General features: G+C 34.2%; 1 protein-coding gene across 1 annotated transcript; it reads left to right on the top strand.

Annotated features, from left to right (window-relative positions):
- The first annotated feature begins 23,300 nt into the window (after positions 1–23,300).
- Positions 23,301–71,137, top strand: LOC137398626 (uncharacterized). Its single transcript, XM_068084803.1, has 9 exons — positions 23,301–23,349; positions 53,297–53,466; positions 57,028–57,184; positions 63,419–63,602; positions 63,940–64,130; positions 64,450–64,620; positions 66,885–66,993; positions 68,227–68,973; positions 70,525–71,137. The coding sequence occupies exons 2-9, from the start codon at positions 53,303–53,305 to the stop codon at positions 70,665–70,667; spliced, it is 1,866 nt and encodes a 621-aa protein (XP_067940904.1). The 5' UTR covers positions 23,301–23,349; positions 53,297–53,302; the 3' UTR covers positions 70,668–71,137.
- The last annotated feature ends 952 nt before the right edge of the window (positions 71,138–72,089 follow it).

Raw genomic sequence — 72,089 nt, 5'->3', positions numbered from 1 at the left:
TATGTGCAATTATTATAAAGTGTATTAAGAGATCATCAGGAGTGTTAATAAAGTACTGAGAATAAGTATGTGTACAATTATTATAAAGTGCTGTAAGAGATCATCAAGAGTGTTAATAAAGTACAGAGAATAAGTATATGTACAATTATTATAAAGTACTGTAAGAGATCATTAGGAGCGTTAATAAAGTACTGAGAATAAGTATGTGTACAATTATTATAAAGTGCTGTAAGAGATCATCAAGAGTGTTAATAAAGTACAGAGAATAAGTATATGTACAATTATTATAAAGTACTGTAAGAGATCATTAGGAGCGTTAATAAAGTACTGAGAATAAGTATGTGTACAATTATTATAAAGTGCTGTAAGAGATCATCAAGAGTGTTAATAAAGTACTGAGAATAAGTATATGTACAATTATTATAAAGTGCTGTAAGAGATCATCAAGAGTGTTAATAAAGTACTGAAAATAAGTATATGTACAATTATTATAAAGTGCTGTAAGAGATCATCAGGTGTGGTAAAAAAGTACAGAGAATAAGTATGTGTACAATTATTATAAAGTGTAGTAAAAGTCCATCAAGAGTGTTAATAAAATACAGAGAATAAGTATGTGTACAATTATTATAAAGTGTAGTAAGAGATCATCAAGAGTGTTAATAAAGTACAGAGAATAAGTATGTGTACAATTATTATAAAGTGTAGTAAAAGACCATCAAGAGTGTTAATAAAATACAGAGAATAAGTATGTGTACAATTATTATAAAGTGCTGTAAAAGATCATCAAGAGTGTTAATAAAGTACTGAGAATAAGTATGTGTACAATTATTATAAAGTGCTGTAAGAGATCATCAAGAGTGTTAATAAAGTACTGAGAATAAGTATATGTACAATTATTATAAAGTGCTGTAAGAGATCATCAAGAGTGTTAATAAAGTACTGAGAATAAGTATATGTACAATTATTATAAAGTGCTGTAAGAGATCATCAGGTGTGGTAAAAAAGTACAGAGAATAAGTATGTGTACAATTATTATAAAGTGTAGTAAAAGTCCATCAAGAGTGTTAATAAAATACAGAGAATAAGTATGTGTACAATTATTCTAAAGTGCTGTAAGAGATCATCAGGAGTATTAATAAAGTACAGAGAATAAGTATATGTACAATTATTATAAAGTGCTGTAAAAGATCATCAAGAGTGTTAATAAAGTACAGAGAATAAGTATATGTACAATTATTATAAAGTGCTGTCAGAGATCATCAGGAGTGTTAATAAAGTACAGAGAATAAGTATATGTACAATTATTATAAAGTGTAGTAAGAGATCATCAGGAGTGTTATTAAAGTACAGATAATAAGTATATGTACATCTAATCTGATTGTATGTCTTACTTTTACTATATCTCACTAAAAATAATGTATGTTTTGATTGTAGACAGTTCATTCTCATTCGACAATGAAAGAAGAAGAAGAAAATTGGGATTGAATGAAATTCAATAGTCTTTTTTATATTATGTTTTAGCATTTTTATATACAAAACTTTTATTCAATAACATATCCATTGATAGTAAGTTTAAATCCCTATGATATATCATCAAATAAATTATATAAAATTTAATCATAATATCATTTCCTTAACTCATTACTGTCTTGATATACAGAGTTTATAATCTTTGTTTAATTTCTCTCTGAATTCCTTCAGATTGCATGCTCCGTCAATTCTGAAAAGTTTTAATCCTGATGAAGACTTAGAGTTCATGTAAATCTCACTTCGATCCAATATCATGAGAGCTGGTGTCAACCATTGAAATGATGAGGGAATGTTATACTTTTGAGGTTCGATGATCGAACATAATACCACACGCTCTCCCTTACGTTCAACGAAGAATTGCAACGCAATCTCACAATTGTCATTTTCTTCAGACTTATTTGCTTGTATTACTTCTAACGAAGCTGGAATATCCAAAACTTTTAGATCAATCCATTTCCATGGTTCTTGCATTTCCTCGGTTTTAAAAACTGTTGCAATAGGTGACGTAATTTTCTCATCTCCTTCCATATAATTTTCCTTGGATTCGAATAACCGCTTTACTACCGAACTTTTTCTTGATGATCTTCGTAATGACGTAGTTCTGTTCAATCTAGACTTGGTTGGTCTTCTATAGTCTCTTTGTTTCATATTCAATTGGGAAGTTCTTTCAGAAATAATGTCGATATTCATACTATTGGAAGTTGACTCCTCAGAAGCTCCAGTAACAATCAACACAAACTAATAATACTTCATCAATTTATACATTGTCTTTAAAAAAGTAGTGGAACCATAACAGCGATGGATAATTTCAGAATTTATGAAGTTTACAATCAAAATGAATATTCGTTCGCAGACACATCATTCTCATTCGGGATCGGAAAAAAGAAAATACATACAAGCTCCGACGATCTCGAAATCCATCCGCCACCGTCCGTCAACCCGTCGCCACCGAGCTCTCCGTCAATCCCCGAAACGGCACGGAAGAGCGACCTCTACCGGACGCCAACGAAATCCGATAATCCCAAATACAACCGCGAATCGTCTCGCGGCCCGACTCACCACTCGGCCACCGACACCACCACCGCGACGTCACCAACCAACTCACACCATTACTCACTCGCACCACGAATCACACAGATCGCCATGACTCACACCATGACTCAACACCGCCTAGCTCCGCCCCCCAACTGTCAATCAAACAGATCCTGATGTGATGTCACTTCCTGCTCCCTAAGCTCCGCCTAGTGTGTGTAGATCTGCTCTCACTATACTACTTTCAGTCAATAAATAATATAATGCACATTATTTTCACTTAAGTTGCTACTTTCCAATGCTTCATAATTATAACCAAGATATGTTACAGAAATTAGATTTACAGTTATAACACATTAGGAAAGATATGCCAACCGTTTAATGCATAGGTGATGGAATATAGAAGCTGCATCATATTTGAATTGTTTTGAACTGGGTGGAGTAACGACCGCCATATTCTAGTGTTTTTGCCTTTCATCTAAATCAAACATTCAGTCGGTGAAATATTTAAAACATTCACAAGTGAATTGTTTAAATAACTTGGAAATAAAGTTGAATGGTGTTATGGTTTTACTATAAAGGTTTAAATAGTTTTTTATTACTTTTTGTCAAATATAAATTTGAAATTAAACATAAACTTTTATTCAAAATCGTATTTCAAGCAATTAGTTGCAGCATAATTATCAACTGCCCGCTGATACTTGTTAAAGCAATACACATATAAGGAAAGTGATGCACCCTACCATCTATCAAGTATTCTTACAAGTTTAATGCATCTATTCTATGCGATATTTTGTGATGAATATTAATGCTATGAGATTATAAAAGCTGAACATTAAATTATGTAAACAAAATTGCAGTAAAAATTAACAGCAATTACATGTACCTAATAAATGTAAGTAAACATCTCATGTTCAAATATCAGTCTGACTACCAATATCAGTGTCTGAAACTTCAGTGTTTGGCTGACTTTATTGCCACTGTTAGCGCATAAACAAAAGTTTGTGCAAATTAGTTTGGGAGATATATATATATATAAATATTTATATATATATATATAATATAGGCATAATAAAGTGGACTGAGGAAGCCATCAAGGAAACAGATATAGCAACTCGTAAACTGCTGACCATGCATGGAGCACTCCACCCAAAATCTGATACTACTAGATTGTATCTCGATAGGAAAAATGGTAGTAGGGGACTCAAAAGTGTACAGCAGACAGTGAAGGAAGAAGAGTAAAGCATCAAAGCCTATGCAGCCTCCATGGCCACTTCAGATAAGTTGCTAGCTGAATTTCAATCGGCTGCTTTTACAATGGACCTTCGCCCTGATGATGAGGAAATTGACTGGCACACGAAACCTCTTCATGGTGCTTACCACCAACAAATATCTAAGGTTGGCAATCTTCGCCAGACATATATGTGGCTGAGCAAAGGAAACCAAACGACCAATACAGAGTCGCTAATCATGGCAGCCCAAGAGCAAGTGCTCCCAACAAGGCAACTCCAGACAAAAATCTATCACACTAGAGACGATCCTAGATGCAGACTGTGCAAAGATGCACCTGAGACCATCCAACACATCATCAGTAGATGCAAGCAGCTAGCAGGAAACGCATACACTGAGCGGCTTAATCATGTCGCAGGTGTTGTGTATAGAAGTCTATGTGACAAGTATGGCCTTAATAAACCACAAAGTGGTGGGAAACTCCTGGTAAGGTCAATGAAAATGACCGCGCTAAGATCCTCAGCAACTTCTACATTTGGACTGACAATCAACTCCTGGCAAACCAACCAGATATAGTGGTGGTGGGCAAGGAGAACAAGAGAGCTACTATAATAGATATAGCAGTACCCAATGACTACAATATAGCCAGCAAAGAAAAAGAAAAGGTAAAGAAATATCTCCCTCTTGGAGAAGAGATTGAAAAATGCTGGGATGTAAGAACAACTGTAATCCCAATAGTCATTGGGGCACTGGGCGCAATAACACCGGCGCATAAAATGTGGCTTGCCCAAATACCGACAGCAATCAACTCAGGTGAGTTGCAGAAAAGTGCGCTATTGGGAAAAGTTAAGATCTTGAGGCGAGTGCTCAAACTCCCAGGTACCTGGTAGGAGACCCGAGTTAGAGCAAAAATTACCGCCCATACGGGGGTATCCGGGTGAGGAAACAATTTTTTCTTTATATATATGTATATATATATATATATATATATATATATATATATATATATATACATATATATATATACATATATATATATGTACATGTATTATGTGTATCATTTATATATAATGGTTAGCATTTATATATAAATTATGTACATTAACCCTTTCACTACTGAGTGCTTAACGCACGTCAATTACAAAAGTACTTTTATCATGTATATATTTCAGTACATCATAGTCTTACCTCACCTTTCATAACATCTCTACTGCTCTGTAAACAATTAGTATAAATTAACTTTTACATTGTAGCATTTACTGAGAGCCTGAAAAGAAAGTGTCCTTACTTCAAAAGGTAAACAGACATTTAGTAGGAATAGAACCTCAAACTATGCTTTTTTTGAGAAAAAATATTTTGTTGCTTCTGAATATTTCATGAATGCAAGTGATTTGTTTTTTAAACTTCAGTATGTATGTATCAGCTAGTAATTCTAGTAAATTACTTGTAGTTGTGTAATAGTCTGCTCTGATAGGATGTAGTTAAGGTCAGAAATGTCATCCACTGCAGAGCACCAATTTTCTCTCATTTTAGAATGTTTCTCTCGCTTTTAAAATCTGCCTGACATAGGATGTGATATGCTAATCTGCGCTGATATGTAGATACGCTGATATGAATACCTATAGGAAGTCAATGTAAGCTCCGAACTGGAGTGAATGTGGGAGACGATGTGAGTACCGATATTAGCCTGGAAATAACAGCAGATATGAAAGTCAATATAACCTCTGACAGGAACTGTAAGGATAATCCGGTGTGTTATAACCAAATGATTTGCAGCAGATTTAAATTGTATTATTTCCACAGTCGTCGGAACACACCTTCATTTTGTGAGAAACAGGGTTAATCAGGCTATAGTCCAGAAGAATGAAACCATAACACTGTGAATGCTACCGGTTCAATGAATGTATCCAACTGGCTGTGAGAATTAACTAAACATTCAAGGTATTGTTTATCTCAGAGAAGATCAAAATTATTGTAAGGCTATGAAAGAGTGAAAGTAATTCATAACAGGTTTGACTCAAATAATTTTATTTGTTGGAAAGACAAAGAAATGAGATTAGCATTTATACTTTTCAAGATCATAATCATTTCACTGGGCGAATTCAAAGTTTAAAATAAATATAATTTACAGAACACCAATATCAGCGTGCTCATCACTTGGCAACCAACTAACAAACAGGCACAAGCAATCTGTGCTTGTATCTAAATACATTGGCTCTCAATGATTTTCAAAAGCCTTCAGCTCTTTGTGGCATATCAGTCCTTTAATTCTTCCGCTACCATAAGCCGGTGTATCGGCTTATCAATAGGGTTTTACTTTTTGTTCCATTACCAAGCCTACACATTAGCTAGAATAATCAAATTTTGTCTTCAACGAAACAACCCTGTTGCTAATAAAAAATCTTTCTGCTTAGCAATTCAAATTCTAATGATTTTTCAAAATCGAAAAACCAAATTGTTATCAGCATGGCAATAATAGATTCACTACGTTTTTCGACGCAAAAGAAGCGTCAGACATTCTGCGAGAGAAGGATTCAATAAACAAGTTTATACTTATCTTGTAGAAAGTTTTGTTTTGAACAAGATGCATTGCAGTAAAAAATATCTGCCTTGATTCTCGAAATATTGCATAAATACTAGCGGTATATCAATTTTTCGAAAGTCCGTTTGAATTAATTGTGATAGTGAATGAACTACTGTAAAAATATAAAAGATTTAAAAAAAGGACTTGTGAGCGAAAAGTCTGAGCCTACAATAATCAATGAGTCTAGAAGAGAATCGGAATTCACTTTCAGTTTTTAAAAATTATGCACAAAATTGCTCAAGGAGTTACCTACTCTTGCCAGATACAATCATAAAGACAGCTGGATAAAATTAGTTTCACTGGTGGATTTGTTTAATATGTTTGGTTAAGAGTGTGCAGACACGAAGTTATTTTTTAGTATAGACAGGTGGTTCTCAATTATTTCTTGTCATGTTTTCCATGACTATAAGTAGTACTATATGTCTATAGGATCGTTATAAGTACACTTCTGTATGAATTTGTATATTTATTAACTTTCATAAAAAGATAAGAATAAGCACCAAATAACAACAAAAATAATTTCATTACCTGCCACAGACATGGTTTAACACATCATACCGCTGCTCTGTGCACAATGTGCATGCTCAGTGCAGACAAAACCTTCATACTATTGGGTAAACACTCTTTGCAAACAATGAGAGAGTCATTGCTTTTTAATGCAGTGAAGATGCAAAGCACTTTATTCATGCACAATATGAAAACAAAAATGAAAAAGAAGCTAAGCCTTGCTAGGTACTTATATAATAATAAAATAGTCAAACATGAACAAAAAAATAGAGGAAAATATGAGGGTGGTAACTGTCCGTATTGTAGCATTGATTACCAGTAAAGTTCATATCACCAAGAGCCCGTAGGCACAAAGTAAATTAATCTAGCCTTCTTGGCATGACTGCCATATCTAAATCTACATATATAAATGTTAGGGTATGCTGTCTTTTATTTGTTTATTTTGCATTAACAGTTAAAATCTTACAAAAAATTCTACTAAACCCTAGACTTTAACACTCAACCTGCAGTTCTTCAGGCAGCAAACAGATCTTTACACTACACGTTCCAATGGCTACACTATGGTATGGTTACAGCTAACAATCAAAGTATGCTTGAGTTCACTTCTGCACACACAAGTGTGCAGGCTCGATCTCTGTGTAGTGTAAGTTCTCAGCTAACTCGAATAGCTTGCAGGCCATGATTATTGAATAAAAACAATATCTCACCTCTTTTCTTTAACCCTTTAGCTGGGAATTGACCAAAATGTTGTTTATTGGTTTTGTGGGGAAACAGATTTTCTGTTGTTTATGGTAGATGTTTTCAAAGCTGTCGCCTAGTGACAGTAAACAAAGGATTTAAACGCTAGCAAGTTAAAAATATTATCAACAATATATTAGTCGATGAATCTATTTGTATAAATGTGAAACATAGGTACCCAACTAACAACGACATTCCTGGAATGTTCCGTAACGTTACGCTGAAATAACGTTCCAAACAAACATTGTCATAACGTTCTACAAACGTTATTTGATGATCAGTGTAGAATTATGTTCCAACAATGTCGCAAGAACGTTGCATAGAATGTTGTGCAAAAATATTATCATACTGTTTAGCAGAATGTTACAGGAATATACTTTGCTAACGTTATCATAACGTCGTTAGAGAACATTATTATTGAATGTCTCAGGAATGTCCCAGGAACGTTACTCTGGAATGTTTGAGTGTAAACATTCATATAACATTGACTTGAAATGTAACTGGAATATTATGGGGTGACATCATATTTACGTTCAAATGATTGTCCCAGCAATGTTTCAGGAATGTTACTTTTGAATGTTCGAGGGTTAACATTTATACAACATTGGCTTGCAATGTAGTTGGAACATTATGGTGTTACATCAATTTTACTTTCAAACGAATGTCCTAGCAGTGTTACAGAAATGTTACTTTTGAATGTTCGAGGGATAACATTCATATAACATTGGCTTGCAATGTAGCTAGAATATTATGGTGTGACATCATATTTAACTTCAAATGAATGTCCCACGATTGTCCCAGGAACGTTCTGGGAACGTAAAATTGTTAGTTGGGTATATATACCTAGATTGGCCAATAATAGCTATTCTCATCGGTTGCCTTGTCAGACTTAAGTAGCACGACGTAACGTCATTGCATTGTACCTCATGCTCGACTGCACTCTTATTAACAATAGAGCCCATCAGGAAAGGTTGACAAAATCCCATTTATTTTTACATAAAAACCTTCTTGGATACATAATCCATTAAACTAAAGCAATTATGTGATAATATCTGATAACCACCATAGATTAAAACTAAAAAAGCTATGAATTGTTGCACACAAATCGTGAGCCATCAGTGCTTTATTTGCCACCCTCTCCTATCCCTATTCTCCCTTTTCCCCTTCTCCAAAGAAGAAGTGAGAAGGGGAAAAGAGAGAGGGGAGAAAGGAGAGGCGGAGAAAATAGCCCACCCACTCAAAGAGCCAGACCCTGGCTAGGTAAATAGACTAAAATATTGCTGAACTAATCTTGACTAAATATGATGAGTATGCAAGTCTGTCTTAAGTCAAAAATGAGACAGAATTATTATTTTACAGCTGGCTATGTAGCTGGCTAGGTCACCAAAGCTGAAGTGTAATGATTGTTTCACTAGCATCGTGGATGTTACTAACTATAATGTAAACCAAGCAACGAATTCCTTAATCACAGTTAAGAATCGTGGTGGCTTGACTTTGTCTCCGCCTGTGGTGATTGAGGTTTGCAACCACAGTGAGAAAGCGGCTGAGAGTGTTGCTTAGTAGTGATGGATTGGTGAAAAACTTTCTAAGGCTAGCACTAATTGCCACCATTGAAAAGTTGCTGAGATTCAACATCATGCTATTGTTTATATGTAATCATCAAGCTAGTAGCCTAGCTCGTGAGATAGCAAATAGATATATTTTGATTAGGGCGCATTATGAAGCTAAGAATAGAGCTGGCACGGGTAGCTCATCTGGTCTTGACCCACCGGGTAAGAGGTGCCCGGGTCAGGCCACCTGACCCTCGGGTCTTCCTATACAAAGACACAGGTAGGTTTATGGCTAAACAACAGTGGTTGTATATCGCATTTTAAGTGCGATTGAAATTGAGTCGCATATAGTCCTAGAGCGGAAGGACCAGGCGAAATAAAAAAAGGTGAGTCAAGACTATATTTTTACGTCTGCGACAATAGTCGTTGGACTATAGGTTTCACAACGTTTTTTGGCAAGAAATAATCAACATGTCGGTGGTCTGGGAGTTCATGAAGAGGTCAGTCACGAAAGGAAAATACCAAGTTATTTGTACAATATGCAAAAGCAAGTTAAAGGTTGACTTGCACCAAAATTCACATTACAGTTATTTGGTATCATAAGATTCACTATGTCTTACTCTGTTGTGTTCTAGGTGTGAAATATATGGGAATGTGATTACAAGATCTTAAAAGCTAAAAAACGAACTTTTAATCGCAGCCACACGAGACCGCCGTAGTTTGGATTCGCTTTCCAAAACGGCTCAAATGGGCTGTAGTTGTTACAGGATGGTTTCTGTTTACACTTTTATGCAACCTCATTCGTCGAAATATTTTTACAAATATACTTCACACATTCAATAAAACCATGTCTATTGTTTTTACATGTCTGTTTTATCGTCATTGTAATGCTGTCACTTTTAGCACTGATATCTTATAACTTACCGTAAAAAATCGTTAAACTTTTTAATCTTAGCTCAAAGGAGTACATATCATTGTCTGATAATCATGACGAGCCTGTTGGTCACCTGTGATAATCGAAAAGTGCTACAAAAATTATTTTCGAAGTATTGGGTCACGTGATCAGATGACGACTTGACGATTGAATAATGCCGAAACAAAACTGTAAAGTAGCGAGGATCTATATTTGATACAGGGTATTCGGTAAAACCCGAAGTGTTTGTCATAAACTAGTGCTACAATAAGTTTTATATTTAGCTTTTTATTGGCCTTTCAATTCACATGAGAACATCACGTGACAAGACGATAACCAAACTGTAATGACTACGTCAGATAAATAAAGAGATTCCAATCTACGGCGGCTTTTCGTTTTTGAGCTTTTAAGAGCTTGTAATCCCATTTACACGTATTTGACACGTACAACACAACAGAGTAAGACATGGTGAATCTTTTGATACCAAATAACTGTAATGTGAATTTTGTTGCAAGTCAACCTTTAAGCTACAAAGAAGGGTCCACCTCAATACTATTGAGGCATTTACAATGAGGGCATCTTGAGGAACTTAAAAGGGCGCCTAAGAACCTTCAATCCAACAAATTTATTTTATTTTTAGTTTTTTTCATTAATACCAGAAGTTTTAGGGAAGTGATGGATTTTTGCTTTCCACTATGCTGGGTTATCTATTTCTATATTTGGAAAGTATTTCTTAACTAAGCTCTTGTTGATTATAATAGCAGTTGAAAATAAAATCTGTAAAAAAAAACTAGCCATATCATGCCATTAATCTATCACCTATTGAATAGCATTGATCCACCAATGTCTAACCGTAAATTGTAGATTGCATCTATTAACCAAGCCACAAAATATAATGATTGGTGTGATAATGGTTTCTTTTATCTTAGTTTATTGATGCAACAACATTAGGCTGTAATATAACTATCTCTTAACCTTAAATGAATAAAAAATCGCGTGATCCAACCCGATCTTGGCCCTTATTGCTGACCCTGAGTCTGGTCTGACCCTGCATTCCTTGATCTCGTTCCAGCTCTAGCTAAGAAAGCCATTGATTCAATTTCCCTGATCAGATCAAAACTTCACAGGCTCATCATATTTAGTCATGTTTAGTTCAGCATGATATTAATCTATTCACCTAGCCAGGGTCTGGCACTTTGGGTGGGTGGGCTATTTGCTCCCTCTCCTTTTCCCCTTCTCTTTTTCCCCTTCTCACTTCTTCTTTGGGGAAGGGAAAAAGAGAGAATGGGGATAGGAGAGGGTGGCAAATAAAGCCCTGATGGCTCATGATTTGTGAGCAACACTTCATAGCTTTTATACTTTTAATCTATGGTGGTTATCAGATATTATCACAGAATCGCTTTAGTTTACTAGATTTTGTATCCAAGAAGGTTTTAATGTGAAAATAAATGTGATTTTGTCTTCTTCTCCTGATGAGCTCCATTGTTAGTAAGAGTGCAGTCAAGCATGAGGTACAATACAATGACGTTACGTCGTGCTATTTAAGTCTGACAGGCTTTTTCCCTATTGGCCAATCTAGGTTTATATATCTATGATGTGAAAGTATGTCTGTCCTTCCAGTTATAGCTATTACTAGAATAGCGTAGTTGGACAACAACGCTGTGACACAACGTCATGCCTACCGGCATTATTAACTAGCTTACTGAAATTTTACATTGGCAATGTGCCAGGCTAATAGCGAGCAACTTTCACTACTCCTCATTGTTTATAAGACAAAACACTTCTCACGATTTGTAGTTCGAAAATTAGGATTGAAAGCTAGAAAGGCTTTTCTATTACCCGGGCAATGCCGGGTAGCACAGCTATTTACGATATAAATAGACTATCGGAGAGGTGTTGTATTGTGCTAAAAGCTGAAAAATTGCGGCTCCTTTAAAAAATGGAAGTTGGAAAAAACCAGTCAACATACGGCTCAATGTTCAGAAAGAAAAAATAAAATTTATTTGATCTTGCGATCAATAGTGATCTTTTGTCTGATTAGTATGATAACCATTCAGATGATGGTAGTGATGTGAACTCTGAAGATTGTGAATATACAAAGAAAAGTGATCGTTTTGGTAGCTCAAATGATGACGATGCTACTGGTATTTGCTACGCTGTAGCGTTGGACTCTGCTGAAAGAAATGCTTCCAAGCATGTCATACATAGACAGCTGATACATAGTCATAGCGTTTTTTAGTAGTACATATGTAAACGAATGTTTGTGTACAAAACATTTTGTTAATAGAAATAAATTTCAGTTTGAGCTGTGTATGTTCATAGAATACAAATTTTATTGAATTTTTATAAATAAGTTAATGATTTTTGGTTGTTTTTGCCGGGGTTCAACCCAGCCAAAGAATTAATAACAGTTTGTATGATGTTTCTTTATTTTTTAAAATTAAAACTAACTTTCTTGATAACTACATTATATTTAATTTATTTATCTAATTGATCTATTGATTTTATTTAAAACATCGTCGTTCGGATGAATATTGTCAACTTTAAAATTGAATAGACTAAAGTACATTAATATTCACAGTTTTCTTTCACCAGCAGATGAATACCAAGTTCAGTGTGCACATTCATCATGAAAGCTCAATACATATTTTTTTTAATTGTTTTGTGTATTAACTTCCTCATTTTTTGTGAGTTTGACAAATATGTAGTTCATGATTGAAGATATCACCTTTTAGAACAAACCAAGTTACTGTACTATTATGCGGTTAGAAGGCGATTGTAAGGTTAAAATTACTAGTTGTTCCTCACCCTCTTTCATTTGTTAAATCATTATTACATTTATAAAGTTTGACTGTTTTTATTATCATTATTATTATTTCAGAGTTGAATTTATGATAAGCACCATTTGAATATGTAGTTTTAAATTTAGTCACAGCTGTTTTAGCAATTGCCAATTAGCAATTGCTAATTAGCAATTGCTAATCAGCAATAGAACTGCTAATTTGAAAAGAGCAATTGCTAATTAGCAGTTGACAGTTGCTAAGTGTTAATTAGCAAATATACAGTAATCAAATATATAAATAAACAACTTTATTTTACATGTAATAGTGTAAAGGTTTTGTGCGACCTTCACTTTCCTCCACTAGTACAAGACTCGTGCATGAGTACAATACATATATTTCTGCTTAGTTCATCAAGATGTACAAGAAAGAATCAAGTAACAGGCAATGAACAGGCCCAGAAAAGCTCCGCTCTCTACTGCAAATGTTCATGCTCATATAGCTGCTTTAGCAGCTATATGAGCATGAACTCCGCCCTTGTTCTGCTTGGTTAGACCCGACATGGCTCGGCCCGGCTCGGCCCGGCTCGGCCCGGCTCGGCTCGGTCCAGCTCGGTTCGGTACCGAGTCGGTACGGCTCTGGCTTGGCTGTGTCTTGACTCAGCTTGGCTTGGCTTAGCTGTACATCGGCTTGGCTTGGCTAAATGTAAGGGGACGCCATCCACCACAATAGTAAAAGCTGTATGTGCTAAATGAAAAATATTTTATGAAAATTCGTGAAATAGAAACTAATTAACTTGTATCAAATAAGGTGAATTTTTGTTACGAGTAAACATGTTCCTCTTATTCTCAATTTTATTAGAGAATAATATTGAGGGTGTTTCAGAGTTAAGTTGATGGGAATCAAAGGTATACTGCTCTTTCCATACTCCATGAAGCATAACAAGGAAAACAGTGCGCTGCATTAAATGTTATTCTACTGATGCTCGCAAACGGATCTCATCGAACCGAAATATTAGAAACGATTATGTATTTTACATACTTTATGTTAATCTTATTAACTTTTTTATTTTTTACCTATCAAAGTGCAGAAGCAGCAAAAGCTAATTCATAAGGTAGTGATCGTTTACTGTAAGTTCATAAAGTCATATCAGAGAAGATGAAAGACACACAAACAAATGAAATACATCATGAGTAACATACATTGAGTAAAGTCACTCAAAACGATTAGCATGATTTTAACTGCAAAATCTTACTTCCTGAAATATGTTATCGTTCCCTTGGTAAACTCTATAAGCAAACTACACATTCCTCTTCCATACATCCCTATGATGGAAAATAGTCGATAGATTGTCATGTCGCTAGTGATACTTGGCAGGTGTCCACAGCTGATTGAATCGAAGTGATTGACGGATATGGGCATGCTGTTCTACAATCACCCTTGGTCAAACAAATATCTCAAACAAATTTAGTTTACTGTTCATGAGAATAAAAGCTAACTTTTCAAAGTTTCACCAAAACTTTGCTTACCCTAACCTGTTATTTTTGCCTTGACAACCTCTATGATAAAGCTCTAGGCATTTCTCATTTCAATTTCTCTATGACAGGAAATAGCCTCTGCAGTGTCCTGACACAAGAAGTTGCTGGCTTGTGTCAACAGGTACATATGCAGCAATAACCACTGCAGATGAGTAGGCCTCTGCAAACAAAGAATCACTTAAAAATTCCTAGTTTTAATTCGGTAGAAGTTGTAGCTCATGACAGAGTTTTGAGAGAAATAGAAAACAATTTCACAACGCACCAAGTTTATTCAAGATCTCAAATACTGCACACTGATGAGAAAGATTAATCTCACTTCCCATGGGTGCAAACCACTATAGTAGCTTTGCTAAGGCTATACAGGAAAATGCTAGACAGGCAGGTGTTTGCCCAGCAATGGTGAACAGACGAACTTTCAATTCAACAAATCAGCATTAGCAATAAAACTGAAAACCTACAATATTTCTTAATGTATTGTTTTATTAGGCTGCAGTTGTAATTTTTATCAAAATATTGTCTCTAACTTAGCTTAAATTCTCTTAGATCAGTTATAGGATATGAAACAAAAGTTTAGGTTTTTTCATATGAAACAGAAGTTTCATATGTAAAAAAATCGCAAAAAGTCAGGATAAAAGCTATGGACATGGGAATGCTCTGAATAACCTATTCATGAAATTTAAATTATTTTAATTCATTATGAAAAAATGTTAAAAAATATAGTAAAAAACTTTATTGAAAGAACATGTTACGACATATTAAAAACCTTACTGAATCTGGGAGCGGAGTTTTAAGACTGACTGAAACATCCCAGAGATAAACCAAAACATTGATTTTTCAGTGAGTTCAAAGGAAAAAAAGAAGGAAATTTCATAGAGGTGAGTTTTATAGATAGTTCCAATATTCTATTTTACAAAAGTCATAGCATATATATATATATATGCAATGGTTACAATAAAAACGCCGTGAGACAGTATATTTGATCATTATGAGTTTATCAGCCGTCAGTTCATTGATGTAAGAACAAAATCTTTTGGAGAGACAGTTATTTGGCCCCAAGCCAAAATGTTATTTGCAATGAATTCCTGAAGTGAGACTAACATTTGATGACAGATTTATTCGAAGACATCAGCATGTGATACACCATGCTGATGTATCACATGATATGGAGCTAAAGCGTAAACAGCTCTTAATAGATAAGACAAGTTCTACACGCAGTAAAAGTTCCCTGATACTCTAGTGTGGTGTGAGAGAACGTCGGAATTGTCGATAAAACACAGAGGGTATAAGTACATGTACATTAACAAATAATCAGATATGTCTGAAGGCAGTTGATTAATGCAGATGTTAGAGTATTGATCTACCAAATTGAATGTCAAAGGTCTGAATCGTGTCCATAGCAGTCTTTTATCACAACCTTCAACTCTGGCTTTAGAGAAACACGGCTTTCATTATAGTAAAGGTTACATTGGTATCAGTTAGTCACCCTAGACTTTGATTTTTTTGACACAAATAGGCTACTCGTTCTTGCTGATAAAACATATCTACATGTATGTGCATTACATAATATTTACTATGATAAGAGACGTGTCCTCCTATTCGAATTAAGCCACGCTTAAATTTTACGAAAAACTAACACTTCGCATAGGATTTGAACTCATAGCCTTTAGTTTAGCTGCCTATTGCACAACTACTTGCACTAATTGACCAACCTAATTAATTCCATCATATTGTAGGGCAAATTCTCCCTACACGCAATGAGCGTGTCATAACTCCTTAATGTAGTGAAGATGCAATAGCGCTTTATTCATGCACAATAAGAAAGCAAAATGAAAAACCGATTTAACCTTGCGAGGTACTGATATAATAATAAGATATTCAAACATAAATAACACATATAATATAACATGAAGAGGCAAATATGAAGGTGTAAACTGTCCATACCACCAATAGAATTCATAGCACCAAGAGCCTGAGGGTATATGATAAACTAAACTAGTCTCCTTTGCATGGCTGCCATATCTAAACGTGTGAATGTTAGATTCGAAAAAAGAATGATTCCATGGGATTTCAACTCACAATTTATAGTTTAGCTTCACAATACTCTCCTACCTGCAATAATTGACCAACTTAATATATTAGTAATAATCATGCAGTTAATTGTTACAGCTGACAATGTCTCACGACACACTAAACTTTCACAGTGTTAGTTATTGATAAAATTAGCCGTGATAAGCCCATATGAATTTCATTAGACACATTGCTATGACAGTTTACTGTTTTAGTATCAAAAGGCCTGATGGTAACATTTCGCTAGTGAAAGGAGTTGCCTTTTGCCGCAGGTTTCCAATTGATATGCATAGATGTGCAAATGATGGAAGTCATAACGAACAGGCAATCGTTGGGCGTTTTATTAAAGTAAAAGTTGCCTTTTGATTGCGTTGAAATTTCAATAATTTAAAGAAATTAATATATAGTAAAAAGTTCAGTTAACTTAGTACTTGTTCAAAGTTTTAAACCAAATTTTATAGCAGACTTTTTATAACGAAACTCTAATTGCATTAAAAAATTGCTTTAAATCAAAACAGCCGCTGAAAAATAGAAATCAAATCGCTTCCTCAGAGAAAAAAATTTGAAATTTTTTTTGGTAGACAATTTGCGATAGCAAAATGAATGAAAGCCTCAGCTGAAACTCCCAAAGAAACATAAATATCTACTAGTAGCCGGACAATCTAGAATGTAGTAAGAGATCATCAAGTGGTATGATAAAGCACTGCGGTCAGGTTGATTGGTGGTGGTATAATTGAAGTGTTCACCTACTAAGCTAAATGTCATGAGTTCCAGTCCTATGCTGGGCAATGTTTTTATTCTAATCTCTGATCCTGGTCTCAGACATCAACTGCACTTATTATAATAATGACCTCTTGCTTGACTCTTTCTCTGCCAAATTAATATCTTTAACTGAACATAATTGCATAGGTGAAAGCTAATATCTGACATGAGTGTATATAAACCGTCAAAACTGTTAACCACGGTCTATAAACATGACTATGATACTAAATTATTTAAAATAAATTTTTATACCAGATGGTGCCATAAAAATACCACAAATGCTGAGCCTAATGAGCTCAGACACCTCTTCAGCCGTTCCCTGACTACTGTGAGCTTATTCGAGTCGAACGAGTCATCAATATTATTACAGCTAACAAAAACCACTCTCATTAGTACTATTGTTCATTAGAAATCCCTCAATGTCTATTGATCTACAATGAGTGAAAACTCTCTAACCGCAGTGCGGCTGACACGACTGGTTATTGCTAAGAGGCAATTATGATAAAAATAGTTTGCACAAAGTAAAACTACGATCGGGATGGGATATAAACATATATTTTATTCACTCAACACATTTTTACTTTTGCTCAAGTGCTGATATGACAAGCTAATAAATCAACTATTCCCTAATCACAGACACTTTGCACAAAGCCTGCTAAAGCAGTACCACATGACTCTTAGCCATATGCAAATGTTGTGACAAGCCAGACTACTTGGCTCGTGGTATTCACGGTGGCTAGGCTCGTGGTTAAAATAGTTACTCACTTAATACACTGAGAGTTAATAATAATCTGTAGACAATGCAGACAGCCTCCTAACCATCTCATGGTACCATAGCTGTCAGGTTTAAAAAAAAAAACTAATTTTTATGACAATCAAGTAGTCTTTGGGTCTGTGTAGATGTACAGACCGGTAGTATCATACAAACTTACGTTAATCTGTTCTCATTCCCTCCGATCCTCAATAAATTAGTTTGACACAAACTCTTTCCTCATTACCCAATGACAGAAAGAATGCCAGGTACGCCCCAGTTGCTAATGGAGGCTGACAGGTGTCAACAAGTTTTTATTGAGCTAAAGGTAGAAGTCGAGTAGTTAAATCAAAAGGACATGCTTTCTCACAATCCTCACAACTACAAAAAATGGAATTTATGTATAATTACGGGACTCAAAAGCAACATTAAAATTGGATACAACTGTAACATCACTATAATGGATCCACTAAAGGCTAGCAACGATATTTTTGGCCGGAGCTCCTAATATAATTTGTTATAAAATTACATAAAGTCTTTTCAGTACAGTAGATGCTCCAACGATGTGAAATTTACATCGTTGGAGCGTCTACTGTACTGAAAAGACTATGTAATTTTATAACAAATTATATTAGGAGCTCTGGCCAAAAAATATCGTTGCTAGCCTTTAGTAGATCCATTATAGTGATGTTACAGTTGTATCCGATTTTAATGTTGCTTTTGAATCCCGTAATTATACATAAATTCCATTTTTTGTAGTTGTGAGGATTGTGAGAAAGCATGTCCTTTTGATTTAACTACTCGACTTCTACCTTTAGCTCAATAAAAACTTGTTGACACCTGTCAGCCTCCATTAGCAACTGGGGCGTACCTGGCATTATTTCTGTCATTGGGTAATGAGGAAAGAGTTTGTGTCAAACTAATTTATTGAGGATCGGAGGGAATGAGAACAGATTAACGTAAGTTTGTATGATACTACCGGTCTGTACATCTACACAGACCCAAAGACTACTTGATTGTCATAAAAATTAGTTGTTTTCTTAAACCTAACAGCTATTGCACCATGAGATGGTTAGGAGGGTATATACATTGTCTTCAAATTATAATTAACTATAATTATAAATAACTATTTAATAGTCTGTTCTAGTACTGCTAGCGTTTTGAGGAATTTACGTTATATAAACAGTAAAATATATTTAAATTGCTTATAATGTGTACATTGGCTAATCCATCCCAAAATATTTCCAAACTCACCCCTTTTGCCATACAAAAAAAACTAGACTTAACTTTCTAAATAGTTGGCCGTACCTTAACTGCAGCCTTATTAATTTTCATCAAAAACCTTTCTCTTTTTTCTTATCACTTTAATTTTTTAAGATCGCGGTAATTTTACAATAAGTTAAGTACATTTTTGACGCCAATTTACAATGATTTTTTTGAACAGCAAGGTTTACTCTGCAAAGTAAAATTAATAACAAATATTTGATACGTTTACAATAAAGTAAACACAAACTTTTTTCCGTTATAATAAGAGTGTTGCGTAACTGTCATTTGGCTATCTGTCTCGGCGGGCCAAGATTAGAATACAAGATATCTAACGACGATACATCCACTCATGACATTTAGATTGGTAGAACAATGCCTGGCCCTATTCGATTGCCTTCAAGGATTTATGACCAATTGCAGCTAATTATTCTCTCTGTTTTGTTGACACATCTGGCGATCTATCATGGCACATTTTTTTATGTAACCTGTGTATACTGTATACCGCAATAAAAACGACGCTATACCTACATACATGTATGTCATTTTGTTTTGCAAGTTTAGTAGGAGAAAGAAAGTAACGTTTTAAGGCTAACTACAAGATTATCGATATTTGAATCAAACTTGAGAACCTGAATTCGGCTGTCCAAATCCATGGTTCGAGGTTAGGAGAAAAAATTGTTTTGTACAAGAGTACACCTGACCCTTGTACAGGAGTACACCTGACCCTTCAGCTCCAAAGCTTGACAGTCCAACGTCCGCGACAATCAACAGCCTTTCAGTTGTTCAGGTTAACTGGGCAAATAATTCTTCTTTGTGTTTTATGAGTGCATCTGACAATCTCTAGTAGCGCCAGTTGACCAGGTGCACAAGACACGCTATACTACTTTTTACCAGTCATTGCTAATGATTTTAGCCAACCAAATATAACAAGAATGTGAACTTGTCTTAGCACGAATGTGTCAAGTAGGTAAAGTGATTCCTGGTTCTCTTTGATCACCTTGAGTATATTTTTCAACTGTTGGAAAGCTGTAACAACAAATATAGCTATTCACTCATGCAATTAGGAGTCGTTGCACCTTTCAAATAGATCTTGAACAGATCAGTTCAAGATCTTGATATCTTGAACTGTTATGAAATAAAATTATCTACTTACAGTTATAAAAGTTAGAATACAAAGCTTTTCAAAAGTATATTTTTGAAGTTGCTATGAAATTTTAGAATTAAAAGGTGGCTGAGAAAACACTTGACTTCACAGTTTAGCAAAAGTTTCAAATTTTAAAGTTTTTAATGGAAGCATGGGAGCAAACTTGCTGGTTAAAACAAAGTTTTTGAAATGAAACACAAAAAAACGAAAATAAATCTGTCTTAAGGTATCATAGCAGTTTAATTTCATGAGAAAAGAGACAAAAATGGAAAAGAGAGAAACAAAATTAAACCTTTTTAAGCTGTGGAATGAATTATAAGCATTAAATTGAATTTTTGTGAGAATCTATTGCCTAAAATTTCAAAGCTTTAGTGTAAAAACAAAAAAATTGTATATTTAAATAAAATTATAAATTTTTAAAAATAAAATATTAAAGTATCTGTATAATGAAATTTTAGAGCATCTGAAACATTGAATTTCTATCTTGTTTACTGTCAGTGCAGTGATGTTATTGTGTGATACTCTGGTAGATTGTCTAAGATCTAAACAGTCAACAGGGTTGTTTTAGAGCAATAAAAATTAAGATTAATACATGCATGCAATAGAATAATTTTACTGAGGCAGTTTCTATAGGTTCGGTAGTAGTCATAATCATTTTAGCAGACGGTATTAGGTTCTGGACAGCCATCGGTCCACTGCGAGGCGGGCATCAAGGGTACTCGTAGTCCTTGTAATACTGAGTCACAGTGCTAAAAAAGATATTTCAAGTAACATTAAAATCAGTTTCCTTTTCTGATAATGCTATACTTTTACCATGCTATTTATTTTAGTCCAGTTATATGCGTGTATGAACTGCATTAGCAGTGTGTAGGAGTTATGTTCTCAGTATATTATAATCATATTGCAAGCGACGAATGACTAGCTTCTTGGTTGCAGTACAAGTAATTATACTACCAGACATTTCAGTTTTACAGAAGAATGAACAGTTCTTGAGAGCTGCCGATTTTTATTACAGATTTACCAGTTCAAAACCAAAACAGCTGCAAAAAAGAGTAATGTTAAGCTACATGTATCTATTAGCAATATATTTATGGCAAAATTATAATAACTGTTTCAAGAACTGAATAAAATGCTCATATCTCATTTTTATATTGTATTTTAAGGCAAAACTTTGCTAAGATATTTCCTTGTATCTTAAATTTTTCAAGTGTTTGGGCATTCGTATGTCGAAGTATGAATGTAGTTCTTTATATTTCATTAGTTTAATGTTACGGTATTCATCACTGTAGGCAAAAACATCATAATTTCACCACTAACAATCATTACATGAGACTTAGCTCCGTGTTTAGTGTTTTTAATAGCTGCCAACCAACAGTGGAGTATACTTCCTATCAGGATCCTTCAATGCACCAATGTCATTTCAATTAACCTGACAGATTTTGTAACAATTTTTAGATTTTTAGATTTTAAGTCCTGCCACTTTAGTATTCCAAATGAACCACAAATTATCTGCAAAACCAAACATTCTATGTGTCTGCTGTTGTGGTCATGAGCCACGTTTTGTATAAACATCGGGGTTTGTTGGATGCCCACATCGGTATCAGTTTTTCTTTTACAGTTGGTTGTACCTATTCTTGTTCAAACTTTTGATCTGTTCAAGAAAATAAAATTCAGCTGTCCTCTTTACTTACTGATCAGGTGTCTTTAGAATGATTTTACACAATCACGGTAAACTGAGTGTGTAACCTCAAGTTACACACTATCTTTACCTATCAAGATAGGTTTACATTTTACACAGGTTACAGGTGTGATAAGGTTGTTACCGGTTACAGGTGTGATCAGGTTGTTACAAGTTACAGGTGTGATCAGGTTACACACCTATCAAAATAAGTCTACCTATCTTTCAAGTAAAACTTTTGTACATGCTTAACATCTTATTAAACTGTTGTGTTAAAAATTTAAACAAATGTAAAACATTTATAAAAGTTTTTTTGAATATTAAAATTTGAAAGAAGCTAAACTGTTGCTTTATGAGCTCACAGAAATAATTTAAAACAACTTATTTTATTGTCATATTAAAAGCCGTAACACCATATACCTCAATTGCCTTTCATCAAAATACAAAGAAACAAATATCAGTTAAAGTTACGCTGTGAACCATATTAAAACATACATTGTGTGTTCAGAAAAATAAAATGCAACTATTACAAGCCATTGAATTATTATGTTTTACGGCATCTTATTCTATCGGTTTTTTTATTTGGTAGCTATATGAGAATTTGGTTGATGAGCAAGTAGCGCTGACAAACTGTTTTGCATGTGTTTTTATATTGATAAATGTGGGGAACAAGAAACAAGTCACGAATTCTGATAAGAACAATATTATTATGCACTGATTTAATATTCTCACATATGTTTGTTCAATGCTACAATAGAATACGAGTGAATTGTTGTTTGTCTCTTCTATCAATTTTCTAATTGGGTGAAGTGGAGCAGTTAGTTTTTTGTTTTAGGTCCAGACTTATTGGAAGGTTTTGTACTAGCATGATAATATAACAATTATTTTTGATGTTACCCTTCCTTTTGCTCCATATAGCAATTGACCTTCTTTTTGCACTAACACGTACTTATATATACTGTGTGGTATTATATAATCCTCTTTTTTACTCTACTTACTCTACAACTGCTGTGAGCTCTGATGTCAATAAAACCTGGGTATCACATATCCTATCAGCCAACACTTCACACTTTCTATTTTACTCGTTTCACGCTTGTCTACCCATTGGCTGACTTGCTAGCTACGTAACCAACCGTAACCGATAGCTAGCAGGTGAACTAGAAGCACACAAAAGCAATAATGTATTCTATGTTACGCTTGGGCTAACTTCTCCATTGCTTAGGAAAACGGAAATTTATTAACCTATTGAAGCTCCGATCTTACTCAGAGTATTAATCCAGTGAGTAGATTATCCTAATAACAAAAATGTTAATTGTGATACAGACACTGTTAGCATCCCCATCGTTATTTATCAGTGTTCATCAACGCTAGTGAAATCTATAATAAAAACGATTTCTGTTTCTGCATATTACTTATACATTGTTGTGTTGGTGATTGATAGAACTAGATTATTCTACCAATTGCTCTACAAGGTAATGATAATAGCTTAGTTTATTGAACAGGGATGAGCCACTTTAAGTAGTTATTGCTATTAGCTACTAGATAAGATATCATCTGGCTTATTGACTGTTTTAATCAATTAATCTTGTTGATTAATGCAACTAAGATCTTCCAGTTGAACCTCTCAGAAGCTGTCTTTTAGAACTACAGTTTCAAAGAAAATGAGATTCTTAAGATAAAGAATGTCAAGGAACGCTCCCATAACCCTATGTTTATATTACGAACAATGAACAGATGTAAGATATATAACTTTAGACTAAATTATGAGCATGGAAAGTAAATGTCTAAGACATAAGATATAGTCGCTCTCTTGTTCTCTCGGTAATCAACTTGTTGGCTCCCTCTGCTGACTCGTCTGTATGCTGAGATGAAGCTGTATTAAAAGAATGTGGAACGTAAATGGATATTCATCATTTTATATTGCTTCAGACTTAGCCATAGTGTCCAAAAGTGAAACTATATGTTTCAAGTTCTTTTATTGTAAAATCATAGTTTTGTAGATTTTTTGGCTACATCTTGTTGGTTGTCGTCACCAGGGGTTTCAACATGTGTAATCCTTAATCATAACCCCAAGTCTGATGTAGATTGGTACCAGATGTAGGTCTCAATGTTGCATGACACAAGTTGTCATAGTATTGACTATGCCAGTAATCTTTTGGTGATTTATATGAGGTTTGCCAAATTCTCAATATCCTAATAGTTAAATGGGTAGGTTGAATCTGGAAGGTGGTTTGCAGCGGTGATAATCTCATCACTGAAACTTTGTAGAAGCTTTCTTCGTGAAAATCTGTTATGAAAGTTGCAATAGCGATGTGATTTGTTATTCCCTTTATGTCTCTCTGTACATGGCTGATACCAGATACAACATTATTTCTGGTTTTAAGAACATTGTTCTTAATGCAGTAAGTTCTGAGGTGGTAGCCGTGTAGCTGTCGTGGAGTGAGAACAAGAGGTTTTTCAAAAAACTGTTAGTCAGCGAAAGATTGCAATACGTACCATAGGTTAACAAATAATAAAAAACATATTGGTGAATGTCTAGTTAATGCAATACATAAAGTTGTTGTGAGGCATTCATCCCACACATACATATTGTTCTGTTGGTGTTTTTAAAATACTGTTAAACTCCTCCTGTCAGGATGAAATGTGTGTTTATACTGCAGGTAGTTGAAGGGACAAAATGATCTTATTTCCTTCATGATGGTATAAAACTAGCCATAAGAGGGATACGGAGCAAAAAATTTGAAATTCACAATAAGAAAAAATATTTGCCATGCGGTTTAGTCAATTGTCAATTATTATAGTTTCAAATTCAGTTGTTACTACCTTGCAGTTTGTATTGTACGTCTCTTTGTAAAGTAAATGGGAACTCCCTATATGTCGTTATGCATGGATAGGTGTTAGTGAGCTGTAGTTGTTAGTTTTATAGCTAAGGAAAAATGCTAAATCTTGAAATACAAACTTCATATATTTCAAACATCAGTTGGCGTGCCTCTAAAGAAATTAAAAGAACTCGGCGGTAATTATTAAATGAAGGATTTATTCCGCAAATTGGTTTTTGTGATGCTACCTAATAGTTTATTTACAACACTTGAATGTTTTGATTAGCCGATCTTATCCTTAATAAATAGAAAGTCATCAATAAAATAAAAACAAGTTATAATAAAGTGATCATATGTTTTGCTATGTTTTGATCTACTTACAACAAAGGATCAATCTTAAAAAACGTAAAGGCTGAATTTTTATAACATTATGGTAAGGCATACTACTAACTTTAAACTTGGAAAATTTTTTAGAGGGACTCAGTCAATAGTACAATTATTAGGTACAATAAATTAGCAACTTTTAAAAATAATAATCCAGCACTGTACATGTAAAGAAAAACAAGTATTCTAAACAAAAGGGTATTGCAAGATGAGAGTCAATAGTCTGTCATTGCTAGCTCAGAATTGTAGTTCTTTTAAAATAGTTATGATTAATTCAGCAGTAGATATTTACTTTAACTTAAAATTTTCACCGGTCTTCAAAGAAAGTAATAAAAATATTTATTTGAACTTTTGTAAGTTTCTATTTTTTGTTGTACTTGTAGGATTTTCATCTTTTTTAAACTAATTTCCACATTCATCAAATTTCTTTTAAATCAAGAGACCGCTAGGTGTCTCTGCAGGCACGGATCAAATAGTCGGAAGAAAGGTTCATGTTAGACCTTTCACGAGAAAAGGGTTGGAAGGCTGACTGAGATGGGAAGGAGAAAATGGTATCTCATAGTCAGGGTATCTGTTATGTGTAATGTGTAAGTGTAAATTAATGTAGAACGTTTTGAATGCAATGCAGTAAAAGGTAAAGTTGGGGTTAAAAAAGAAATGCATTATCGAAGGTTAGGTAAGTCGGGTTTGGGCAATACGCATTGATTCTAGCTGTGAAGAATAGTGTGCGCAAAAAAATTGCAATAGCTTTGGGTAAAAAGTGGGTAACAGGGTTTCAGTTTAACAGCGAAGTATGGTTGAGAGTCAGGAAATGGCAGTAAGAGCTGTTCATAGGCAGTGTTAAATTAGAAAATTTAGCAAATAAAGGTACACCATGTGAAGTCACATCAGTAACAAAGTTAGTTATCATCAGCCATAGGTAAATTTACATGGGTAGCTGGTTCATTAGGCCTAAGCATAAATTTTATGTATCCTTCCATATCGGGTAGGAATTTGTTAGTAATAAGTCATAGTCATCAGTCTGTTATCAAGCAATAGTCACAGGTATATGAATGTCATTGATATGTTTTAGAGTTTCAGAAACATAAGTTAATGTATGTACATTTCAAATATGCTATACACACCTTTCATTCACAAATTTAGGTCTTTTTTCTTTTGAGTTTTAATCTCGGTACCTTTTTTTACATAACCGAAAAGCTAAGTTTTCATATTAGCAAAAACTATCAGGTAATAGCGTGCCATGTTTAGTAGCATATTTGTTTTAAGTTTTTACAAGAATGCAATCAGAAGGTTAGGTAACTGCAATCGTTGTAAGTTATTTTAACTTAGGTTTGAAATTATTACGATTGATAGCAAATCATGGAAAGCCAGTATTCGAGCCATTTATATCTTTAAAGTTTTATGTGTACAACTATGATGAAAGGAAAAAAGTTTTTCAACAGTTAGAATTGTAGAGAGCATATGGTATAACCAAAACGGTTCGAAAAGTGCATACAGCCTAGTTAATAGAGTGAACTATACTAGCTTGTCATGAGATAAACTGACACATACTGATTCGTTCGTTCAAAACTGTCATTCATGATTAATCACCGTTTCATAGCCACACTTTTTCATCAGGCAAAAAGCAATAATCAGGCCAGGTTAAAAATATGCATAGCATAGCTTAATTGCTAAACCGCAGTGATTGCTCTAATCTTTATCGGCTAGCCATATAATATTAAGTATTTACACTCAATCTTGACTCGCCACTCATTTCAAACAACCTTTCAATCACTTACACACATACGGAGCTTAGCACATATTCATACATGGATATATGTGCCCTCTCATACACGCACATCATGCTCATTCTTTTAGACATAAATATAATTACTGAAGTATCATTCTGTTCACTGCAAATTATTGATTATTGCTCTTTGTATGGGTAATTAGTACATTTTCTTTTAGTGGTGTTTTCTCTGTCATACCATTGAAATAATTGTCTTGACTCTGTAGTAGTTTTTAAAAACTCATTTTAAACAGATATAGACATTTTTTTAAACTACTAACTGTGCTATCCGGTGTTGCCCCTGTATTAAAAATCAGCCAGCATATAAACAATGGAAGGTAATGAGAGTTGCCAGCCACTTGCTTTTAGTCTGGCACATTGCTGATGGATAGTTTGAGTACGCTTGTAATATGAGCTACCGCTTCTCATGACGTTACATCATCACTTTACATTGTGAGGAAAAAACGGTAGTATATTTACTCTCATATAGCAACATATATCGCTTAGTGAATCCATCAAGCTCGTGTAGCTGAATTGGTAAATCATCAAACTAGGGAGGCGGAAGGTCGGAGATCAAATCTTCTGCGATGCGGACTCTTTATTCCTGCAAAATTGCTGGACAATAGTAGCTGGACAATAACAACGGACAAACCTTGAGAAATATATATATATTTCTCAAGGAACTACTATAATTATATATAAATAATAATAGTTGGCAGCTTGGTAATCTATGATTGGGTTTAAATTATTCATGGTGATTATATTTTTTTAAAGGGATTTTTTTAAATTCGTTTGTGATGCTGGAAGCTGAAAAATAGTACAGAAGTATGCGCACCGTTCTGGTTTTACCTGGAAAAGACATGATTACGATCTACAGCTTAGAATTTTAGAGATACTTATTATTTTAATAATTAAGGAGACATGTCAATCTGCCATTTAAATTTTTCATAAAAAATTAACTTTATTTCAAAAAATTGTATCAAAACTATCGTCATCCTCATTACCTCTGATGCTTGCAAATTTCCTTTACTTTTAATTTTGTCCTTGTGTTGCTATTTGGTTACACCAAACTTAAACGTTTTTACCTTACAGCAAATTTAATTTTTGAAAATAATAAAAAAGTGTGTTTTAGTTTTTGAACAGGAACAGTTTTTTGTTGATGTAAAATAATTTAAGTATTATCACTTCAAAATTCCACAAGTCGTAAAATCAAATTTATTGAAAAAGTGTAACTCTCTTTATTTGCTGTCAATTGGAAATCTAGTACTGAGAATATTAATAATCAAAACTACGATTACACCGTGTTCTAGCAGCCATATAGTTACATAAGTTACAAAGAGCTGGCTTACAATCTTTTGAAATGGTTTTCTTTGTAAGGAAAAGCTGTCTCTCTTTTAGGCAGACCTCTCTTTTAGAACAAAATATTACCGTTCGACTTAACTAGTTCTTTCAATATGTACCTGAAAGTTAATTAAACAGCTGTTATAGTTTACAGTACTCAGATGGAAGCAAAAATTCTTTTGGTGATTTTTTATTTTATTTTACTCAAGAACCAATGTTTATCTGTCATTTTGAAATTTATTAGTTGAAGATTTAGGCGGTGTTTTAAAAGATTCCAGGCACAACATGCATTATAAAAGTTTATTACCTATTAATTGAGATCAAGACACACAGCTAGACCATGGCAGATCGACTAACTGGATTAGCGATTGTGTCATGACAAGCTGAAAATGATTCGAAGCTAACGCAAATGTTCAGAAGGTTTCAGTCTTCACCCAATTCGTTTTAACATATTTACTCATCAATACGTAAGTTAACTGCATATTTAACTGCATATGTCATAGTCGGGGCGTTATGGGCCCAGCGCCCCAACTAGCTGCAGTGCTACTGCGGCCTCATCATGCCTTAACAAGTAAGAACTATAATAGAATAATATAATCATACTTTTATTTTGCTTAATGCCATGCTTCTACTAATTGATGAAATGAAATATACACAAATACACACAAACACACACACACACGCACGCACGCACACACACAGTCTTGTAAACGCATGCAATTGGGGACGCGATATTTTTACCATCACTTTGAGGACAATTTTCATCTATTATTAAGAGCTTTAAAAAATAACATATTAAAACATTTTTTGTTGGGTTTACAAATGCACTGATTTTTGGAGCTGTCATCTTATCCGTTTTTCAGTTATAGCTCATGAGAATTTAACACTAACTTTGGGGACATCACATCACACACATGTATGAATTTTTTATCTAATAAACGGGGACTTTTGCGTAGAGAAGATAACTGTGGCTTTTTTTTTTTTTTTTCAACCATTTTGGAGTTGTCGGTATGTGATACTTTTCCCACACTTTCGTAAATGTGCTTGTAAAATTTATCCATCACTTAATTTTTCCCCAAATGTCAACTTAGCAGTTTAATAGTTCTTTATTAAACCTATTTAAAGTACTAATTCTACACATGTATGGTGCGCAAAGGTTGAATCGACCTTAGACTTTTATGTTTAGTAATAAATTCAGTGTAATCAATTGCTTCACAGAATTTACGGTGATCTGTTCAAGTTAAGGTTTTGAATTTCAAACAGCCAGGCCTGGGTTGCAGGCTGATGTCTATCTAGATTTAAAACTTTTCAACATTTAACGCGAGTATGTTCAATGTAAAAATTTTAACATAGTTTTCATAGAACTCTTAAGCCCTGAATAGGCAACAAATTTAATTACTATAATCGATAAAGTATTTTGCTACATCTCATTTTATCACTACCAAGAGCAGCAATCAGAAAGTTTACATTGCGCGATCATGAGTTAACTTTTTTAAACAAAAGTAAAAATAACAAGGCCAGCAAATGTGAGTAATTTTTTTAAAATCAGGAAACCAAATAAATTTGGATATAGTTATCTTTAGTCGTACTTTTCTGTTTGGTTGCACCCGATGATTACCACTTTTAATTTAAATTTTTGCGCAATTCCTTTGTTTGTTAGCCATGCATGAAAAGCCAAGCATAGGCGGAGACATATTAGAATCAAGCTTTGGAAATGAAGCATCGGTATCTTCAATATGCCTAATGTAAGCCCAAAAACATTTACCTTATAAAAATATCATTATGTTTAATAAAACGTGTTAACCGTACCAAAAATTTGCCTTCTATGACATTTTCTTAAAAATATATTGAGTTGCCCATCTTTGCAAAAACCATACATTTAATTGTAATCTATTCAAATGTTTAAAAACAAGATTGACTCAATTTTTAGTGCAGATATGACCAAAAGTATGCAAAATATTTTAACCATTAGCTTGGGAGTGTTAAATAAATACTATCACTGCACACACTGATTTGAGCTATCTCGGTACTATTGAAATAAACTTTGTTCCATTTGAAGGCGTGTACGTCATCCAAATTATGTATGATACTAGTCAATGTTTTTTGAAGTTATTGTAACTGCAAACCGTCAAAAATAGTCTCAAATATGTTTTCATACAATTTTTCTGATGTATGACGTAAACATAAAAGAAAAGTGTGTTTGTATTAGTATACAAGTATATTCGTTATTTAGGTACAATTGACAAACTATTACAAGTGCACACGATATCATAAATTCGCTCAATGCTAGTCTAATAGGGAGTCTGTACTTTTCACCATCAACTATTTAGAGGGCAATATGAACACAAGGGAATGTTTGGTATTTTAATCAGCAAGTTTGTAACCATTAGTTTAACAAATTAGTAGAAATATTATCATGAAAAGATATCCCCATACTGGTTGTAGAAAAATTATCGCAGGTGTGTATGATATTTTTACCATTGATTTGGGGACACTGATTATTTTATTTGATATCACAGTCATCATCATTCCTAATACCATTGCTGCTCGATGTTCCAAATTTAATGCCAAAATATTAACCCTAATGAATATACTTCTTAAGCAGTTTCCTGGGCACATTGACCAATTATAACAAAAAAGCACAGTCATTCACAGAATATGTCAACACCATTGCAACAATATGTCGCCAATTTGATGGTAAAATTATTCTCACAGGTGTGTATGATATTTTTACCATTGATTTGGGGACATTGACTGATTATCTTATTTGAGATCACAGTCATGATTATTCCTAATATCATTGCTGCAAGATGTTCCAAATTTAATGCCAAAATACCAACCTCGATGAATATGCTTCTTAAGCAGTTTCCTGAGCACATTGAACAATTATAACAAAATAACTCAGTCAGTCATAGAATATGTCAACTCCATTGCAACCATATGTCCCCAATTTGATGGTAAAATTATTCTCACAGGTGTGTATGATATTTTAACCATAGATTTGGGGACATTGACTGATTATTTTATTTGAAATTACAGTCATCATCATTCCTAATACCATTGCTGCTCGATGTTCCAAATTTAATGCCAAAATATCAATCCCAACAAATATGCTTCTTAAGCAGTTTCCTGAGCACATTGACCATTTACAACAAAATAACTCAGTCAGTCATAGAATATGTCAACACCATTGCAACAATATGTCCCCAATTTGATGGTAAAATTATTCTCACAGGTGTGTATGACATTTTAACCATTGATTTGGGGACATTGACTGATTATTTTATTTGAAATCACAGTCATGATCATTCCTAATACCATTGCTGCTTGATGTTCCAAATTTAATGCCAAAATATCAATCCCAATAATTATGCTTATTAAGCAGTTTCCTGAGCACATTGATCAATTATAACAAAAAAACACAGTCAGTCATAGAATATGTCAACACCATTGCAACAATATGTCCCCAATTTGATAATAAAATTATTCTCACAGATGTGTATGATATTTTAACCATTGATTTGGGGACATTGACTGATTATTTTATTTGAGATAACAGTCATGATCATTCCTAATACCATTGCTGCTCGATGTTCCAAATTTAATGCCAAAATATCAATCCCAATTCATATGCTTTTTAAGAGGTTTTCTGAGCACATTGACCAAGTAGAACAGAAGAACACAGTCAGTCATAGACAGTGTCAACACCATTGCAACAATATGTCCCCAATTTGATGGTAAAATTATTCTCACAGGTGTGTATGATATTTTAACCATTATTTTGGGGACATTGACTGATTATTTTATTTGAAATCACAGTCATCATCATTCCTAATACCATTGCTGCTCGATGTTCCAAATTTAATGCTAAAATATCAATCCCAATAAATATGCTTCTTAAGCAGTTTCTTGAGCACATTGACCAATTACAACAAAATAACTCAGTCAGTCATAGAATATGTCAACACCATTGCAACCATATGTCCCCAATTTGGTGGTAAAATTATTCTCACAGGTGTGTATGATATTTTAACCATTGATTTGGGAACATTGACTGATTATTTTATTTGAGATAACAGTCATGATCATTCCTAATACCATTGCTGCTTGATGTTCCAAATTTAATGCTAAAATATCAATCCCAATAAATATGCTTCTTAAGCAGTTTCTTGAGCACATTGACCAATTACAACAAAATAACTCAGTCAGTCATAGAATATGTCAACACCATTGCAACAATATGTCCTCAATTTGATGGTAAAATTATTCTCACAGGTGTGTATGACATTTTAACCATTGATTTGGGGACATTGACCGATTATTTTATTTGAAATCACAGTCATCATCATTCCTAATACCATTGCTGTAAGATGGCCGTTATTTGACAGCCAAATATCTCAGACATGTTTACGCTATTTTAAACATTTGTATGGTCGCATTAACCAATTATGATAAAATAATGTGCAGTTTTAAGCCATGTAAATTCATCATGCCAAGATGTCTCAATTTGATCACAAAACTATTATCACATATGCATATGACTTTACAAATTTTTGTAAGTTCACTTACAGTCACTAATCATTTCAAAGCATCTGGGCTGTGGGAAAATCTCTTTAATTTAATGGCACAAATATCACAGCAAGTTTTAGTTATATTTGAACCATTAGCTTGAAAAAATTGATCTATAATTGTAAGTGCACACTTATTTGCCAACCATCTTAAAGCGAATGTGTGAGAAGACTTCACCAATTTTGTGCTAAAACTATTATTGCAACTGTAAATGATATTGCTTCCATTAGTTTGAAACATTGATCAATTATTACCAATCTACACGCAGTGATCAAGCATCTCATAGCTATTGTGACAAGATGTCTCCAAATAAATGCTAAAATACCATCACCAGTGTTTATAATTATGTAATTATTTTGGGAAGTTGGCCAATATGCAACTCCGCTCACAGTCGTACAACAGCTCAAAGTATCTGTAATAAAATGTCCCTAAGGCTCGCTTCATTATCTCCACAAAGCTTGTATGATTTTTTAGCCATTTGCTCGGGATATTGAGCAATTATTACAAAAGCAGTTTGAGTGATATAGCATCTCAACGCCATTGTGCTATGTTGTTGCTAATTTGAGGCTTCAAATATAACCACGAGTTTGCATGATCTTTTAACCATTGGTTTGAAATAATTGTCAAAATTTACTGGTGCATACATAGTATTAATTCATATCAAGGATGTTACAAAAAGTTTCCTTCAGTTTGTTGTTACATTTGATGACAAAGAATAAAATATCTCTAATTTGATTTGAAAAGATGAATACCACAACAAATACTTATTATATTACAACCATTAGTTTGGAACATTACACAATGATTATAAGAGCACAATTAGTCGCCACCAATCTCAAAACATTTGTAATAAGATGTTCCCAAATTGATGGTAAAAATATCAGTGCATGAACATTTGCTTGTATGGCCATTGGTTTGAAAACATAAAGCAAATATCATAACTGTACATACAGTCATAAAATTTCTCAATGCTGTTTCAATAACTACGAATATTATCAAAACCGTTAATTAAAATGCAACCATTACTTTTAGAATATTAATGAATTAATTAAGTATACTTTCATCCATAAAAAATTCATGGAACATTGAGAAATCGGAGGTGTGTTTGTTGTTTTAACGATTAATTTTGCAAACATTAGTTTAACCAAATAATAGAAACAGCATTGCGATAATATATCCTCATTTCGGTTTTGGAATTATTATCATGGGTGTGTATGACATTTAACCTACTAGTTTGGGATTTTTACCAATTCTTGTCTGAAAATTATTAGGTGTATTAAAATATATTTATTTTCTTTCAAATATTTGCATGATAGAAACTATTGAGCCTATAATTGGCACACATACACAAGACAACAACACTAATGCATTACAAGTATAATATAATTTGTGTACAGCTAAAAGACAATATTGCAACTAAAGGTGATTTGCTGTCCACTAAGTAGGTATTTGCCAGATTATCTTCAGAATCTGTGAAACAGAATACAACCTTTCAAACACATTTCACTTGCTATGCATGTTTGGCTTTTAATTCATATTGAAGTTTTTAAAAATAAAAATAGACAGGAACTATCAAATTCTTTAAGTATTTAATAAATTTTTAAGTATAACATTTCAACGTGAAACCTTCGGCAATATTTTACTAAGTCAGTATTGTTTATGATAATAATCATCTATGTGAGCAACATCAAATAATATGAAATATTTTGAAAAGATGATTCGTCTTTACCGTTAACTGTTGTTCACTTTACTTTTTCGATTCAAAACGCATGGCATAACTCTTTGGCAACTGTGCAGTAAGTTGATGGATTGTGAAAGCTGTTTAGATTGGCAAATATGTACGCATGTCTTTAAAAAAATGGGCATAGTGGAAACCATGTGATATAAAATAAAAGTGAGCATGACTATCTGATGTTGCAAATAAAGTTTAAAATCTTGTGCCTAGGTAGATTTTCGACAAATTATTTGCAGTGTCTGTGAGATTTACAAGCTACCATTTCATTAACAACATGTCTCACTCACTGAATCTGCTTGGTTTTTAGCTAACCATAAAGCCGCGCACAGAATAGAATATTATAGAACTGTGTAGACAGAAAATGATAAGTTCATTTAATATTTGTAAAGGTGTCATGCAAGTGCCAAGTATTACTGGTACTTTGCCAACAAACATTATGCTTTTTAGCTAAAGCTTTATACAAGCTAATATTATATAGTACTGTCTCATTATAGCTATTAATAATGCTTGTAGCTTTTTACAAAGCTTTTCTATGACCAAACATATAAATACTTGGGTTTTCTGTTATCAAATCAGTTGTCTCTGGAGTGTGCAATAAACCATTTCTCTAATTTAATACTCTATTTAATTGCTTCTGTGCAGAAACATAACAGAAGCTAATTGGCGACAAGGATTTCTCTTTTGAACAGTTACAAAGAGTTTTGTTCAGATTTTATCATTGATAAAATCGATACAAAGAGTTCTAGTTTATTACAAGAGTAACTGTTCAAAAATTGCACCACTACAATGGCAGAAGTAGCAGACCTGATCAAGCTAATGCAGAAGCAGCAGGAGGACCAGAGACAGCAGCAAGAGGAGCAGAGAAAGCAGCAAGAAGAGCATAGACAACAGCAGCATGAGGAGTTCAAGCAGCAACAAGAGGAATACAGACGTCAGCAAAATGAAAGAATGGAGGAGAATAAGAAACTGATGGAGCTACTACTACAAAACCTACAACGGAAACAAGAAACAGCTGCAACCGCTGTTCCAGCCTTCCCAGGTTTTGACCCAACAGCAGAGCTACTAACAGATTACATAGACAGATTCAACACATTCATTGCAGCAAATTCTATTCATCAAGACAAGATTGCTGGCACTTTTCTCACCAACCAACAGCCTACACTCTACAAGCAGCTTAGTAATATGGCAGCTCAGCTTTCAACACCCAAGCAGATCAACGACCTCAATATGGATGAAATACTGGAATTTCTCAAAGACCAGTATGACCCTAAGCGCTTCATTGTTAGAGAGCGTTACAAGTATTGGAGTGACATGCAGAGGAAACCTGGAGAAACTATTCAAGAGTTAGCTGCCAGAATTCGTCAAGATGCAACTACATGTGCCTTCATAGACATTACAGATCCATTAGATGAGGCTCTCAGAACAAGATTTATCTGCTCTGTAAACAATGAAGCAGTTCTCAAATCTCTCTTCAAGGTCAAGGACAATGAACTCAACTTCAACAAAGCTATACAGGTAGCACAGGAAACAGAAGAAGCAGCTAAAGTTGCCAAAGAGACAGTTTATGGAAACTCGTCTAAAGTCAACAAGGTTGCTCAACAGAAATCAAGATACAAACCAATCCAGAAAAACAACTCTACACCTGACAAGCAGAAGGAAGGAAAGCTATGCTACAGATGTGACCGAACTAACCATACAGCGGATGACTGCAGATTCAAAGCAGCCACCTGCAACTTTTGTTCTAAACAAGGTCACATAGAAAGAGCATGCAAGAAAAAGAAATCATCTGCAGCAGAAAAACCAGTAAAGATGATAGAATGCACATCAACCAAGATGGTGAAACTTGCTGAAAACATCAAACTGGAGGGAGACAACTTCACACTTGAACTGGACACTGGAGCATGTGACAACTTCATCTGTAAATCAATATGGGAAAAGCTAGGAAAGCCAAACATAAAACCTACTACAGTTAACTACAAATCAGCCTCAGGACATCTCATAGAGACGCTTGGCAGATGTGAGCTAACTGCCCAATTGGATGCACAGAAAGAAGTCAGACTACCATTTGTGATTAGTGCTGTACAAGATCTCAACCTACTAGGAAGAACTGCTATACAGCAACTAGGCATCTCTATTGATGACAAGCTACAACAGAACCTTGTATCAACAATCACAGAGAACCAGCCAGATGGGACGTTACAAATCAAGTGTAAGGAGATGTGCAAAGAATTTCCAGAAATATTCAAAGACGAGCTAGGATGTCTCAAGAACTTTGAACTAGAGATAAACTTCAAACCTTCAACAAAGCCAGTCTTCTGCCGACCCAGACCAGTTCCTATTGCCTTGACAGAAGAGCTCAACCGAGCATACGAAGCAGGTGTAGCTAAAGGCATATGGGAACCAACTCAATTCAACCAGTATGGAACACCAGTTGTACCTGTACGCAAATCTACAACAGGTCAAGCTGCAGGGAAAATCAGAGTATGTGGAGACTACTCCAAGACTATCAATAATCAGCTAGAAACACATAGGAAACCTATCCCACTACCAGAAGATCTAATCAGAAAACTAGGTGGAGGCTATTGCTACACAAAGATTGATTTAGCAGATGCCTACAATCAAATATTGTTGGCACCAGAAAGTCAACGACGACTAGCACTATCAACACACCGAGGAGTACTACTACAGAAGTGGTTGCCCTTTGGCATAAGCTCAGCACCAGGGTATTTTCAAGAAATCATGGAGCAACTGACACAAGACCTCCCAGGAGTAGCAGTATACCTAGATGATATACTAGTGAGTGGAGCCAATGCAGAGAGCCATCTACAAAACTTACGTCGACTTCTTCAAAGATTAGAAGAAAGAGGGCTCAGATGTAGAAAAGACAAGTGCTGTTTTGCTCAACCTACAGTAGAGTATCTGGGACACAAACTCACTTCAAAGGGAATCACTAAAGGAAAGAAGGCAGATGCAGTACAACAGATGCCAGTGCCAACAGACTTAACTCAGCTAAGATCTTTCTTAGGAGCTACACAATTCTACAGCAAGTTCATACCCAATCTGTCACAACTCACAGGACCATTGCACAAACTGACACGCAAAGGAGAGACCTGGAAGTGGGGCACTGAACAAGAAAAGAGCTTCAACAAACTGAAAGATATGCTATCAACTGATAGTGTCTTAGCACACTTCAACCCAGATCTTGACATTGGAATCTCATGTGATGCTTCAGAAACTAGACTGGGAGCTGTACTATTTCATCGTTATCCTGATGGAAGTGAGAGACCAATAGCCAATGTTTCAAAAACACTGACCAGCACACAGAGGAAATATGGACAAATACAAAAAGAAGCTCTCTCAATCATATTTGCTCTAAAGAAGTATCACCAGTACCTGTATGGTCGACGGTTTATCTTGGTAACTGACCACAGACCTCTTCTCACACTTCTAGGACCTACCAAAGGAGTTCCAGCTCTAGCAGCCAACAGACTAGCAAGATGGGCACTGGTACTAAATCAGTATGACTACACCATAGAATACAGATCTACCCAGCATCATCAAAATGCAGATGTCCTCTCAAGACTGCCAGTTGGACCTGATAAAGAGTTTGATGCAAGAGAAGATGAGGATGATGTTGATACAGTATGCACTATTCACACTATTGGACAACAGCTCAACTCTACAGACTACAATGTTCTAGCAAAGGAGACAAAGAAAGACCCAACACTAGCCACAGTAATGCGCTACACAGCAGAAGGATGGCCTGGTAACAAAGAGATGAAGGAGACTCAGCTGTCACTCTTCCACAAGATCTCAGATTCACTATCTATCACTGAAGGTTGTCTTCTATATGGCAACAGAGTAGTCATTCCTGTCAAGTTACAACAGGAAGTATTAAAGATCCTTCACCTTGGACACTTTGGAATGGAAAGAATGAAGAAGCTAGCTCGAACTGCTGTCTATTGGCCTCGCATTGACTCTGATATAGAGGAGACAAGCCGACAGTGCACTGCCTGTGCTGAACACCAGAAGCTTCCACAGAAGTATCCTATACATCCCTGGATGCTACCTGAGAAGCCATGGAGTCGTCTTCACCTAGATCATGCAGTGAACTTCATGGGCAGCCAATGGCTAGTGATGATAGATGCCTACTCAAAGTATCCATGCATACACAGGACGTCATCTACTTCTACCAGAGCTACCACAGACATCTTAGAGGAGATATTCGCACACTTTGGATACCCTCACACCATAGTCACTGACAATGCTACCAGCTTCACCTCAGGAGAGTTTCAGCAGTGGTGTCAAGAGAGAAGCATTGTTCACCTCACTGGAGCACCCTACCAACCAGCTACAAATGGCGCAGCTGAAAGACTAGTACAATCCTTCAAACAAGCCATGAAGAAATCGTCACTCTCACCTAAATCTGCACTACAACAGTTCCTGATGCACTATAGAAGGACACCACTTCCTACAGGATACTCTCCCAGTCAGCTGCTGAATGGAAGACAGATGAGATGCAAGATTGACACCCTATTGCCATCACCCGCACACATAGCACAGTTTCATCAATCCAGAGAAGTCAACCGATCGGCAGAAAAGACAGTTAGCAAGATACACAGCTACAATCTTGGAGCACCATGCTATGCCTTGTATCATGGACCTAGACGCAACAGACAACCTAGATGGGTTCCAGCCATTGTTACTAAGAGATATGGAACTCGTAGTCTCAATGTCAAAGTGGTACCAAAGGGACCTACTTGGAGAAGACATGTTGAACAACTCAGACCAAGATACTCAACAGAAGAAGATCAAGACCCTGGAGATAAACCTGATATAACAGAGGAGACAAAACTGCAACTACCAGCCCCTACAACTGTAACAGAGCAACCTCCGTCTAGAAGAAGACCACGCAACCCTCGTCTACCTGATGGAGATGAGTATAGCAGAGACAAACCCCGAAGGTCTAAGAGAACCAGAAAGAACCTTTAGCTTAGTGAGGAGGTGTCATGCAAGTGCCAAGTATTAATGGTACTTTGCCAACAAACATTATGCTTTTTAGCTAAAGCTTTATACAAGCTAATATTATATAGTACTGTCTCATTATAGCTATTAATAATGCTTGTAGCTTTTTACAAAGCTTTTCTATGACCAAACATATAAATACTTGGGTTTTCTGTTATCAAACCAGTTGTCTCTGGAGTGTGCAATAAACCATTTCTCTAATTTAATACTCTATTTAATTGCTTCTGTGCAGAAACATAACAAAAGGGTATATGCTATTGAGCACAAACTTTATAAGAGTTTAGGATCTTATTTGTCTTTGATTTAGTGTACAAGCAGAAAATGTTATAATCTTGTCATTGTGCATGAGCAGCGCTGAATTTTACTGATTGCAGTATTGAATAAGTCTCTTTGTTCCCTAAGTTTAATTGATCCTTCTTCAATATTACATAATCATAAGCAGAACAAGACATGCTCAATGTATGACAGGCAAAGTTTCAACAGTGATAAACATGTTGGCTCAGAAAACTCTCAAACAGCGCAGAAGGTTTATCAATGTTGTGAGACTTTTTCAAAGCAATTATTAATAAAAAGGGGTGGCTATATACATGTATGAGCTACGCAAAGTAAAGTGAGATGAGTTTTCCAATCTTTAAAACTATAGGTAAGCTTTCCAACAAAGGTAGTCAATGGCCAGCTATAGAATAATTCTAAAAAAAAAGTTTAGTTCAAATTAGCGATTACAATAGAATAATAAGTAGGTTATTGCACTATTGCTATTGATATCTAAAATTATTTTGTTACAATGCAATTTCTAAAAAGACTTGTGTAGTTTTTCAAACAAAATTACAAATTGAAAAAACAGGAGTTTTGGCTCGTGACCTTCCTTGAGTAAAAGACCAAAAGTAATAACTTTGTCAGCAGTAATAAAAAACAGTTGACAAGGATCTTCAGACAATTTTGCAAGTGTGCTTTTGCGAATTTTCAACAAAGGATCTACCAGTTGGTAATTATTGGTGCTCAACACAAGTTTTTGTTTAACTTCGTGTCTAAATTATCAGAAATATTTTTGCAAATTGGTATTATTCCTGCAGACTTTTCATTATTGTGAATTTTATAAGCAATTATCAGCTTCTCTTGCTTCATATAAAATTAGCATTGTAATTAAAACCGTTAAATATTTTTAAGTGTAGTATGTTATGGAGAGCATATCTTTAAAGAAAAAATTTCTTCTCTGGATGAGAGACTGTGTAAAAGTTGCAAACCATATGATCTTATTATTGCCTGCAAGTAACCGTATTGCATAATTTCCTTTGTTCTATTAATAGATCTTGTTGCTGTTTGATGTTGCATCATGATTACCTGGACCCTTGCTACTTAATGTTTAGCAGAAAATAAGTGGAAAGTAATAATATTTACTTGGTTCAGGAGATTCTCTACCAACACTGAAAGTATACCAAAACAACGGATATTAAACAAAAATTATTACAAAAACAACGGCACTAGAAAACAACTTTGCAATAATCACTCACTATTAGAGTTCTTGCTGTGCAAGCCGGTACATCAACCGAACTATCTAATGTGATGCAAAAGAAAAAAACTTTGTGAGTGTGATATTCCAACAATCAACTTTGAGAATCATGCATTTTGGGTTTAAAAGATTTTTCCAATTGCAATTTAAATTAAAAACTAAAGCAAATCAGTAAATACATGACTTCAAACCTTCCATAGTTGGAGTGATATAATTCTATTGTCTTTATAATTTTCTTCTGGTATAAGTTGCTCATGGTTAAATTCCATATAAATTGTCAAAATACTAAATTTCTCTTGAGAAATTGAAAAAGGTTTCATAAGAAATACCCTTCATATTTGTTTTAAAATATAACTGTTCAACTCTTTGTAAATTCGATAGTCCAATTGAAGAACTAATTTGTGTTCCATATTACGTTTTGTTTTTCATAATGTTATCAAATAAATCATTTGACAATATTGCCCTATGTCAGTATAGCGTATGATAATAGTAGTCTATGGGAACAACATCAATTTAGATGAAATATTTTAAAAATATGATTTTTCTTGATTGTTAGCTTTTGTTCATTTTATTTTTTCTATTTAAGATGCATGTGATAACTCTTTGGAAACTATGCAGTGATTTGATGCACTGCGAAAGCTGTTTAGATAGGCAAATATGTACGCATTTCCTTAAAAAATGGGCTTAGTGAAAATCATGTGATCTGAAATAAAATGAGCATGACTATCATTAATCCAAAACAAATGTAATATTTCTCGTTTGAGGCTAGCTAGGTGATGTTGCAAATAAAGTTTAAAACCTGGCACCTGGGTAGATTCTTAAAAACTATTTTCAGTGTCTGGGGATTTTGAAGCCACCATAGCATTTACAACATGTCTCACTTGCTGAGTCTGCTTGCATTTTAGCTAACCATAAAGCTTTGCGCAGAATAGAATACTGTAGAGCAAAGTAGACAGAAAATACTAAATTCATCAAATATTTGTAAATTGTATATGCTAGCAAGAGCAAACTTTATGAGAGTAAACATTTGATTTGTCTTTGATTGGTGTATAAAGCATCAAATGTTATAATCTTGTTATTGTATATGACCAGCAGTACTGAATAAGTTTCTTTGTTCTCCAGATTTAACTCCTGCTTCTTCGATATTACATAATCATAAGCAAGACACTACAGGCTCGAGGTATGACAGGCAAAGGTTGAGAAGCAATAACATGTTGGGTCAGACAAATCGCAAACAGCATCAAAATTTCACTAATTCCGTGAGACTTTTTCAAAGTAATTATGGAAAAAAGAGCAACTATCAGTAACACAAAGTACAATTAGATGGGTTTTCCAAACATTGAAACTGTAGATAAAATTTACAGCCGAAGTTGTCAATGACCAGTTATAAAATAATTCTCATAAAACTGATTAGTTCAAATTAGCAATTACAATAACAATAGAACAATAAGTAAATTATTGCACTATTGATATCTAAAATTAGTTTGCTACACTGCGATCTATAAAAAACTCTTGTGAATGTCAAATAGGATGTTTCCATGTGAAATATTTGACAACATTGATCTATGTCTGTATAGTTTATGATAACAGTGATCTTTGTGTGCAACATCAATTCAGATGTTATATTTTGAAAATATGATCCGGCTTGATTATTCCAGGTGGTTCACTTTATTTTCTCCATTTAAAACATATAACATTACTCTTTGGCGCCTGAGCAGTAATTTGATGCATTTTGAAAGCTATTTATATTGGCAAAGAAGTACGCATTTTCTTAAAAAGATTGGCATAGTAAAAACAATGTGATTTAAAGTGAACGTGAACATGAGTATCATTAATACAAAACAAATACAATTTGTTCTGTTTGAGGCTAACTGGGTGATATTGCAAATGAAGTTCAAAATCTTGCGCCTAGGTAAATTATTGACAAATTATTTGCAGTGTCTGTGAAATTTACAAGCTACTATTTTATTAAAAACATGTCTCACTCACTGCATCTGCTTGGTTTTTAATTAACAATAAAGCCTTGTGCCAATAGAATATTATAGAACAGAGTAAATGGAAAATAATAAACTCATTGAATATTTGTAAATTGTATATGCTATTGAGCACAAGTTTTATGGAAGTAAACATCTTATTTGTCTTTGATTTGGTGTGTAAAGCATCCAATGTTATAATCTTGTTATTACAGATGACCAGCAGTACTGAATAAGTTTCTTTGTTCTCTACATTTAACTTGTGGTTCTGCGATGTTACATAATCATAAGCGAGACACTACAGCCTAAATGTATGACAGGCAAAGGTTGAGAAGCGATAACATGTTGGCTCAAACAAATCTCAGATAGCACGAAAATTTTACCAATGCTGTGAGTTTTTTAAAGTAACTATTAAAAAAACAAGCAACTATGACCAACAAAAGGTTAAATGAGTCGGTTTTTCAAACATTAAAACTGTAGGTAAGCTTTCCAGCAGAAGTAGTCAATGGCCAGCTATAGAATAATTCTCATAAAACTGTTTACTTCAAATTAGGAATCACAATAACAATAGCACCATAATTAAATTATTGCCTTATCGCTATTGATATCTAAAATTAGTTTGTTACAATGCAATCTATAAAAAATAATTGCAAAGTTTTTGGAACAAAATTAAAAATAGCAAATAAACAAATGGTTACCTGTGAACTTTTTTAATTAAAACAGCGCAAGTAATAACTTTGTCAAGAATAATTAAAAAAACAGTTAACAAGAAATTGCTAGCAGTTTTGCCAGTGTGATTTTGAAAATCTTTGACCAGGGATCTACTATTTGGTATTTTTTGGTAATCAACAGAAGTTTTGGTTTCATTTTGTGTTTTAATTATAAAAAATGTTTTTCTTTATATTGGTCTAACTTTTTTAGATTTTTTATTGTTGTGAATTTTTACAAATAGGTAGCAGCCTCTCTTGCTTTATATAAAACAAGCAGATTGCCCGATTTTGCACAGGTAATAAAAATGACGGTTTCAAATGAAGGTGTTTTTTTTTTATTTCGGCGTACTGCATTTATTTCTGTGTACTGTTTATCTATTTGTGTAATTTATACTGTGCCTGTTTCAGTGCTAGTACAGCTCTCTACTGATTGCAAAATTCTTGCTTATCAAATCAATCAAGCTTATGAGAGAGTCATGTAAGTTATGCATTGTTATGTTAAAACAATGCATACTTGTTATAAATGAACATACAACAAAAGACAAAAAGACACTGATATTTATATATAGATTTTCAGTATGCATTGCTTATTTGCTGAGACGTTAGCTGAGCGCATTTGGCTTTGTATCGTATAACAAACAAAGTTTCATGCATTCACTGAACCGTATTAGGCTCTTACATATACACACTACTGAAATCCAGCTAAAATTATATATGATGAATACTACAATAAAATTAAAAAATTTTTAATCTGTTGCATTCCCATGAATGAAGTAGTAATAAACATTAAAAAAATCATTCATGTTGACGATTATTTGCGTTCAGTATTTCACACCCATTTAACACCCCAAAAAATCTTTTTATTGTTTGCGAGTATGCAAAAACACTTTGCTTTTTTGTATACTTAATTTTTTGCCAATTTCATGTGCTCGGTGGACAATTTCATGTGCGATCTCATGTGCACACTTTCATAATTATGCTATTAAAAGTTATGCATGACTTCATTTCTACTTCAAACTCAGTTCAAAAGTTCTATAGTTGTCTATGAAATCTTTGTTGAGTAATAAATATACATATTATGACACTTTTTTAATTCACTTTTAGGAACTATTAATTCTACACATGTATGATGTGCAAAGGATAACTCAGCGTTAGGCCATTAGCGATTGGCATAAACAGACAACAAATTTAATTACGTTACTGAATTAATTTTGTTGCTGTATCTCGTTTTATACTGCTAGCAATGCCAGTCATCAACATATTTACATTGCGTCAGCATGAGTTAACTATTATAAACAAAAGTAAAAAGAACAAGTGAGGTGATGACAAGCACTTTTTTAAAAATCCAAAAGCCAAAAAGAAATAAATATATTCATTAAATGTTGACACTGCTGCTTAGTTTTACACATTGATAACCGCAATTGATTAAACTTGAAACTTGTATAATTCCATTGTTTTCAAGCCATACATGAAAAGCAAGCCTAGAGACATAGGAGTTAAATTACAATCAAGCTTTAGATAAAAAGATTGGTATTGTCAACATACTCAATATTAACTTGATGAAATATATATATTTTCTAAAACAACTATAAGTATTTTCAATGAGGAGCGATAAATGTATGGCAGAATTTTCCATCTAGCTATTTCATTCTCTAAAGATATACTACTTTGTCAATCTTTGTAATTGACTCTGATCTTTTAGTAGCAACGAAAGTTTTTTAGTGGAGCTGATGAATGAATACTACATAGTAAAAAAGTTCAATGATGGACCATTGGTCTGAGAAAGAAAAAACAGAAGATTTGATTGAATTCTAACAATATACAGATCTCAGATTACAAATTTGCAGAGACACTTGAAAATGGTTTAATAACGTTTGTTTTAAATGTTTTGAACCAAAATTATCAGACATTCAAGCTAACTTTTAAAATATATTTTAAATCAGAATTTTGACCATTATTATTCATAGATATAAGAAAAATGTAAACGAGTTAGAGAAAGCATTGGAGGCTACATGTTTCATTTTAATATTTTATTCAGTCTAAAAATATCAAGGAAGGATGATGTAGTAAAGTTCTTGCAAAGACATACAATGGATCAAGATTTGAAGTCAATAAAGTACATGTACAGAGATCTTATGCTTAAGACTATGTGAAATTACCTGAGATTTTATGCAGCTATAACCTATGTAAGAAGTGTACGTAATGAATTCAAACAAATCTTTTGAATAATAAAGCACAATTTTTTTTAATTGCATATAAACTACAACCATACTAAAAATAAAAGCTAGCAAGTAAAGAAGGATGCATATGTGAGAATATTTGAAAAAGTACAAGAGCTCTCAAGGATTATTAAAGGCCTGAACTATTGAAGGAAGCAAACGAGACACACTTTCAAATGTCTGCTGAGCGTGTATAACTGCTGACCAAACACATTATATTGTAAAAAAAAACTTTGCAAATGCTAAACTACAAAATACATTTGTAATGCAGAAGAGCAAGTATAGCCTTTAGCTAAACATAAGTTCAAAAATAGTGTAAACGCTCAATTTGCTTCCGAAGCTACATTTAAAAAAAAACTCACAAATATTGTGACTTTTCACTCACAAATATTGTGAGTTTTCATCTCTTGTAATTTCATTCTTGTAGAAACTCGCAAATATTGTGAGTTTTTACAAGGTAGAAATTAGCTCCCCAATAAGATATAATGTCCCCAATTGTTAGGTAAAAAGTTTCTATGAGAAGAAAACTCCACAAATATTTGCCTACTAACAAATGGAAACAGGTCAAATGTGTGTGAGAATTTAGCAAACTTTATGGGGACTTACATATTTTTTCACACACCCACACTCACAGATGTTCTCGTACAAACGCAGGCAATTGGGGACAGTGCTCATATTTTGTCGGGAGTTGGATTAAACTATATATTTTGTAGTTTTTTATAAGAAAAAAGGGTTTAAAAGATTGGGGACGTCCCCAATTTCCGAACGTCCCCAATTTGTCTGTTAAATTCTGGTGTGAGTCCCCAATTGCATGCATTTACAAGTTCGCACACGCGCACGCACGCACGCACGCATGTGCACACACAAAACTGGAGCCTTGTTTTTTAAAAGAGTTTGTAGTAAGAGTGTCTGGTAAATTATCAAGCAGTGGTACTGAAGCCTTAAACCATAATTGTCACGTACAACTTTTATCATATTTTTGAGGTAAAACAGACTTGCTGTTTCCAATTTTGTACTCAAAATAAAGATTGGTCTACTAACCTTCAAAGTCATAAAGGCTTTTTAAAGCGTTTCAGTATCCATCTCGAAAACAACACAATAGGCACAAAAAGCTCTGCCCATAAATATGTGATGCAGCCTAACCTTTTAGAAACGGAAGTTGGGATGTTTAGTCCGATTTAGAATGATAGAGATGGGTGTCTTAAAACCCATTATTATGTAAATTCAGTCGTTTAAAATAATATCATTCTTCTATGAAAGGTAGATAAACTATTTAAAATTGCTCGTAGCTTGTTACATGATGTTAAAAAAGCTGAAGGCCAAAACAAATGAGCTCAAAAAAGCACGATTTTATCACAAGCTAGCGTTATTACCACACTTTTTGAGCTCAATTTTGAATATGCAATGTTAAATAGCTTATCTACCTTTAAAAAACTGAGGTCCTTTTACAGGCTGGATTTAGATACTAATGGATTTTAAGACACTCATCTCTATCATTCTAAATCGGACTAAATATCCATAACTTCCATTCCTAAAAAGCTAGGCTACGTCAACTATTTACGAATGGAACTTGTTGTGCCGATTGTGTTGTTTTCGGGACCGATATTAAAACGCTGTAAAAAGCCTTAATTACTTTGAAAGTTAGTGGACCAATATTTATTTTGAGTACAAATCAGAATCACCGTGTCTGATTTACCTAGTGAATTTGATAAAAGTTGAACGTGACAGTTATGGTTTAAGTTAATCTCATAATTTTTAGGTAATAAGCTGTTAAATATTTCCCAAGAAGGACATAAGATGAGGTCTAAACATTTACTTTTGTAAGTCTTTTTATTGTAACCTTGAAATAAAACGCATTTAACTCTATGGGTTATATATATCTCACTATATATATATATACTATATATATATGGTTTTCAACAGAAAGTTGTCGAGTCTGCGATTACGAATACGATTAAAATTGACAAAGCGTTACCCGATCAGAAGTAATTGGAACAATACTGTTTTCCTTTCAATTAAAAGCTGTTTTTTATTGTAATTTTACATATTTTTCACAAATAGATAACACTATTCGTGAAAACCCAAAAAAATCTCAACAAAATTTTTTATTTTATTATATGTGCCAGAAATTGTTTAAATTTTATCTCGAACTAAAACTTCGATAACCTTTTTATGTTGCCTCTTTAAAGCTTTTATTAATGAACAACGTTGCAAACTATGTGATTTTTTAATCCATACAATTTTTCAGACATAATTTACCTGAGCCTTGCTAAAGATGACAGCATGTAACATCTGACAAGAGTGTCACATTATCTTCAGATATGCATACTAAGTTTTCCTTCTTGCACACAAATAATTGTACATTGTTGAGTCATTCAAAATAGGTGTCGAGCAGAAACATCCTTGCGGGCCTAACATAAACATATGTATGAGGAGGTCGCACATATCATAACCAGTTGCTGTCATAGTAGCCATGGCAATTGTCAAATGCTAAAAAATTATCATAAATATTTTATTTTGCAGTACCAAGGGTATGAAACTAAATTTTATCAGCTTTGTGGTTTACAAATGAGTACAAGATACAAGTACAAGATATAAGTACAAGAGCTGAATAATTTTCATGGCTTATCCTTTGGTATTATTTTGGCACCATTCATGAGCATTCCCCTGACCAGCAGAGGGTGTACTATTTGAAAGTGGAGTTAAAAAAACTTTTCTAGTCTAAAACTTACCATACATGACCATTCAGCAAACATAAGCAAAATGAAGACAGCAAAACAAGGTGCTCAACTTTTTATAGGAGCTATTTTGCTTGTAGCGCTGTATGAAGATGCCTGCAATATCTAACCAAATCAAACTTAAAAACGACTACCTTGTTATAATTTTTTTCTGTAGTACAGGCTAGTCAAATAGTAGTCACTAGATAACAATGCAAACCAAACCAAAGTCTTATAGCAAAAAGTTTGCTTTCAAAGTTGTTTGAGAAAGTCCATAGTTGATGGTTTTCTTCTTCGATGCATCCATTTTAGGTACATTTGGTAGTTAGTGGCATCATACAAAATAGTAATGACAAGTTTACATCATGGGTTCTATATAATATTGTTAATATTAAAACCTTCTATAAATTCCAGATGTAATAAGAAGGTTTTAGATGAATATAAGTAAGTCATGTGTGTACATACGAATAAGATGTAGATAAAATAAGACATGGTAGTAAAGCGAAATTGTGTACATATTTAAACTTGGAGTGTTTTCGGATTACTTGTTAAGCATATCTATATATATCTCTTAATACTTGAATGAAGCTAATCTGACATGAATTATTGTTTTGTGCATTCCGATGTATGCTAGCAATTGTTCAAAAATTTTAAAAACTTATAGGGTGACCATTAAGTTATTTTACAGTATATTACGGGTCCATCATTCTGCGTTGTCTGAAATAAGTCAACTTTATATATTGTCACATAAATGTTATTACCATCAATTGGCGGTTTGTTGAACTAATAAGCCTTTTATAGATAGAAAGTTTATTACATAAATAGTCTTTCTATCTATGAAAGGCTATTTATTAGGAGCCTTAGAATTAGCATACATAGGAGATTACCATCAGGCCTAATCAAGCATAGATTAGGCCACACAAAATTATTAATTTAACAGTCTGTCCATGAAGCAAGATAGACAGCCTAAATTATGAAAAACTTTTCATACTAGTGAAGTGGTTGCTAGCACACACTGTAATGGTGTTAGATAGTTCATCAAGTTTATTTTTTTAGGTTCTATTAAATTTTAAACCAGGCTTATACATTTTGTATTTAGTATTAGTTTTAAGATTTGATAGACTGACTCAATTAGTGAAATTTGCCAGAATGAAAAGTTATATTGTAGAGTTTTTACTAACATGTTTTTCTTTCAGATACATGTTTTTAAGCTGTATGACTGAACATATTAATATATAATAATAATATAGGGTTTAAAGAAAAAAACAACACAAATATGGTTAATCTTGACAGATTGTGGTTAGCATTTTTAGTATACCTCAGCATTTAAATATTGTTAGGCACGCTAGGTAGTAATACTAATGTGGTATTTTCTATACTTATCACCGATGACAATTAAATAGATGCATATCATTAGATTATTTATCGGTATGCACTCTTTACGCAATTAATATTTTTGAGTGAGTTTTAATGAATAGTAACTACGCTAAAATATTAAACGGGTTATTCGATAACGTGATAGCCGTTTCATCAAGCTGTTGCTATAACTTGACTAAGTTAGCTGTTTATGCAAGTGTATAGATTTTTTTATCCATTCAGCTGTTAGAGAAAGTTTACTCAGTACCGTTCTATGTTATGATAATGGTTGTAGGAGAGGTTACAAAAGGTTTAGTGAGCCCTAAGTGCTATGAATGGCGCTCAAATAAGTTAAGTGGAAATAAACCAGAAGTTTATTTTGTTATATTAGAAATTGTGTACAACATATCTCAATGTAGGCTTAAATTATTAGAATACTAGTTATAAGTTTGAAAGTCACTCACCATGCTAAAGATATGTGGGCTTTTGTTTTGGTAATTACTAGTTTATATTATCAGCTCAGTATTTAATCCTTTAGGGATAAAAAGTAATCATGTGCAAATAGCTTGTTCATCATGAATATAGTATTTTTAATGTATGTGGGAGTCAAAGTCCATATTTGACTCAAATGAGAATTGCTCTAATCTACCCTCATGAGGTCATACGGGTGGTCTAGGATAGTAACTGTATCATTTTACAACTGATTAAGGCTACCAGTACTCTTCTTTGTGTGCGGGGAGGAGCCACAGGGCTACGTCTGGAGGGGCCACATCTGGAGGGGCCACGGGGCTACGTCTGGAGGGGCCGATCACTCTTTGACTACTCCAGCTCGTTAACTTCTGACAAATATTAATGAATTTCTTCTGTTTCAATTAATAGCAGGGAAATAGGCAGAAATAATTTTCAAATAATCAGTTTCAGTAATATTTAATGACACACTTCCATAACGTCATCTCAAAAAAATCTTTTTTGTATATTCAATTTATCTAACAAATTATCTATAAAAGATTCGTAAATGCTTTGCTAAAAATTGCTTTAGGTGAATATTGCTAATAGCTTCTAGATCCTGTTTATCGACTGTTTTAATCTATTTAAATTGTTGATTAGTAGTATTGATACGCTTCTGTCATGTAGCAACAATGACTGGTAGTGTTCTCATGTTCTCTATAATATTTATAATATTATTATGTTTATAAACATATAATACTATGTTTCTCTACTATAGTAGAGAAACACACCGCGAAAACAAGTTTTTTATAAGCTACTTTGGGTGGTCCTAACACTTATCAAGGGCTTCTTCTGAAACTGTCAGATTAACCCGAAAGGATGCATTTGCAGCATGTCCATTCATACAGAGCTAGGTAGCCATTTTTCTTGCCCAATATGAAAATGGTCTAGAAGAAAACAGGTGGGTCATTAGTGTGCCCACGTTTTCAGTGCGGTACATGGGGCCTCCAAGTTATAGTATAAATTCGAGAACCTCAGAAATTTAGGGTTGAAAGCTTGCTGAGAGCTTTTTGTCAGATTTGCATTAAACAGGGCTAAAACCACCAACCTCAAGGTTGATAAGTCAAAGGCGCTACTACTAGGCAAACCCAACACCCTGGCAGATTAATGTAACTTCAACAATGCTGCAATTTAGAACTACAGATTCAAAGGAAATGAGATTCCTAAGATAAAAAATGTCAAGGAGTTTTGCTGTAGCTCTATGTTTACATTAGGAACCAGAAACAGATCTAATATATTCAACTTTGAACTAAATTATAAAAATAGAAAGTATATGTTTGAGACTTAAAATATAATTACCATCTTTCTTTTCAGTAATAGACTCTTTGGCTCACTCTGTGAATTTTTCTATCTGCTGATGAAGCTGTAATGAAAGAGCAGAGAATACTAGTGAATTTTCATCCTTCTATATTGCTTCAGACTTAGACTTAGGGTCCAGGAGTGAAACTAAATGCTTCCAGTTTTGGATTGTGGTTTCTGTAATTTTGAAAGTTGCTGAATACTTCTTGTATTTTTATGTCAGATTTCAACATGCGTAATCTCTAATCATAATATCAGGTCAGGTGTAGATTGGTGCTACAGATGCAGATCTTGATATCGCTTGACGCTATTTGTATCACCTTTATAATTTGATCCACTTTCATCACCACTAGTAAAATCGGTAATAAAAACTATTTCTGGTCATGCATTTTACACATACTATAAATTATTAATTAATTTCACGTACTGTACTGTTTATACATTTATCTGCTAGTTGTTGCCTGACTACAGAAAGTTATTAAAAGACTTAGCAACACCACTAAGTTTAAGATAACAAACATATTATAATCCTTCAATAGAAGGCTCGTTCCTTTTGCCATTCACCATAGTGATGGTTGCGATTGACCACACTCTTAATGAGATGATTGGCAGGGCAGGCATGAGTGTTACAGTGTCAACTAAATAACATAACAAAATGATTTCATGATGCTGATGTGATGTGAAGTTGATGCTGCACATAATTGATAAAAGTGGAAAAAGATGTGGAAGATACTTTGAGGATAGCATGTCTACCAAGTTGTTGTTTTAAGGTGTTTGCAGATAATTTAAATTACTTTGAAAGAAAGATATGTGTTCCTCCAGATTATGATGTTATGACTTACAATAACTTGATAAACTTCCATGCTACAGAATAGAGTTAATTGCTACACATGCAGTGCAATTGCAGCCAAAAGTTGTAATATGGCATAGTCATTTCTATGTAGCTACTGAAAATAAGTCAAAATGATATAGTCCACAGTACTACATACTGATTTCACTTTAATTAATAAGGTGAAATATTATATAATGGTCTTGACTTCCATTCTCTTAACAAGATGTAACCTGCCGTTTACTCATTGTAAAGCGAAACTTACACCAACTTTGCTTATTTTTTCAGTGCTGCTTGCTGCGGGCATGAACCTCAAAGTTTAAAAGTGTCTTTAATTATGTGATTGGTTTAAACCACAAGCTACCATAAATTTTGTTATAATTTGCTGCTGAAAGTTTCAACAATGGTGCTATAATTTTACATATGTAGTAAGATGAATCTCGGACACCTGTGTTGCATTTCTAGGTTACCATGGCTGAAGCTGTAGGAGATATTGAATGTGAATTTTGCTGCAGTAAAAATGACACCATTGTCAACCCTAAAGTTCTGCCATGCAGCCATATTCACTGTATGAACTGTTTGACTACCTACTATGAGAGCAAACACCTGCTAAGGTGTGGAAACAGTAGATGTGGGTGAGTATCACTATTTGTTTGTTAAACTTAGATTATATCATAGTGCACATAGCCAGTTTGGTGATACATTAAAATGGTATTGCATCGTTGCAGTACAATACATAGTAATTTTGTACTTCATTACAATTTCTTACTGTGCTGTAGACATTTAGTGCTGGTAGAACTAAATTCTTACTTTAAATCTTTTTGCTGCGATCTGCTGCGAATTTACTTCTATGATGCATCAACCGAGACCAAATGTTTATGCAAATTGCACATGCACATTCTTCAAAATCGGAGACCGTGTGTGTGCTGCAGCTGTGCTTTAATATTGAGTTGATACTATGAATCAACTAACACTGCTAACTTTCCAAGTGTTTATACTGCATTGTACAAAATTGTCCTCTGCTGAGTATAGCAAGTCCAAAAAAATACGCTCCAACTCCCATACCATTTTGAAACAGTGAGTCAAGCATTATCGCCGTTCTGATAAAATTAGAATGCAGTGTTTTATTGTATTCTACTTGGCATTATATATTGAAACCACAACATGTTCTTTTTTTAACTACATACTGTAGTATGTAATTACGTAGACATGTAGGTTGTAGATATGTACATTGTAGATATGTACATTTTTTCTCTGTACAAACAACATACTGATTGTGATAAATTTGTCTGGCCACTTATGCATTCATACCTTGCAACTGTGATATGATTGTCCAAGTTAACTGAATACTTGGTTTTGTTATGAGTTTTGTAAAAGGGACCTATGCATGTGCATGTATATGCAGTGTAGATATAATGCAAAAGATTCTACTGCATTCAACTCTACAAAGTTCACACCAGCAAAAGTTTCACTGATCCAGCACTTTACAACATGCAGGAAGTAATAGCACCATTGCAGCAATTTTACTGGTTATGAAACATTAAAATTATTTGTACGGCGTGTAGCTCTGTGTAAGCAGGAGCATATCATGTTATAGCAGAATCAGCTATAATTGTTTTAGAATACACCAGGGTTTGTAGACCGCTACTTACAGACAAGCTGTTTATGTCATGCAGTGTATGATTCTCATATGTTTCTTAATAACTAACCAAACCTCAACAGTTGATAACTTTTTAGAGAGACAGAAAGTATTTTACTACTTCCTCGTTAGTAGCTCTTTTTGCTTTAAAAAATATTTACTAATTTATATTTCAGTGTTGATATGTCCCATTTCAGCAATTAAAATCTACATGTAGCAATGAATAATCCACTTCGCAGAAGATTTTAATTTCACAACTTCCAGGTCTAAAACCAGTGATCTGAATCCCTTCACTATGATCTTATAACTAACTGTAGAGACGAATGATGATAAAGAGATTCAGTACACAAGTTAAAATGCTCGCTGGAGGTAATTAACTAGCCCAGTTGGTTATTACGTTTAACATGACAACTATTAGCATGGCTAGATCACCTAGCTTACCTGGTTAGTTACTCAAATTATGTTGGCAATTATTTTATTACCTTAATCAATGCTGGTGTTGGAATAATTAGTTCTTATATATATTACTCTTTAGCCTGGTCTGCTCTGCACAAATCAACCACACCCAGTTTGATTATGCTGCTGTCTATGAGAAATCAGCACTCTACGTGGCTGCTGAGACGCTATATCCAAAATTTTATATAAACATTCACTAACGCTTTATAAAAACACTCATTAACTTTTTATACAAACGCTCGCTAAACCTTTATACAAACACCAAAATAATTGTAATATTTTATGCAAACACCAACCAACAGCTATAAGAACATCTGATAATCCTGCTAGAAACAAATTCCTGCCGCATGACCACATCATAATTACACAGCCCTTTTGCATCTGTGCAGACATTTTGTAAACTCAACACTCAATATCTAATTCAAAGTGAGCTTCTAGCTGTCTGCCTACATTTATACTGTTTGTGGCTTATTGCAAGATCTCTGCTGTTTAAACACTGCTTCAATAATGACTGACCAATAGTAATATAATTCGGTAAATGAGTTTGGGGAATTTCATGTCAAGTTTTTCCTGATCTTTTTATCTAAAAATTCAAGATGCCTTGTAGGTGGGTTTGCGTGTCTCACAATCAACCTGATAGGTTTTTGTAATCAGCCATATTAAATACTAACCAAATGCATGGTGTTGCACGGGTATTACAAACAGATTATAAACAGAGGTAGGTAATGTAGTCGGCTGCCATTTACCATTAGCCAATGGCAAATGACAGGCAACACATTGTCATTGGGTAATTTGAGTAAGATAGCCTCCATTTTTAAACTTAGTAACAAAAGCCATGAGAGCAAGCTTTAGTGACATTGCAATGACAACTCATATCGTCCAATAAATTCAATGCATTTAGCTCAATGGGTTATTTTATTGCCTGGTGCATGAGAGGTTCCGGGATGAAATATTTTAGACTATTGATTTTTCATTGCAAAATACTAAGTGAAATATGTGGATACCTAACAAGAGGCAACAAACTTTAGGTTTATATAAATAGATAAACCTACACAGAACTGTGGTAGATTTTATCAGGAAGTGTTGGTATATTTTATAGGATTTGCAATTGGTTTTCATATTTGAATTGATCTGACTGCCAAGATGTTTGCAAAATAAAATTGATAGAGCTCATGAAGGTTCAAATTTTCAAAAGAAACATGTGTTTGAAACGATTTCAATGGTTGCGATCATCGCTCTAGTTGATATCGCCTATTTCAATCCAATTGTTGTGCTCAGTGTTTATATTCTGTCAATATCTTTGCAACTATGAAAATGATCATTACATTCTCGTTCGTTCATAGTATTTTACCGATATCAAGTTTATTGATTCTAATCTTGAAACACCTTGCAGTCATATCACCTTGAACATAAACAACATTTGCAGATGATAGAAACATATCGGTGCTCTTAATGAAGTCTATTAAACGTTCATCTTAAGGTTAAAAATACTTGTTCAGATTAAAGACAACCTTAATTTTCCTGTATGTTACAAGCGGTATGATTGCCTCAAATGTTATCCAATTAAAACAAAGACCAGACTTTTAATTCACAGAAATAACAGGATATCATTAAGTTTCCTTTTCTATCTTACCACAGACCTACCTTACTGTAAAACTATTTTTTGTTAATTTCTAAGTACACGTCTATCTGTAGGTTTACTTCAAGTGCATTTCACCTTTTACTGAATGTTTTAGAGAGGCCTTAATTGGTAAAAAATATCTACTAGCGTAAGCAAAATATACACATAAAAATAAAGACTATCAGTTATTTATGTATTTTAACACTTTTAATGCTGTCTTTTGGTATCTTTGACTATAATGATGAAATTGCGTCAACATTTTTAGCTACTTTAGTTTTATTTTCGATAATAAAACCTCTTGAGCCTATTCTTTGCAGGTGTAGATTCACAGATTGATCTACACCTACAAAGGTTAGGTCAATGAACAAGCTTAGAGAAAGAGATTCATCTACCAATGTATGACTCATAGAATGCATTGCTTGAAACATACTGCATCATGGAACCAATAAATTGTTACTTTATGACTAATTTCATTTGCAGCCAGGTGTTTGAGATGCCGCCAGATAGTCTCCAATGCTATGACTTGGGAACAGACAAGATACTCTGTGATGTTTGTCTAAAGAAAGGATCAACAAGACAGAAAGCCATCAGCTATTGTACTTACTGTTGCAAAAAGTTCTGTCTTGCTCATTTGGAGGTACTAGTGTTTCATCGTCAGATCTTTAAATGATAATCAAAATAGGTTGTAATCAGTAGTTCTGTATGGAGTTGCTAGTATATACAAGGCAACTTCAGGTTACAAGCTCTCTGCTTTCTTTGTTTTTCACTTGCAGACATAAAAAATGTGTCTCACTAATTTCAAATTTGGCAGTTGGTGGGCTGCATACAACGAGGGAGCAAAAATTTGAAGTTGCTATTTTCCAAAATATCTCTCACCACACCCGAAAGAAATACGATCATTGCTCTCTCTCAGTTGGGCGTTCTTTGTGTTGCCTAAATGTTTGATATTGTGTAAGTGAAACGAAAATTAGTGGAAAGTCTGCTAGGAAGAAATTTTTTTGTTTACTTTAACATTTGATATAATATTTACTATAAACTTTTATTCATTATCTATATATTTACTTTAATAGCTACATATGTCTATATAACTTTAATTTGCTGGTTATCGGTTCAAAGACTGATAAGATGAGGTTTGAAAGGTTAAAAGCAGTACAATCGGTATTATAAAATCCAGCTTAGTCCAATCATTCAACATCCTGTTATCCATATCATCCGGTAGAGGAACCACCACCTTGTTCGAGTTAGATAGGCCAGTACTGGTAAGCATAACACCAAACTCTCTATCCGAGTTCAGGAGGCCGTCCAAATACTCTTTTTCTCCTGCCAGGAGTAATCCCAGCTGACCCAACATATCCTCAAAAAATCGTTGAGGTTGCTTTGCTGTTGTGAATTCATATCATAGAAGATGCTAAAAAGCTATGTATCAGGAATTATGTCGTGTAGCACTGGCTCAGTAGGGATGCATAACAGAAAGAAACATTTGCAATAAGGCTGTTAGTTTTGGCGACCTCATGACGCCACCACATTAAGCAGCACAGGGTTGGCCTAAGCAAATTTTAGGAACTTTGAATGTTCATGGCAATGAAATTATCAAGTTACATGTACTTTGGTAGGCTAGGGATCTTGCCATAAATTTTTTGGTGCCAGCTACTTTGACTCTGGCTAGGCCAGTTGTATATGAGATTTGTAGCCATTTTCTCTTGGTGCCTTTAAAGCTATCATTGCCAGTCTTTTCCTCAGTTTCTCTGACCTTGAAGTTTGCGCTAAATAATAGCAAGTGTCCAGTTTTGGAAATGGAAACTATCGCTTCTTCCCGCTATAGTTTTGTGTTCCCTCATATTGATAGGCCCTCATTTTGTTTATACTGCAGCCATAGCTTAGCTAAGCTTTTTTGGCATGAATGGTAGGGCCTCAGCTAGACTCGCTTATTATTGGTGGCTGGCTTTGCCGCTCTACCAGATATGTGTGGTTAGGCTAAGTTTTTACCATTTAGTATGCAACAACAAATCTGGCTTTCAGCTTGGATTGTCTCCTTGTCATTTTCTCCAGTTTACTATCAGTACCTGATCACTTGTGGTGTTGAGGAATGGTTCTTTGTAATACTGTCTGAACACTATATGGAAGGATAAGTGTATCACCTTCTGCTTTCTCTGCATTTTCTTCACATATTTGTTTGTGCGATAGAACACCATTTGGAAATAGTAGACTATCTAATTGATCTTGAAGCCATAGCTCTTGCTCTACTTTGAGCATGTTAGCCATATCCTCCCGGTTGAGTGCTGTGTATTCTAGTATAGCCCCATGTACAAGGGAGCAACACATCCCATTTTTTCCAGGTTTCAGTTTAGTAGCTGTGCCCTGTCTGATTCGCCACTTTATTGTTGTTTTGATCAACTTTTCTGTTTGCTTGGGAGTGATAGGCAGTAGTATGTGACTTCTCAGTATGCCACAGCTGGCACAGCTTCACCATTAATTGGTGCTATAGGTTTTTTTGGATCTTTTTCGACAAACCAATTAAGCAGAACATGCATTCATCAAGAATCTTTTTTCTACCGGTAGAATGGCTTTTGTAAGACCAAAGAATTCTGAAACTGGGTGAAATAGTTCATCAGACTCATGATCCACTTTTGCTTTTTTTAGGTTGTTGGTAGGAGGCCTATTTAGTCAAATTCCATTGTTGGCTATTGTACAGCCTCAAACTCATTCTAGTTTTCTTTGTCTCACTGTGCTTTGCGGTTTGTCACAACTCTCAACTCTTAACCCGCCTCTTCCCTGTTGCTGTAAAACCTTGCCAGCGCTAAGTCAGACACCAATCACTGGCTTTTTGGGCAACTCAAGAAAAGACTAAAGGTTACATTTGTCACATATCAGTTTCTTGAAATGATATCCAAAATAACTTTTGGATCTCATGCAATGTCTGGTGCTCTCATTTCGTTTTTCAAATGTTTCTGTGCCGGCTCCTTGTTATCCAAGAATGCCTAGTGCATGGCAGCCACAAGTAGCTAGTCATTAGCCACTAGTTGCATGTAGCTCTTGTAACTTTCCATGCGTGGCGCCTCAAGTCCTAACCTTAACTATAACAACAGATATCAAGATGGAATAAGCCTGCGACACACTAACCCATTAGATTTGTAAAGCCGATAATTGGCCCAAATGTCTGGCCATTTCATGTGTGGTCCTACTGAACCTTGAAATAATCTTGAGGCTTTCCTTGAGTTTTCTTTACAGCGATAGCTGGCCTTCTCTTGCTAGCTCTTCTACATTGTGTTGACCATGTCTCAGCTTGATGAGCTTGTAGTGCTGGTAGCCTTTACAGGTCTGCCAACTCAGTCAATCAACCATGCCATAGCATAGTATTGTCCGACGCTTCAGGAACCAGGTGAGTTCTGCTGAGATCTCTAACCACTGAGCTGCTTGGTTAGATGGCTACTTTCTCCTGTATCAGCCAATGAAGAAAGTCACAGTTTTTCTAGAGAAGGAACTGCTGCCTGTATAGATGTTGAGGTTAAGATGGTTGAAAGTTGATAAGTGCTTGGCAGCCTAGTTCACTGCTGTTGACTCTCTCTGTGTGACCTAATTATTTTTTTCTGCCCCTTTAAGGGCTTTACTTGAGTAAGTAATTATTCTTTTGGTATCCATTGGCATCCGTATTTAGTATGTACAACTAGATACGCTAACCTTTAGAATCTCAAAAGCTGTCTGCTGCTTTTCTCCTTACATTTATTGGTCTTCTTTGTCCGTCAGCTTGTGCAGGGCTGTGATGCTGTAGCAAAGCTCAGAATATACTGACAGTAACATATTACTGTAACAAAAAACCTCCATAGCTTTTAGAGCCTCTTAGATATGGCCAGTCCCAGTTGACCATTATTTGCTAATGAGATGGTACAATCTGAGTTCTTGAGTCTGCAGCATGCAATAATGATTGTGTCAACCATGAATAGCAGCCTGAACCATCAACCTCTCAAAGGTATCAGGAACTGAAGTTATCTCCAAGAGCAGAACGTTCTGCTTTCAAAGGCTGAAGAGAACTGCAACAACATTTAAAGGCACCTGCCAGTTGGTGCTGACAAAGCCAAGCATGCAAAATAATTGGCTGCCAGATAGGGTATCAAAGTTGTCATTGATCTGAAGAAGGGTTAAGCATCTTGCTTCACTTAATTTAGCTCTGCATTCAATTACTGCATTCAGACCTCGATAGTCAATGCAGAACTTCTGCTTACCCTCTTTTTCAGACAAACACTATAGATGAGCTTCAAGCATCTCTCACTGGTTTGAAAAGCTCTTTTAAGACTTACTCTGCCTGATGCTCTGGTTCAGCATTTTTTGTTTTAGCTAGGGGAGTTGGCATATAGGTCAAGTTTTTTATTTTCTTTTTAAAAGTCCACCTGGGAAGTACGTCTTAAAACTCTTCATCCAATGCTGAAAGTGGCTTGGTACGACATCAGAATGCCATTTAGCTGCTCGATCTGCTTTGACTTTTTGCTGTTCTTTAAAGCTGTTTTGAATAAGTGATTCAAATGGGTTGCCATCTCTGATCCTTTTCTCTTCATGCTTTGAACTTTTAGATTTTGGTAGAAATGGGCCCGTTTCTCAACCACCTGGTGGTTAATTGCTCTAGTTTAGTTTTCTACTAAGGTACCAGGTCAAAACATCAACAGCTTTTCAGTGAGGTTTAGACATTGTGTGACCATGTTTATTGCCTAGGTGGATTTCCTCTAGTAACCAATGAAGCCTTCTAAAAGCCTTCCATGAAGCTTAACTGCCAGTAGTTTTGCCTAATAACTTGGCATGGAATGGCCTTTTTAGTCCAGGCTTGCACAACCAGGTATCTCACCACCTGCATTTTGATCAACAGAAAAAACCTGTGTCTATCTGGGCATACCAGCTGCTTTCATCCGCAGAGAACAACATGCTGCTGAAATTCTATTTAGTGCTAGTGAGTCACCAAAAATGGCATCCCAATGATGGCATCAACACTGATGTGACTCACCACAAAAACTTTTTGGTCTTGACTTGTTGCAATTTTACATGCAGCCAGATTACTCGAGAAAACTTTACTCTGGTTCTGTCAACAAAGAAACTTTCAATTGCGCTTATCTATTCAAGCTTGCTCATTTTTAAAAATCTGGTTTGCTTAGCATATCTGTGGGTCACCTAGTGTCCATTAAGAACTGGATATATTGACCATCTACATGTAGCTTTTTTGGGAGAAAAATGCTAGTCGAGAAGAAATTGGTGTAGTAATCCACCAATTTGCCAGTATGCTTGAAGCAGCTAGCGCCAGACCTGCCAGTTTAAAGGCAAGCCTTCTTTAGGCCACCGGTCAAGCTACCCTTATCCCTGGTTGGTATAGTCTACTCCTGACCACAATACCTAAAGTAGTCTAGAGTATGCCAGGCAGGCGCTCCTGCCTTCCGCCCTGGGTTACATCTATGGAGCTGCGTTCAAGCTTCGCCAGAGTGTCGTAATACTTTTGGGTAGCTGCGGGAAGTTTTTCTCTTCTTGCTACACTCCTTGCTTCTAAGTCTTCCTAGCATTGAGACTACCTTTGCTCTGATGGACCGATCAGCCTATCAGTGTGTGAGTGGTCGGAGTTATAAGTGGTGCTCTTGCGGCTTCAAATCTTTTCTTCAGTTACGGCAGTTCTAATTTGTGCAGTGCCACTGGGCGTACGTCCTGACCCCTCTACCCCAGTTTCAAAAGAAACATATTTTTGTTAGGTTCACATGTTTCAAACTGTGGTGCTTTTCCTGTTATTGCCAAGACCTGCTTTTTAACTGTTTCACTAAGAGTGTATGCTGGCTAATGGAGTCTCTTTTACCACCACAACCTGTCATGCTGACTTAGCTTCTATGGTTTTGACAGGCGGCTAATAAAAGGGCTGAGTTTTTTATATATATTTATTGAATTCAACGTGCCAAGTTCAAAAGACAGTTAATAGACAATGCATGTCACTTATGGGATGTTGCAAAAACACACATCTTCATATCACTTGCAATCCTGTGGTCACCTAAACCTGTTCAGCTACAAAAACCGACTTATGATACTTCTTCTTTTTGGTCGAATCCTTCCTTGACCGGGAAGTAACTGGATGAACCAAACAAACTTTATCCCGAGTCTCAAAAATGGTCTCTCTTCTGCAGAAAAAACAACAAAAACTAAATTGAAAGCTTTAGTAAAAATATATATGCATCAGAGACATAGAAAGCTTATTTCCACCAGTTCGGGTGGGGTAAAAATTTATTTGGTTTGACAGTATAGCAGTGTGCCTTAACTATGATTGCCTACTTGCTGAATGCTCAGCGTTGCATAAAAAATAAAATAATTTCATAGCAAAATTATTCGAGTAACCTGGCTAGTAAAGCTAGTAGCTTACCATAGCAAGAGTTGTGTCCTACGTCTTAAATAAGTTTTTAAAGTTGTGTTATTCGTAAGTATTTAAACCTAAAGCGTGCTAGTGTTTTTAGTGCTGGTGAAGCATGAGTACATGTGTAAGCACGTGCCTTTTTATGCCATAAAATAGCAAGAACAGTGTAGCATAAGGGATTATCTTGCCAGTCTGCAGGACTGAAGGTTCTGAGTTCAAAACCAGTAACGTAGAGTTTTTAACCCTAAAACTTCATTGCTATAGCTGGACTGGCAAATGCCAGATGACAGACAAATGCTGATATTTTTATATAGCTATTTAAGTACTGAATTCAACATGATAAAGCCTCTATCTGATAGTCAATCTATCTATATACTAACCTTATTAACTAGTTCTGTATCGGTGGTTAGTAAAGTTGCTACTACTGTTGTACAATACGGTCAGTTGAGGACTAGAGTCACAAAGTCTAAGAATCAACATCTGATAAGTTTATCAATGCTTTAGTCCCACGATGACACACTTGATGAACATCCCAAGATAACAATACTTGAGTACATGGCTCAACAACAGAAGGCAAAAGTCAGCAGCTGCTCTAAGCATAACGACCAGCTATATATTCTTGGATGCAGCGCCTGTTATGCACTCAGCTGCCTCAAATGTGTTTCTGACCTGCTGCCTTGTAAGACAGGTAGGTATACTTTGTTTTAGCTGCAGATAGATCTCCAAATGTAATTATATTAATTAAAGACATGACAATATCTATAATACCATGTCTATTAGTTCAAAACAACAGATAACTGTTGGTGACAACCTGAGTTATCTTGCGGTCAGTAGGTAAGTTTTACATAGGCTCATACTAACAGGAGATAATTTTTGGTCTAGATCATGTGCATTTTCTCCTAACCATTAGCAAGTAATAAGGGTAACACAAAAACAAACATTTTACAATGCTTTTTATTTTTCAAAATACTTGTTTGTATTCCATGATTTGTGAGCATTTAGATGTATTTAGCTTCTTTTTGTAGGCTCTACACATTCGTTGGTTCGACTGGAGGACCTGGCCTCAACACTTCTGAAAGGCACGATATCCGCTGAGAGTTCAGCTAGAGATGAGCAGTTTGAATCATTGTTCAAACAAATATCTAAGATGGTTTCTGAATATGACAGTCAGACTGAAGAGATGCTAAAGATAGTTCACAAGAAGAGAGATGAGCAGGTTGGTGAATAGTCACAATTTATGTTTGTGCCTAATTTTTTCCTGAAATTTTGATTGGCATTCTTGTCAGCTGATATTACCCAAAAAATTATGATCTTTATGGGTATTAGAACAATCACATAACTTGTTTAAAAGTGTGAAGACCGAGAATAAACATTGAATAGTCAAGCTTGAGTAAATATTATTTGAGTTTGAGCAATTGATTTTGGTGTAACATTTTTAATTGTTTGTTGTATGAACACTAACTATAACTATCAACAAAATAGGAAGCCGTGTTGTACCATAGTTGGATACACATTAAACATACATATACACGTAGATCAATTCACTGAAGGAGCAGTATGATGAAATAGAGAAAAAGGTGATTGAGAACAGGAAGACGTCTAAAGTACAAATTACTGATTTTCTGGAAGATGTGGTTCTTGATAAATGGAGAAGTCTCAGGAACCAGAGAGAGATGTTAGAGACTAAAATCAAACATTCTCCACCAGTAAGTAGACAGTTGAATATATATATATATATATATATATATATATATATATATATATATATATATATATATATATATATATATATATATATATATATATATATATAGTAGATCTTTAGAGTGGTAGAGGACTCCTTAAAGAAATGTATCTAGTACTGAAGTGGTAATTGAAGGGTCATGATATCATATCGCTCTTTTCCTACATGTATGAATATTAATATTTAAAACATAACTGTGAGCTTCACTTATATATACTCATAAAGCTCAGTGCTTGTTTGTTGCTGTTCGTATATCCAACTTTGGTGATAAAGTTTTAGCAGCATAAAATATCATTGGAAATGGATTTGAGCTCATGACATAAAATTCATGTCTACAAACTAGTGTGCATAACTCCAAGGTTAAACTGGTTTTAGCATTATCATCACCTCCTGATATATACCGCACATCATTTTTGAATTGCACACGCCAAATGTGCACTTTATATTGAAAGGTGGGCTCTCGGGCTACAATGACACTGTTTAACAATTATTTTGCCTTGCTATGTGCAACACAATACTTTTTGGCCGCTGCTAAATGACCTTTTTTGCCAAATGATATTGAAAAAAATTGTCTCGAAAATCAAATTCTGATTACATGGGAATAACAAAGATGCTGATATGCTATTTGTAAAGTTCTCTCTAACAAAAATGGAACAGAATATGTCGCTTGCTTTCTCTCTACTCCATGATAATTGTTATTAGGTATATTAAAAACAAACCGATAAACAGAGAGGTAATCAAAATTTAGCCGAAAACAAAGCTGAAGTTTAGTAAAATGAATACTAAAATCTAGTCATAGTATGTTTAGTAATCTAAATTCATTTAAGTTAAGTTCAAAGTTTAGGTCGTAGGTCTTCTTCGAAGGTACGAACTCCCTCCAGGAGTACTTTGCGTAGCAGTGTTACAATTTTTAGCAGATCATTACTTCTAGATACACGAAATTAACTGTAGCTAACTATAATTACTCAGGTTAAATATTATTTTGTTACTAATTTTTAACATGTAATGGTATGTATATGAAATTTTGATGATTTTTCTCAAGGCTTGTTTCTATTCAATAATTACTATAGGTTTCTATACCCTTTTAATAGCAATTTTCATCTTAAAATGCCATCACTGATATATCAGTGATGTTTTAATTCATATATGAACTAAAATTGTTTTGCAAGGGTTTAGATGTGTATTAATTAATATTATCTTTTATCTTCGCCTTTATTTTATTTAGAAAGCTTTTTTTCTTTTAGAGCTAATTATTTTACCATTCTGAACTATTTTTTAATTTTTACTTTTAATTTTTAAATGTGCCGTTACGCTTATATTCTCTGTTTCAATAAATCTGTAAAAACAAAATGCTTTTGGCAAAAAAAATTGAATTCTCTGGAATGGGACTTGCCTCTACGTTCTCTCTCCATTCACTCAAACAAAATACCAAAAAATGAAAGTTTGATATATCTTCTTTTTGGTTGTACTAGTATCAAGAGGTAACAGTTTTCTCCATTGAAACTTTGAATACAAAAAGCTTCTGCGGCGACTTTTTTATACACACACTTCCGTGCACCTTCTGTTTATTTTTTTCTATTAATTTATTGGAACTGCACAAAAACACTTTGCTCATGATATGAGTTTAAGAATTAGAATGGTAAATATTGTACGTGTTAAATAAAAATAAAGTTTACGCAGATATATAACATAAGTATACATTAAATCAATTTGTTCATATGTTCATATGTTTATCTGTAGAGGTGTTTTCATAGTAATTTAGATACTATCTTTTAAACCCCATGGTAAAGGGTAAAGTACATGGTAAAGCGTGTCATAGAAACTTGAGACTGCTCAATTAAAATTTAAAAAATCATATTGAAGAGCCAACTGTTAGAAAAGGAATTAAATACTGTTTTTGTTGTTATTTGGGACCAAATTGAACGAAGGCTGTTTTGTAAATACAGTTTTAATAGGCTACAGAAAGTTATATTACAATAACGCTGAACATATTTATGTTTATAAAGGTCCAAAAAATGTCAGTTAAATTCTATAAAACCAACAGAAATAGGATACTTTTGTGAATAAAAAATTTAGCATTTTTAATGTGCGGGTTATTCAACTACAAACCTAAACATTGTATTATCTGCTATAAACCCCAATTCAAGCTTTCTCACAATAGCTTATACACGTATGTTTGGTCTATGTCAAGGTTATAACAGTTTGTATATCAGGTCTAACATGTAGGATGACATTGTGAGAGGGTTCAAAGAGATGAAGGAACAAATGGACAAATTTATTGTGTGTGAGTTGCCAAAGCTGGAAGTGGGAGGACAACTCCAATTAAGGCAAGCCGGTATGTTGAAAGAATAAAACCAAATTATAAAAGATATTACTATCTACTAAGATTTAAACGAGATTATTTATGTTTAAAATAAATGCAGAGCAAAGTCGGTGATACTTTTTCTATCCATCTTTCAACAGCCAACAATTCTTTACAATTTATTCTTCATTTTCATGTAAATTACTATAAATGATAAAAAAATTAAAAATGCAAAAATATGCATGTTCTACTCTTAGGCTAGGATATTACATAAAGTGCACTGTTGCAGCATTTTCACGTGCCTAAGTAGTAAAGATTGTACCGTTTACACATGCATGTTCTGCTCTCAGGCTAAAATATTAGCGAGATACTGGTAAAGTAATGGGGAATTAGGTTTTAACCATTTGAACCTTAAAAGCCGTTATTTCAGCATTGTGTAGGGGGGGTGTCAGAAACCCTAATGGGCATAATAACACCAGCATTCACTTTACCCGTTAACAAATGCTGTTTCTAAGTAGCAGCGCAAACCCATAAATAATTCTAGCCCAGGGCATCAGACCGGAAATTTCATTTCTATTTTTAACAGTTGTCAAATATTTATACCTACTTCCTTCATCAAAATAACAAATTTTATTGTAATGATATTAGGAAAAAATTTGTATGAATCTTTTATTGGTATGTCATGGTTGATTGTTATAATGCAGAAGAAGAACTTTTTATATATATATATATAGTACTTTATTGGCAATAATTAATAACTTTAATTAATAACTTTAATTAATAATAACTTTTTCACACTAACTATATCTTTCAGTTTAAATTAAGTCATGAAACGACGATGATTGTGCGCTCAATAGATATGATGTTACTGTAAGCGTTTTGCGAGTTTTTAAAATCGTATAATTTTTTTTGGTTTTAGCTCAAATAGTTGTGAAACACTTTTTTTCTGTTTTGGTAAAAGTTCCTGTGTGTTGCCGGAGATTTTACTAGTGTTTTATTGTATATAATTTTATTATGAGCACATTTAGACATACTGTATTTAATTGAAGTTTAAAATATTTGGATGGTTGGATAAAATGCCTAGCGTTACCGATACACATTAACAAGGATGATCAGCGTTCAAAGAGTTCATTATTTAAATTAAATGAGTGATTAGATACTTTGTCTTGGCTTTTTTGTAAGAATTTGTGCTGCCTTGGTAGCAATTGAATATTTTGTTACACCTCGTAAGCATGTCATTGTGTAATTATATTATTAATGTTTCAGGTGAAAAGCGTGAGATTGAGTTGAAGATTGTTCCAGCTGGTAATATAGTAGTTAACAGTAATCAGCACCCTGTAGTTCCTCAACAACCACAACTTCCTTTAGCCTGTCTTCCTCCAAAGTCTATAACTGTAGTCAAATCCATAGAGCTACCATCAACTCCTATATCAGTATGTCAGCATGAAGGAGTTACATATGTAGGATTTAATAATGGCAGAGTCAGTAGAATTGATAGCGGATCCAAGCTGCCTGTCTCATTCATCTCTACTCTTGGTATAGTTGAGTCCACCAGCATCCATGAAAACCGACTATACATATTGTCTTGTAGTAAATTTAGAAAGTCTCGCAGAGTAGGTGTTTATGAGATGTCAGGGAAAGTGATCGTAACCTGGCAACACCCTTATCATAACTATTGCTGTAGCATGCTGACTGTAGCAGCAGGTAATGTAGTAGTTGCTGATCCACTTAACAAAAGACTAACTATTTATTCTATCAACGGTAAGACTCTGCGTAACGTCAGCTGCCCTCTGTTAAGTAATAATCAGGTCTCGATATGTGCTGGACATAGTGATGATGTCATTATCGCCGATTATGAGACAAAGAAAGTGTTCAGATTCAACATCACCACTGGGAATTTCATATGGATTTTCACCCATCATGATCCTCCACTAGGTCTGGTGTGCTATGGAGACTACATACTGGTAGCTGCATACAACAACACTATCATCTACACACTCAGCTATGCTACAGGTGAATTGTATGAATGAGGTGCTGATTTGTCACATTTATTGAGACTGGCATGTTAGCTTATGAACTACTTTATGATATAGTAAATAAAGGTTTTTGGCTGAAACAGTTTCAAAAATAGTTTTTGAAAATTCTGCTATAAATAATATTAAATTTTCATCACTTTATATCCAGTTTAACATTTAAATTAGAATAATTTATTGTAGTCATTTTGAGTGAAAGATCATGGAGATCTCATTTGACTGTTCTCCAAAGTCGAAGATATGAAAAGTAATCAATTGTTTATAGCTAGTTCAAAACAATCCAATACGTTGGATATTTGAAGTATAATTTTCTATTTATAATTCAATATGAGTGAAAGCCTAATAACTAATACTAACCTAATAAGAAAATACAAAGTGGTTATAAAGTTGTTCTGTCAGGATCAGTTCTCCTAGTAATGATGAGTATACAAAATTTAAATCATGGTTATTGTATTTAATACTTATATTAACACTTTAACATATAGAGTCTAGTATAGACTTGTACATCCTCCTGTTCCTTGTAATGGTAGGTTGTTTTACATATAGGTTTGTATTAGTAAACATAAATGTAGGAACTTTCTTCTAGTACACTTGGTAAATGTTCAAACAGAAGTTATTAAGTATTGTATCAAACGGAGCAGGCCAGAGCTCAAGTACCAGCTCTAGGCTTGTATTTAAAGGATACAGTCAATCCTTGACTTACACCTAAATATAATTCTAACATATCTGTAGCGACGAAAACTGACAACTGACCATAGAACTTGTTCTATTTATTAGCATTTTATTGCTTTATGCTTATTTTTTATTTAGTTTTCAAAGAAAGTTTTTGCTGACGTTTTATTTGATGATCATGATTAAGTTTTATATATAATTATCAGATGTAGGCCTCAATTAATTTCTGATTATAGAATAAATGAGTGAAAATACGGTAAATTCTTACGAAAATATTTGCGTTATCTTACAGCAATTTTGGCATGCAAAATAGTCTTGGAAAGCATTACAATAATTATAAAATTAATGCTGCAGTAACATCTATAGCGTTCATTTAAATAGTGTGCTAAGGATAGTAGCTACACACAATGAATTGCTCAGCCACATCCACAAATTGTCAGCTTTTAGTTGTTTTTTGACGTTACGACTAATTTCTAGCAAAATGAAGTTGCTCTTTCCAAATGATCTTTCCAGATGATCTTTTCAGATGATCTTTCCAGATAAGCCAATACTTCTAGAGATTGATTTTTTAAATTTTATTAATTTAATTATGATTGATCTTTGTGTGGCATACAGTTAACTTTTTATAAATCTTCTCACAAATAAAACCTGCAATTTATCTTATTACAGCAAGATATGAGTAAATTTGCCTGTTATCTCTGTCAATACTATAATTATAAATTAGAATTGCATTAGCTTTTTAATAAAAGTGTTGTCATGTACCCTCTGTATAAAAATTACTTATACAAGTATATAATGAGTTTACATGTAATGGTAATGTAGTAATAATAACTACGATATTCATATACCTTTATTACAGGTAAGAAAGTATCAGAGATGAGAAGTGATCGCATTGGTCATGGCTGTATCTATAGCTTGAGCGTTACTAGTAACATCTTGGTTGTACCTCTGTATACATGGTGGACTCGCAAGGTGCTCTTCTATAAACTGAGTGAAAAATAGGACCACATTCTTAATAATTATTGATGATCAGGGTTCATCAAGACTGACTACTCCATAGTGAAGTTATACTTACAGTATCAATATCATTGCCATCAATTTTTACAATCTATCAAATTTTTTAGCTAAATGACTAAGTTTATGATCCTAAACTTATTATTTAGATGTAGTGCTGTCAGAAGTTAAACTTTACCTTCTGTTCTGCTGCCAGAGACTCATTTTGTTAAATTTGGCAAAACATGCCAGTTGTTTGGTTTTACATCATGATATTTCTTTCAAAAGCATAAGATTTGTGTTCCAACCTTAAATGTTCATTTGTACATGTAGTTGATATATTTTCGTGATCTTCAAAATATACATTAGCAATGATGCTGATAAACACATTCCATTAGATGGGCCATTTGATAAGATTCTTGTATGAAGATTACCACCCCTCTTCATTTCTATCTCATTGCATATTACCAAATAAAGTATATTACATATATATACTCACACACATGCATGCACACACATGCTCACACATTCGAGCTCACACCTACACATAGGCATGCCTTGTGTGTATGTACACACGTACACACACACACTCTCATGCGCCCACACACACCGGTTCAACTGTGGAACCTTTGTGTTTTAACAGGTTCTAACTGCAATCATGTATTATAGTGTATTTTCTTTTTAAAGCATTCTAGCAACCAGATCATCTCAAACATCAAAAGCAATCATAATTGAAAAAAAATACCGATACTTTTTAATAAATCCACCAAAATCCTGTGCGAGTTTATTTTTTGACGTAAGAAATATTAGCTTTCAGCAATGCGAGAATTTATGTGGATGTTTGATAACAATTATATTTGAGCAACTGAATGAAAGAATGCATTAAAATTTTGGTATTTCATCAACAATATTACCGTGGCAGACCTTTTACCTGCGATACAGACTAAAATATTCTATAGCGCACTATAATTTTAGCAGCAATTTTAATTTCGAACTTTCAATTATGCAAAGATCAAAGTGTGATGAATATTTAAAAAAGCCTTGTATAGCATGTATAACTACCATACATGTTAACCACTTATAACATAAGTGTTTAACCCATAAGCACTTATACATGTTGAACATATATAAGCACCAAGTCTCAAAAAACAGGACATGGTTGACTATTTCGAGCAACAAGGGCAGTAATGAAATTGATAGCAAAACATTACAAATACCAAAATATAAGATTACTGATAATTTCTTGTTAAAATACAGTAAATTATTTTTAAATATAAAACTGGTTTATACATTGAATTGCTTCATGGTTTTTTACCAGCCATTGCTGATGATTTCAGCCCAACAATTTTAGCGAAATGTGGAGTTATCCTAAAATATATTCATCGGGTAGATCCGATGACTCCTGATTTTCTTTGATCACTTTGTTTTTGC

The sequence above is a fragment of the Watersipora subatra genome, chromosome 6 (genome assembly GCF_963576615.1).
Source record: "Watersipora subatra chromosome 6, tzWatSuba1.1, whole genome shotgun sequence".
Taxonomy (NCBI): domain Eukaryota; kingdom Metazoa; phylum Bryozoa; class Gymnolaemata; order Cheilostomatida; family Watersiporidae; genus Watersipora; species Watersipora subatra.
The sequence above is the reverse complement of the archived record's forward strand: the minus strand, read 5'-3'. Positions and strand labels throughout refer to the sequence as shown.

Bases quoted from the DNA above. Each gene is read 5' to 3' on its own strand.
- LOC137398626 (XM_068084803.1), top strand. From the start codon at position 53,303: ATGGCTGAAGCTGTAGGAGATATTGAATGTGAATTTTGCTGCAGTAAA. The intron at 53,467-57,027 runs GTGAGTATCACT...TTTCATTTGCAG, and splicing joins TGTGGAAACAGTAGATGTGG to CCAGGTGTTTGAGATGCCGC. The intron at 66,994-68,226 runs GTATGTTGAAAG...TTAATGTTTCAG, and splicing joins ACTCCAATTAAGGCAAGCCG to GTGAAAAGCGTGAGATTGAG.